This window comes from Lacerta agilis, chromosome 1 (genome assembly GCF_009819535.1).
Source record: "Lacerta agilis isolate rLacAgi1 chromosome 1, rLacAgi1.pri, whole genome shotgun sequence".
Lineage (NCBI taxonomy): Eukaryota > Metazoa > Chordata > Lepidosauria > Squamata > Lacertidae > Lacerta > Lacerta agilis.
In genome coordinates, this window is record NC_046312.1 from 82758328 (window position 1) to 82830416 (window position 72089).

Sequence of the window (72089 nt, forward strand, 5' to 3'; positions counted from 1 at the left end):
AGCAAGAGACCATCACATAATGCACATGATTGGACTGTTTAGCCCAGTTCTCTCCTATCCAGAATGGCTCCGTGCTTATGTTGTTGTTTAATGCATTTTCCCCTTTAACTGGAAGAATAAAGAACAGACCAGAGAAAAATTACAAACAAGCAAAGCACCACCCAAGAGCATCAACCACACTTGGGGAGCGAGGAGGATCCATGCTCTGATAAACTCTCATTTTGACTGCTGAAATTTATGCAACATGGGACTACCCTTCAAGACAGTCCAGAGGCTACATCTAGTGCAGAATGCCACTCACACGCTATTATGCGGGGCAGCAAAAAACAGTCCTGTAATGCCAATTCTTACAAATCTGCAGTGACTGCTTGATAGCCACTGTGCTCCAGTAAGAGGAAGGATGAAATACAAAAATGAATATGTATGTAAGTAAGTAAGTAGATGATAGATAGATAGATAGATAGATAGAGTGTGTGGAGGGGTTCCCCTAACTTGACCTGTTACATTTTAGCTTGCCTTTCTTCCAAGGGCGTCAGTTTCTTTTTTGGTCTATCATGGAGCATCAGAATTCACACGCAGAATAAAAAGTGCAAGGAAGTCTCAAGGATGCCTTTTAAAAATCCTGTGCAAGTGTACAAAATACTCACCTGGTGAGCACCCCAGAAACAAAGTGTGGATGCCTACAGAAGTCACACAAACACACACAGTGTATATCCTGCTCTCAGGGCAGCTAGCAATAATTAAAACCAACTGTAAAATTAAATTAAATTAAAAAAATAGGAATCATTGAGTTGGAAAGGACCCCAAGGGTCATCTAGCTCAACCCCCTGCAATGCAGGAATCTCCGCTGAGGCATCCATGACAGCCATCATAAAAACAGAGAAAGGTTCAGCAGATAAAACAGAGGCACTGGATAAACACTTATTTATCCATTAAATTGAACACCCGAACAAAGAGGAAGTTTCTTGCCACATAGCACAGTCTCATGAGAGAGGCAGCCGCTCAACCAACTCAGGGCAAAGAGTTCCATATTCTAGCAGGCTGCACACACACTATACATTTAAAGCACATTCAAGGTACATTTCCCCTCTCAAAGAATTCTGGGAATTGTAACTCTGTAAGGGGTAAACGGCTGTGCCCAGAATTCTTTGAGGGAAAGAAAGCCCTTAAAATGTGTGTTGTTAGCATAGTGTGTACGAGTATTTAGGGACAGTCACAGAGAAGAACCTTTCCTCTCATACATGGCATGCTGCAAGCATAGCACTCTGGCTCATAGTCATTTCCTTCTGAGTTTTTTTTTTTTTTTTTAGATAACAGTGGTATAAAGTAGGAACATAAAAGCATATGCAAAGTGAACAGACTAACTACACATACATCTAACAGAAGCATGATGCTGCTTAATAAAAGGATCTTTGAGAGCAAAGGTAGCTTAACGCTTTCCCCACCTGTCAGCTCTCTGCTCCAAATAGCTCCTTCCCCCAGGCAGGTGGGAACTTGGCAATTGCAATAGAGAATGACAAAAAGAGTTAAGTACCCCTCCCCATCTGTGGCTCCTCTCTTCTAAATTCCTTCCTTCAATAAAGAAAGAAAGAAAGAAAGAAAGAAAGAAAGAAAGAAAGAAAGAAGAAAGAAGTCAGGGCTCTATTACATACAATCTTTAGTTAACACATTCTGAAGTACAGAAAGGTACTGTAAGGAAGACAAGACACAAAACCATGTTCTCTTAAACACACTTGAGTCCCTGACCCCCTTCACTATAATCATATAAGGATTATGGGGGGGCGGGAGGGGGAGAAGAAAAGACAATCTCATTGGGATGTTCATGCCTAGGTGGGGCCCCTGCTGAGATCTTGCTCCCCACACCTGGACTGCATCTTTTATTAACCTGCCTAGCATTAGTTCTCTCAGCGGTGGGCCCCAGCCCCTCCAAGTCACGAGGCTCAGAGTAATCGCGCCCTTCAGGGCAGGCGCGTGTAATCATTTGGGACAGTCAAATTTCTTTACATTTCCCAATGAATATTTATGCAATTTGTGCAGAACCACCAGAGCTGCAACACCACCGCGAGCGCAATGGGAAATGTCAGCACAGCCCCACCCCCACCCAAGGCTCCCTGTGGCACTCGCACACAGGAAATGCATCTCATCTCCCTCACACATGGCATGGGCAGGGTGTGTGTGTATTGCACGCACGCACGCACGCACACACATACATACAAAAACATTCCCACTTACAAGCTTCTCCATTTCATAAAGCCAGCAGCTGAACTCCTGCTTGAAACACAAACACACATACACCAAAGATAAACCCCAACTCCCCCAAAAGTCCATGCACAGCTTACTGATGGAGGGTTGTATCACAAGACTACCTGCCTGGACAGTGAAGTTGGCCCTACAGAGCCCTACAGTGCTTCAGTCATGAGAAAACAGTGAATTATGTCCACTTCTTTGGAAGGGCTCCTTTGCCTATTAAGTCAGAAATCACATAGGTGCTGCTCTTCTCAGCATGCTGTATAGATAGGGGGAGGAATTACCTGTTAATTTTCTGCCTAGTGCGCTATTGTTAAAAGTCCCAAAATTCTTATACAGTATTGGGGTTGGTTGTGAAAAAGAGGTTGAAACTAAGGTCAATGGGGAATGGCATGGATAGACTAGGCAAAAAGTTCTCTATATGCCCTGTTACAAAGCAGAGTCTAAAGGGAGTTAAAAACAACTTTGTTTGGTAGTGGAAGAGGAGAAGGTTCTTGAAGAAACAGTACACATTCATCCCTTAAATGCTTCTCTACAGGACTATAACCAGTTTGTAGCCCACTAGAAGAAAACCAGCCAGTTCATGGCAGCCCTGCAGGCACTGACTCAGCTAACAGCCAGCTCAGCTTTAGAAATACTGCGTAGTTTGCAAAAACATTAACATACCCACTCAGAGTTTTACCATTTTGCCCAACCAGGAAAAGTGCAGCAATAACCCCCCACCTAGCCCTAAAAGGTGCACAAATCCCAGGAATAAACAAAACTCAACCTACAACTGGTGTTTAACAAGGTGGTGGCTGTGATGTCATTATTTGGTTTGGCTTCCCTGTCAAACATCCCTGTCAAAACACCTGCAGATGTGAGCCAAGACTCTTTTTGAAAAGAAATTTACCAGGCCATAATAAAAAAGTGATGTGTTAATGAACAAATGCTTACTAAACAGAATATCCAAGGCCAGATTAACAATTATGAGACACCATGAGACAGAATCACCACCATAGCTTTCACATCCTAAAAAACACAAATTTCAGACTCTTACAGGAAGGAGAAGAGTGCGGGTAGAAACATCTTTTTTTTTTAAGGCTACACAAAACATTGTCCAGAGAAGTTGTCTGTTATTTTTGCTGCAGCATGCTAACACAAGAGCCTTGTGGCACTTAAAAAGATGGCAGAATGTGTTCTGATGTAAGCTTTTGTGGACTACAGCCCGTTTCATCAGATACACAAAGTGTTATCCTGAGTCACATGGTCGTGGGAGACTGTAAACAGTGAGGTCAGAGGGAAATGAAATCCAGAAAACAGGGACAGTGACAATCATATAATTAACAGTGGCCATTTACAATGATCACTGTAATTATACAATTATCACTGTCTCGATACTTTATGCATTTCATTTCCCTCTGACCTTACTGTTCACAATCCCACACACACTACAATTGTCTCTGTGTGTATACCTGTTACTCAGGCATTGTATTTAGCCCCATGGAGATGATATGGAGGGGATGGTCAGATCCTGAGGAGGAATCGGGAGAGCTCAGGGTCTTAGAGCTAGTAGGATGAGGGAGGTGAAATTGGGACCCCAAGAATTGTCCAAGCCCAAGGAGGAGGTCAGTGGTCCAGGAGTGGAGTGTTGGATCCAAGGGAGGAACCAAGCAGGTTGACAGAGGAATGTTCCACCCATGTGAAATCAGACATCCCATGTCTGCTGTAGAGCTGCCTGTGGCACCTCCTACAGTTAGTGAGGAACCTCCACCTTGAGCAGAGGCGACTGAGAATAAACTGGACGCTGAGTGGCACCAACACCACCTTCATCTCCAAGGACATGGAGACACCAGCACCTCACAGATCCACCCGACTCAAAAGAGGGTGTGTTTGCCTTCCCTGTCCCAGGGCTCTGGCCACTTGCCACTCTAAGAGCTGTACCCACCCCGCACTTCAAAAGGAAGGTGCTGGGTGCATGTTTGCCTGTTGGATCTATGTCTTAGCTTACGCTTAGCCATGTGCCTATACCTTTTATGGACTAGCTGCACCTGTACCTATGAACAGATTTAACTCATGCATTAAAGCCCTTGGCAGAAACAGAGCCGGGTGATTGAGTTCTTCATTTGACATTGAGAGTCAGGGCACACATCACATGTGGGGAAGTGGCTGTTGTGCTTAGCTCCTGCTTGTGGCCTTCCCATGGGGCATCTGCTTGGCTACTGTGAGAACAGGATGCTAGGCTAACTGAGCCTGATCTGGCAAGACTCTTCTTATGCCAGAGTTCTATCCACGGATCAGAAACCCTGGGGGGATTTAATTTCCAGCTTAGGGGCAGGGAAGGAAGTGGGGCCTTGTGGGTTAGAGTATCAAACCAGGCCAGGGATCCAGGGCTCTCCCTCTTCTCTTTCTAGGAAGATGGGATGAAGAGGCCCTGGCTGTGAATTAAGCCCCCCATGAAGTGAGTGCAGGTAAGGTTTACATTAAATGGAAAAACAAATTATGAATCGTAGGAGCAGGCCAATGCGGCGCAGCACGAAGCTGTCTGTCAGGGGCCGGCGACTCATGAATATTCAGCGCTCAAGTTCAGCACTAAATCTCATTGGAATGTCAGGGACCATTAGCTAGACAAGGTGTGCTTGTGTGTATGTGGGTAGGTGGGAATAAAGATAGAAAAGGACAGCAAACTCTCATACACTCAGGTAAAGAGAAGAGGCTTGATTTGAGGCCTACATGGGAATTTCCCCAGGACAAACCAAAGGCATCTGAAACTCCCCTTCCCAGACAGGTCTGTTTTGAGATAAGGACAATGTCTAAACACTGGTAACATGCCACTACCTTGGTTTATAAAACAACTCCCTAGTAGCAGCAGCCATAAAAAATATGGCCTCTGCCTTCAGCCAGATGGTCCACAAGACCAGTAGCAATCAACTTTGGCTTAAAGGAGATGACCTTCCTGGCTTCTACCATTCTCCCCCCACCTTTGGGCTACGTTCTCAAGTTGAAGCACGCAACCATGGCAATTCCAAAGTCGACTTTCATATTAAGTCTCCAGTTCTGTGCACAGTTACTTGGGAGTTAGGTCCCTTTGAAATCAGTAGGGCTTCCTTCCTAGTCAGCAGGAACACAGTCAGGCTATTAGTTAAGATTAAGCTTCCCCAGTGCTTGTTCACTTCAGGGTTATCTGATCTGACAACTGGGTATTAGATTAGATGTTAAAACCCTCTGATTCCCAAATAATTACTCAGAACCCATGCCATCAAGAATTCCCCGTCAAGAAAGTATTTTTAAAAATAGAGCCAATTTTTTCCACAAAAACATGCAACCATAAGTCAAAGGTTGATAACAGATTGAGCTGTTTTGGTGTATTTCAGCACAATTTTGCTCTGGGGACATGTTGATTACGAATTCAGTCGCTTTCCCCCTCACCCCAGCAGATAGCAGCTCAGCATGCAAACAGTCACTAGTTGGCTGCTATTTGGGATATATCCCACCCAAATTAGCACAATTACATTGAGGGGGTGAAAGACCCTATAGTATCTGCCACCAATGCATTCATGTAATTCCAGTACAGCCTACAATCTCCTGGGAGCATAGACATGAGGGTGGGAGGCAGGAGATCTCCTGGAGCATCAGCTACAAAGGAGAACCTTAATGTTATACAACGGACAAAAGGTTATATTTGCATACATTTAAATAAGCCAATATATCCAAGATTAGCGAAGCTATCGTAATTTTTGTTCCCTGCAACAGGTGGTGTACCAGAACCTGGCAAAATTCATTCCATACAGAAGTTCCATGCAGAGATTGTGCATCAGTTTGGTCCCTGCATGATTTGTTCTGCATCAAAGGAAGACCCATTGCTGACTATAGTGAGATGCTTTCCCTTTCAGCAGGTATAGGGTTTCCCCCGCTTCTGATCGTTGCAATAAACAAAATTACTCCAGCTCAAGTTCACTGCAATGCTGCCTACGGCCAATTCATGTATAAACAAAAATGTTATACATACAATGTTTCTGGTTCTTTGGTAACTTAATGCATCAGCCACTCAGGCCAAAATTAAGTGAAGTCCTCCATGTACACCAGTTCTAAATGTGTCAAGCCTCCTGGTTTTTTTACATTTGTTTAGCCCCAAGTAGTACAACAGGAGAAGCGTGCGCGCGCACACGCACACACAGAGAGTAAAAGCGAAAGATAAAATATGCAGGCAGAGAAAGGGGTTCCCCCCCCACTAGGGTAAACAACAGATGGGGGAGGAGATTTTCATCAGGAAAAGGGATTTGTGGGGGGAATCTCTCATCTAATTTTGCCTACGGAGAATAACAAGCAGCAACAGCATCCCTGCTCAGAATATTTCCAATCCACATTAGAAGCCCAAGTCACTTGGGGAAGGAAAATAGAAAATTCTTTCCAGTAGCACCTTAGAGACCAGCTGAGTTTGTTCTTGGTATGAGCTTTCGTGTGCATGCACACTTCTTCAGATACACTGAAGCACACTGAAGTGTGCATGCACACGAAAGCTCATACCAAGAACAAACTCAGCTGGTCTCTAAGGTGCTACTGGAAAGAATATTCTATTTTGTTTCGACTATAGCAGACCAGCACGGCTACCCACCTGTAACTTGGGGAAGGGTCTTGGTGGGTGACAAAGCATCTCTTTTGCATGTAGAAGGTCGCAAGTTCAATGCCCAGCATTTCCCAGTAGGCATGGGAGAGACTCCTACCTGAAAACCAGGGCAGCTGTTTTCCATTAGTGATGACAATACTGTCCTAGATGGATGAAAGCCCTCACCTGGTATAAGGGAGTTTCCTGTGTTCCTTTGTCAAAGGAAGTGAAGAGGGGGAAGCGAGGACCAGCCAGAATCAAAATGCATTGAGCGGGAGCTTCCCCTTCCATCCCTTGAAATATGCTCAAATACACCTCATCTATTTAAATGGATATATGCAAGTGGGCAATGGTTGGTGAACCTGCAAAGTCAAAGGATCAAGATATGCCACCATTGTGGTTGAGGGATTGGGCTGTGCTGGAGTACAGGGATGCTGTTTGCAGGAGCTAGCAATCCCAACTCCTCAAAAACTCAGGACTTGTGCTTGGGCAGCTGCTGCTAGTTATTCTTTTGTTCAGTCCCCCACATCCCCCATGCATAGCATAAGCTGCGAGGTGCCCACAGGGGAAGGGTGCATTTCTGGGAGCAGCCTCCACCCGCAGCAGGCATGAAAAGGCTTGCCCTAAGGGAGCTTGCAGTCTGGCCAGCCACTTTGCTGAGGCAAAAGGAAAGAGTCCGCCAATTACACCGATATGTATAAGCTCTTAATCCTTCTGAAGATTATCCCAAGGTCAGGGCGTCAGTGAATCCCCCAAAGCACAGCCTATGGTGCTGCTGGCAGCTGGGCAAGGCTGATAACAGCCAGAGCTGGCTTGAGATCATGGAAGAAGCCTTGCTAAAGAATCAGCCCCACCATGCTGCTGGTCCCAACAGAGGCCTGCAGGAAACCAGGAGGCCTTCAAGCTGCCCAGGAGGGAATCTAGCTCTTGCTTTCCCCAGCACATGCTTTGTAAAGGAGCCCAGTGCCTCCCTCCTCCTCCTCTTTCAGCCTGAGCTGGAAGACACCAGTATGTCAAACAGTCAAGTTCTTCAAGGGCAGAAAGAATTCAGAGAAGCTATCCATTCAACCCCTTTGCTCTGCCTACCTATGTTAGAAGTCCTCATTAACTGCATCAAGCCACTGCACAGGTTCTGCTCAGAAAAGCATCCCCTTTCCAAACACCCCCCAATCTGGATCTGCCCATTTCTCCAAAAGCAAGGTATGCTGGTGATAAAGGCTGCAGAATGACTTAGGAGACACAATGGGGTGTACTTTGGAGTAAACACGCACAATTAGGCTGTAAACCCCTTCCTTTGGAAAATGGAGACCTGGATTGTAACTGGTGAAGGTCTAGGGCCAGCCTTTCCCAACCTGGTACCTTCCAGATGCTTTGAACTACAACTCCTACGCTGGCTAGGGTTGGTGGGAATTGTAACCAAAATCACCTAGAGGGCACCAGGTTGGGGACCTAGAGGGCCTAGAGGGCACCAGGTTGTGGCTTAAGCTTCACTCTCAGCCCCTGCTTCCTCCTCTACTGCCGACTCCTGCTTCATAAAAGAGTCCTCTCTGGAGCTCTTAGATACAACCACTATTATAAAACTGAAGAGCATCTGTGGCACTTCCTTCGTTCAGTGGCCAAGTGTGCAATTTTCAGAGCGGTAAGCCAAGAGAGCATTAAAACTCCATGCATAACAATCTGCATCTGAAAGGTAGCCTTCCATCCCACAGAGACCCCTGTTACAACCCAGGAGTTTTGTCTCCTGAAAATTGCCCTCTTCCTGGTACCAGAGCATCAAGTCCTTGAACGACAAAAAGGCCAGCCTGATAAGCGTTTCTTGATGGTCAAAGAAAGAACGCTGATTACCTAATTAATGAGTCTGTTCCTTCTGAGGAAGTTGTACAAAGCCTTCTGCACAATCTGAGCCCTGCCGAAGCTAGGCTGGGAAGGGGAATACATATTCCGAAGTCTGTTATCATTGTTATACTTAACTGCCTGTGATAAAGTTCAAAAAACACCTCACTTTTGTCAAGAAAAACTGGTTGAAAACTCTTAAGCTACATTATCACTGGCCCTCAACCCACGCAGGGTGCGGCAGGGGGAGGCATTTTAAAAATAGGAAGTTTTGCTAAGGGCCAGGCCTGGGTTCTGGACAAATCTGATTCTTATAACAGGCATGCCACATCTCTCTGGGATGCTGCTTGTTAAACGATTCTAGCTTAGGGAATATTTGTGTATATTAATTGTCACTACAAGTAGTATAGATGTGTAGCAATTGTTTCCTATAGAGTTCTGCATTTGCCTTAGAAATTCAAATATTAATCCCTGGTGCCAAAAACCTTGACACATTACAGAGATGCAGAGTGTATATTCTGAAGGATGGGGGAACTAGTGGCTTTCCAGATAGTGATGGGACTCCCAACTCCCTTCAGCCCCTGCCAACATGGCCAGCGATGGGAAGAGCTGTTGTCCAACACTATCTGGAAGGTCACAGGTCCTTACCACTGCTCTAAAATGCAAGTGTTTATTGCATATTTCTAAAAGGGAGAAAACCCAAAGATCCTGCTGTAGCCCAAGTCAGAGGGGTGGGCAACCTCTGGCCTGTGGGTCTAAAGTTGCCCCAAGGTCTCCCTATTCAGCCCTTGAGACTTCCCAAGCAATGTGACTCACCAGCCCTACTGCCTGCCCTCTTCAAGTGCTCCTGCCCAATTGGAACATGTCCTTGAATGAAGATCATGTTTCTTGCTTGCCAGAATGGAGGTGGAGGTGGGTTTAGAATGTAGATTACTGTACAAATTTAGGAGTCGCATTGGTTGCTTTGCCCACTTTTGTCCCCGGCCCCATGCACCACTGGCAGGCCAACCCCAGGCGGCTGTCCATTAGGCTGCAAAGGGTTCCCCACCCCTGGCGCACACAGACGCCTCGCATTCTTGTAGGTAACCCGGTGAATGGTGTGGCATAAATACAGCAAATACGAACAATCTCATCAAACTCTGGATAAAAAGAGATGACAAGAAGCGGCAGGCTACCCTAAAGGATTAAGATCCAATTTACTCAGGCTTCTTAGCCCCCCACAGCTGCATTTACCCATTATGGACAGACCTGAGGCTAAACAGTAAGAGCGAGGGGCTCTATGGTAAGATCAGGCTGCATCTTGTGGCAGTAAGTAGTTTGTTCCCTCCAACTTCTCCTTTGATTTCCCCCTGAAAACAGACCTCCTTTGTGTAAAGGTATCCTTTACATATTTTTACCTCTGATTTTTTGACAACACTTTGGCACCACTATAGATGGATAGATAGCTGCTGTCACCTCCTACTCTTTGAGAGCTTTTACCAGCAACACCTGAGGGAAAAGCAGCACTAGGGTTATTAATAACTGAGGAGGGGGCTGGCTTCATTTGACTCTGAAACTGCTGTGGTGCTGAATCGCTCTTTTAAAATCTGCTTTTAATCAGAGAGAAAAGAAAAGAAGTTTGGACAATTAAGAGTAATGAGGAGCTTTAAAAAATAGCTCTGGGAAAATTAGCTGTGCTTTTTACTGCACTTGGAACATTTAAGGAGCTATGTTAATGTGGAATAAAAATCTGTGTGTGCCGTTTGCGTGTTCTCAGAGAACACAGTGGGGTCTCAGAGAATCAGAGCACTCATGGTCTGGAGTGTGGAAGGAAGCTACTCACAAGGATCTCTGTTTCTGCATGTGTGTGGCCAGTCGTGGGCAAGGGGAGAAGAACAAAAGGAACCAGCTAAGGCCTTGCCCACTATTGCTCAGGAACACGACTGACAGTTACTTTTAACGCAGGGATGGGCAACGCAGTGTGGCTTTCCAGATGTTGCTGGACTACAACTCCCATCACCCCCTGATTATTGGCTATTTTGTCCTCTGAGGAAAACCAAAAAGCAACCCACCTTTTAGCAATCATTGTACTTGAATTGGGGAGGGGTGGAGATAGGCAGTGAGTGGGCAATGCCTGACACTTCAGAGAGCAGGAGAATCTCAGTTAGAGTTGCACAATTAGCCACTTCTTGCTTTCAGAGGCTTAGAGGCCTTCCAGGCTATAGCAGACATCCTTAAATTGTTCCAGGTAATAACTGCTGGAGGACCAAGTGTCAAATCCCCGGTTGTTCTACTGGCTGTGGCAATGACCCATAGGGACAGGTTTATGAATAAGCATGGATCACGTCAGCACACTTGGACGTTCCAAAGGACTGGGAGATGGTGCGATTTATGTTCAGTATCATGTTCCACAGTGTTAATTCACCTTGGCGCAGAGATGACATTGTCCTGGCAGCTGAGGATTGACTGTAAATAAGGGTGTGGCAGTCAGAGAGTGTCGTAATGCCTGGAAGCATAGGCACACACATGCCTTCACACTCTCTAAACCAATAGCAGCCAGTAATACTAACAAATGCTTATCACCTTGGCTTGTGTGCATGACAACATGGAGCCACAGATGGCTTAAAGCTGACAGGGCAAGAAGCCTTTGAAAAAATAGATGACAGATAGCTCTATTGAGCCCTACACTGACATTTCAATCAAAAGGTTCTGAGCCCAGTCAAAGCACATTCTGAAAGTAGATGAGAGAGAAATTTGGGCAACTTTCTTGGGTAACTGACTATATCCATGTATAGAGGTCTGCCTTAGATGGATCTCCATCACATCAGCACATCCCATGTAGGAAGGCAGTCACTCCTTCAAGTTGAAGACAAGACTTGGATCTCTCCAACTGGGCACCTTCCTCACCCTCCCTGAACCAGTCAAAGGTTAGGTGGATGTATTTTCATCCACAGGGGACCATATTCTGCCTCTGTCCATGAGGTGCAGGGCTCTGGTGCTTGCAAGTGACTTTGCTACATGCCTTGAGCTGACCAGAGCAAACAATATGCTGCTTCAGTTCCCATTGCCTTCTTGCCCTAGCACTGAAATGTGCCCTTAACCTTGAATTTTTCCAGCCTCTCCCCAGTTTTCTGTACTCACCCTTCTTTTTATGTCTGGTATTCCTGTCTTATTATGCATTCTATGTTTTACAGTTAGCATCAGGCTGTGAGCTTCTGAGACAGAGAGATGGAAAAGGAGAGGCCACAGCAGGAGACTAAGTGTGCTCCAGTGACCCTACAGAAAGAATAGCAAAATAAAGAAGTGTTTTGGTGGGAAATGTAAGAGGTTCCACCAAAACAATTTTTTCAATAATCAATTAGCACATCTAGAATATTGGAGGAGAGAACAACCATGCAGGCTGTGCTGAACTTTTGCCTCTACTGGAATCTTCACACAGCTTCATCAGACTTATTGTGCAAGGGCCAACTCCATGTTGCTTGTTCTCATGATGGGAGGAGAGCCTTACAAAATGCTAGGCAGGAATGTGTGTGCCCATTTTTGCTATCTAGCTCAGGAGAGCTGCATGATAATAATGATGATGATGATGATACACATTTCACCAAATTTAGCACAAGCACCTTTTTCATTGAATACCACATGAAGGCACCCATGGTCCTGATACCATGAGGAACTGACCAGAAGAGTAGAGAGTGTGGAGGGGAACAAAGCTTGACAGAGCCATTGCAAATACTCAGGAAGAAAATGGGTAATGTGATTAGACGGCTGGAGGGATGCTGGAGGAAGGTTTATGATGGGACCTTGTAGCAGGAGGGAAAAGTAAGACTGTAAAATGGAGCCATACTTGACTCCATTTTAGAGATCAGGGGCAGACAGACCCCTCAGAAGGATGCAACTGTCTGGGAATCAAATCCCACTTCCAAAACCGATTGAAAATGTGAGCCTCTGCACAAGGTGAACTTCTGCACAAGGTGAACTGCTGTAAAGTGATAAAATTAATTCAAAATGCCCACTTTCATCCTGGGGCAACTGTTGTCTATGAATCCTAAATAAAAGAGAATCCTTTCGGAAACTACAACTCAGACAGCACCCTGTTGAAATAGGAGAACATATAAAAGTGTTATATTTCAAGACAGAATAGGTTGCTTCCGCACTAGAATCCTCTTCCACACTTGAGTCCTTTAACCCTACAGAGGAAATTCCTTTTCTGATTATGTCTTTTACTGACATAGCCTCTCACTTTTTTAAAAAAATCTGTGTTTTAACCTTGGGGTTTCAATGTGTTGTGTTTTCTTGTATTTATTTTGCTTATGCTTTTCTAGTTCTGTGTATTGTTTTCTTATTTGTTTACAGTAAGCTGCCAAAAGAACTTTGTTATGGGGCAATTTACAAATGCCGTCCATACAATTAAAAAAAACAATATTTGCTGAAAGCTGAACCAAAAACAGGCATTCCAGATAAGCATTATAATCTAGCAATTCCTTTCCCCAACAGTGAAGGGCCTATCACTAATCCCACCCACCCACTTCCACGCATGTTCATCAGGAAGCAACAAAAGGGGTTTAACATGCAAACCAGAAGTGTCTAATTAAAGGCAAAGGGGACCAAAAGAAACTTAAGGCTTTGCCAGTCCACATTCGAATTGGATTTTGTTACCCTTCCTCCACACCAAAAATGGAAAATCAGGTCTAAAAAACACAGCTGAGCATTACAGAAAAACACTGGAATGCTATGGGATGAGAAGACATCATTGATGGGATGCTCAATAGAAGGTGAGCAAGAAAGGAATGGCATTTCCAGAGAAAATGGCTAGTGTGGAAGTAACTACAGTATGTTTGCCAGAACATATTGGGCATTTCCATTTAATAGGCACTCCATGAGTCACTGGTTTGAGTCTCTTTTGCTTCCTTGGCTTTTCTTCTTCTACTTCTTCAGTGCTGCCCTGTTTTCCTTTCCACCCCTGCTCAGGTTGTTGCCATCTCTTTAACTGCTGTTGCTATGACCTCCCCCAGCTGCACAGTGATGACAACCCCTCTCCCAGGGGGTTTGCAGGGAAAGGATATGCAGCAGCTGGATAATTTTCCAGCTAAGTGTGCAGTAAAGCGCACAGATGGGTTATTGGAGCACGCAGCACAGGGAACAATGTGGCAACCACAAGCGTTAACTCCTCAGCGCAGCAGAAAAGTATTCGATGCAATTCGTATGGTAATAATGTTGGCACTAACGATAACTGGTCCCGCACTACGCCTGGAACCGAGGATTATCCACGTTCATTGGTGGAATTCCCACCCCCTCCCACACAATGTTCTGCTGCTCCTTATCCTCACCCACCCCACATGGATCCACAGCTACAGATTTCATGTGAATGTTCGGTGCTGATTTGCATAAATCTGCATCTGGTTTTCCATGGAAATCTATGCAAATTTAAAGAGACTACTGGCAAAGACTAAAGCTGGATTTAAAATACAAACTGGGGAAACTGGAACCAGACCCATGGTGAACCCCCTCCCCACAAAAGACTACCTTGCATGCAACCGGTCTAGAATCAAACTAAAAATACAAGGGAATTTGTTTAACACATAATTTCAGAAAGCAAGCAAAAGAAAAAGAAAAGAAAACCCAAGCACTGCATGCACACATGCTTTGGTCACAGTCTCTTGGATTTACAGTGGGTACCAACATCTAAGAACTGAAGCAAGATATCAACACGTATGGGGTTCCCCATGGAACTTTTGAGGATTCCTCATTACGAACAAACAGTTTTTGGAATAAAAAGGAATGTGCTGATAGTGAGGTTAGTAAAAATCTGAAGCTTTCCCATTTCTTTGGAATTTTGCCCTTAGTTATTCTTGACAGCTCAACCCCTCGATCCAAATCCCCAACTAAAACAAAGCCTCTTCTTCCATTCTTCCTCCTACTTTTCATTATCCTTGACATTCCCTTCCTTTCCCTTTTGCTTGCTACCCAAAAAGAGATTATAACTGCACCCTTCGATTCTCCTGCTGCACTGGACAATGTACATTTACAACATACCTTAAAGTGCAATCCTAGTTTAAGGTCCATTAAGTTCAGTGGTCCTTACTTCATGCTAAGGCTGTACTGAACTTAGTATTGTTTATCAATTTATATACCACTTTTATGCAAAATTGCCTTAAAACTATCTCATTAAAACAACATAATAATTAGGAGGAGGGGGGAAATATGGAAAATTGTTAGAGAAATATTGTTAGCGGATGTATACATGGAAAAACCAATAAAAATATTTTTTAAAAAAACAACACAATAATTAAAACAGGAGACGCAGGTCAAGAGATCAAGGGATTGTCACTGTAAACAGGCGTGTCTTCAAAAGATGGCAGAATGCCAATACAGACGAGGCTTCTTGTACTTCAGCAGGGAACTGCACCCGGGCCACCATCTCCACAAGCTGTTAATCAATAAGCACTGGCAAGAAGACTAACTGGATTCCATTTGTTGTTCTTAGTGCCCTTACTGCAGGGATGGGGAACATAAGGCTTGGGGGCCAAATGTGGCCCTTCAGGCTTTTCTATCTGGCCCTCAGGGCTCTCTCCAATCCACACACTCTCCTGAGACACACACCCTCCCTGTCACTTTTTCCTCTGTTCCATACAATGCTACTTTTGACAGCTGGCGAGCCATGGGCAATGCATGAGCACATGCACCAGGGATGGTGAACATATGACCAGATATCATTGGACTCACAACTCATTCCCAGCCAGCATGGCCAATGGTCAGGGATGGTGGGAACTGCAGTCCTGCAACTTCAGGAGGTCCCCAAGTTCCCCATCCCAGACATACGTAGACAACTTCTGAACTCACTTCAAATGTTAAAGCAGAGGATAACACACTCCCTTAAATGCAACTAGGAGATTCTAAGACAGGCACTGTCCTGTCCCTCTCCAAGCCATTTCCCCTCTTTACCTCTGCTCATGTCCCAATCAGGAAAATCCAGATTCTCCATGTTCCATAGAGCCCTGAACTGGCTCTTCCCATTTTAAGCTGTTTAAGAGGAAAAGAGGGAGGAGATCCTCTTTGCATCATAGCAGCACCAGCTTGCTTGTTTCTGCTATCCTCTGTCAACCTCTTGAGAAAACCCTGACTCCGGTTGCTCTTAAGAGCACTGTACAGTTTTGCCAGACCTGCCAGGCTATGCCCAAATCACAGGTCCCAACTACAAGTGGGTCTGACGCACCACGTGACTTTGTGCGCCCCGGTGAACATGATTAATCAGAGCCGCTTGCCCAGGAAATGAAAGGCAGGTCAGGAATGTATCAAAATGCAAATGGGCCCTTTTCAAGGGAGTGAATGTTGGTCGGTGGGGGGGATGGGGGGAATGCGAAGCAGAGCGCAGGGAGAGAGGAACAGGGTAGGAGAGAGCCCTCCGGCTCAGAGCAGGAGATGGGATCACACAGCTGTGTGTTAGCATGCACAGGATCCAGGATTTAAATTTATGTCCAAATCACAAGGGGACACCCATGTCCTTAGCACAGACATTTCATTCTCACCCCTGGCCCATAAGCACAGCTGTGTGTGTGTGTGTGTGTGTGTGTGTGTGTGTGTGTGTGCGCGCGCGCACGCACACACACACACACACACACACACTCCCTAACTGAATCACAATATTCAGTTAAGTAGAAACACACACACACAAACACATACATACAAAGATTGTGTGCCTCAACCTAATCAAAATGCAAAAGGGGGAGAGGGGAAGGGCATCTGATGAAATTTCCACCTGCAGCTGCTCAAAAAAAGAAGCAAACAAACAAAATAAAGTTATATATCCCCACAAGGCCCTTGCTGCCGGCAGGTGGGGTAGGGGCTTTTGTCATAAAAATTTGGTTAGATAGCACTAGTATTAGCCATGCAGCCCAGAGGATGCAACCTCGCACGCTGCGGGTCTCTAAACCATTTCTCTCGACATCTATCTATTGTCCAATACGTTTTAGTGGCTCCCGGGCTTGTGCTAAAGTCCTGAGAATCACAGCTTTCACATATATCATACGCATACACATCTCAAGCCTTCACGGGAGGTGGAGAAAGCCTTGGGAAAAAATGATTACAGCATGTTTCATGCAAGCTGCAAGGTGTATTGTCTGTGGGTTATATACAGTGAATCTCCCAGAGAGTGGGGGGCAGAAGGGAGAGAACAAGCCTCTCAACTCAACTCAGCCCTGCTCAAGACAGTTCTGTTGGAGTCAGACTTACAACCCTGGTTGGTTAGCACCTAATAACGGGCCCAAAGAACACCAAACACTGGTTGCTTGAAGCACCTGGAAAACTGGTGGCACCCAAGAATGTGAAATGCTTATTTATCCCTGTGCAAACTCCTAAAGAGCTGGCGGTGGTGGCAGCAATTAGGAATTTGGTTTAAAAAAGAAACAAACACCCCTCTAACAATTAATCCTTGCAATATTGTGCACATATGCCATTCCAAAACAGAACAATCCCACAACAGATAAGCCAGAAAGGCGGGGGTGAGGTGGGAATCTGAAATGCAAACAAAGCAGAGTACAAAGACACAATGCAACTGTTGTGTAGTTGTGCAAGACCACTGTCTATGCACACATTCTATTGGAAGGTGAATTCAATATGCCTTTAAAAGGTTTGCAGTCCAGAAAAAGTGACAGTGTTCTTGCATCTCATGATAAAGCTCAGACTCTGGGGTCTCCTCATGCAGCATCTGCAGACATCTCACTCAGTGCCCATGAGGTCCTCCCTCCCTCCCTTATTAAGAAGTTTTTAATCCGGTGGCCAAAGCATGCTACAAAACATAGTGCCAGCCTCCAGCCACCTTAATTTCCACATAATGTTTCTGCGCCCCCAAGCACCCAAAGATTCCTTCACTGCTGCTGCCTGGCTAACATGGGTGTGGGAGTGGGGGTAATGGTGGAGTGGCCAGGGAGTTGTGTGGGATGCAAAACACAGGAGCAGTCAAACACAACATTGCTAGAGTGGACATAGAAAGGGAACTCTAGGCCAGCCAGTCGGAACTTGCTGTTTCCCCTGGGCTGGGATGACTTCCTCTGTGTAACAGGAGATGGGTGTGGTCTCACCTGGGCAGGTTAACACAAAACCACAGGGACCACACTCCATCTTCCTCTCTCTTTTTTGGACGCCGTTCTCAAAGGAACAACATCGCTATGAGGGTCTCTTGGCTTCCAGCCAAGAGAACACAAAGGGACTGTTTTTTCCCTTATGGAACAGTCTCCTGAGTAAATGTTACTTTTACTAAGTTTAAGCCTGCCTCTGGGATCCAATTGTGAACAGATGATTTCTCGTGAGTAAAAGTTTTATGCTTTTATAGAAGACTGTGTATTGTCTTATTTTGAGAGGGATTAATGGGGGAAATACCAGGACATTTATTACAGAGGTTTTAACAAACCTAAGCAAGCTATCTGCTGCGTGTGTGTTTAAAAGGGGAATGAGAACTCTGCTAATTTCTGGGACTTGTAAACACAAGTTGGAATAGGATATCTTAAACAATATATCCTCTCCTGCATCCCAAAACATTCCCACAAGTTGGGGGACAGGAAAGGGGGCGGGGACAACCCAATGACATGGGTGGGGAAAGAAAGCAAAGAGAATGGGACTTTCAGGTGTGGCGAGTGGGGGGGGGTATATGTGTGTTCGCAGTCTAGAGAGTGTGTAGGGGGAAAAGTGATTTGTGGATAATTATCCTATTAATGGGTAGTCAAGGGAGTGTTTTTGTGCCTGGGGGCTGGCCTGACCCAATCCTTGCTTCATAGTAATTTCTTGGCAAGTTACTTGTCTTTTACCCTCATTAGACTGCTTTCTGTGGAAACTGTTTTCCAATTGACCATGCCCACCACAGCCACCCTTTGGTGAATGGTCATACCCCCCCCCCACCCATGGCAGCTGTTTTGTGACAGCACACACGCTTCAAAATCCCAACTGTGCCCACGGGCTCAAAAAGGTTAGGGAGCACTGTTCATACCTCATTTCTCCATTTTAGACTCTAGAGGCTGCAGCATTTCTTGTCTTTAATCTTTGAGCCTGCAAACACATAATATATAGGCCATTGTCATAGGTGATGTTTTTTGCATCTTGGTTTTTGAATTTCCCTTGTCATTCTGATGCAATACATACATTCACCAGAACCTACATTTGATTTTTAAATGACTTTCTTCCATTTTCTACCCAGCGGTTAAAATCATTCCCATTTGCACACAAGCAGTGAAAGAACGGCTTACAGGCAAGTTTGGGGTCTTAGGTGCAGATTGTCCATAACATCTCCCTTTTTTCTTTCTTTCTTTTTTTTTTTGCTAAAGTGCAGCAGCTTCCTCCTTATGGTAAACCTTATCCTAACTGAGCAACATCTATTTTTGCCTCGTTATAAATTCAAAGAAGAGATCCTTTTGAGGAGAATTGTTGCTCCCTCTCTTTGAAATACTACTTATTCCAATAAAAAAGGTATTTGCACAAAGGGTGACTGATAGGAGTAGCCTATAGGCGAAGAGGTTCATCTCTCCTTTGCAGCTTATTCTCTCAACTTATTCCTGTCCTCTCACACCAATGCTGCCAGACGGTAGTTCTGGAGCGTTTCTTTTCCTTTCCAGTTAATGCAAAGTCATAATAAAGAGCGCCCTCTGAACATACTCTGAACATGTGCAGAGTGCATTCCTTTCCTTTCCTTTCAGTCACAACTCGCTCCCATTCACCTGATATAAGAGTTAGGGGTACAGCGTCAGGGATAAACCCCAGCACCCTTCCTTTTAGAGATGGATCTACCACAGTTCACGGGGCGCCCGTGTGGGTGGGTGCCACGGCGCGGCGCGTTTGTCTCGAGCTGCGTGGCGTTTCCCGCGTTTCCCCCCCAACTTCGCTCCCACAGGCCTGGGAGTCCACGTGCCGCAAGAGCCCGCAGGGCGGCTCCCTCCGGCGGCCCCGCGGCCAGCTCGGCCTCCCGGGGGAGTGATAAGCACGGCAGGAGTTACTGCCGCCTGACACTTTAATGAGGCGGCGTCCTAGCCGACATTAATATTGCGAGGCCTGCCATTCCCCGGAGGCCTTTTGAGGGGGAAGCAACCCCGCGCCAGGAAAATCAAATAAATAAATCTCGCCTAAACGCCGGCGAGACCGCGGGAGCGCGCGGGGCACTCACCTGATTTCCCCGGTGAGCCAGCACCGGCAATCAGAGCCGTGCTAAACGGAGGCGGCGGGTGATTTATCCCATCTGCTCTGAGGCTCAGATTGGGGCCGCGGCCGGGTGATGCATGGAGCGGGAGCACAGGCGGAGGGGGGGGGGGAGCAGCTCGGGAGGCCACCACTCAATCCCAAATTAATTTGAATATTTTGCCCCATCAAATCTATTTAGGGCCGCGTGTGGCCCACGTCCAAGGAAGATTGATGACTGTTCCGGGCTGGGGGCTTTGATTGCATATGGCACGATGCCCGGCTGCCGCGGGGCCTCAGGCAAGCTGATTCCCCCGGGGAGAGGAGGAAGGAGCGGCAGCCAGGGGGAAACCCGACGGGCAAGCGGGAACTTTTGCAATACAAGGATCTTAGGTTTTAACCCTGAAAGTAAGCCCTGCTGACCTCAATGGGGTATACCTCTGAGTTGCGGGTACAAGATTGCGCTGTGAGGCTGCAACCCTACGCGGGGGGTGAAGATACCTGTAACACTGGTTGTAGTCAGTGTGCAAACAGTGGGACATTTTTCAAAGTATGGGGTGGCTGATGTGGAAAAAGAGAGGGTTAGGAATGGGTAGGACTCCCAAGTTCCACTCCTGCAGCCTTGGAGAACAGGCAGGGAAATTTTTTTCTTTTCAACTCCAGGGCCACAGTTACTTCTTTTCACAAGCACAGTGCATACACACACTCTCGCCTTGTACAGCCCTCTCCAGCCTCCATTCAAGAGGCATTCGCAGAGTTCAATGACATATTCCAGGGCAGGGTGTAAAGCAGGGCCAGTGAGGAATGCCGCCTGCGGAGAGTGCTGAGGGCCAGACTTTTGGCCCTTGAGCCTGTCACTCTCCATCCCTATTTTAGAGGTTGGAAAGCAGTGAGGCTGTGCATGTATCCTAGGCTTGAGACACAGCAAGGTAATTCCACCTGCTCACTGTGTTTCAGATCACATTTGCACATTTTAGGCAGCAGTACAGCTCAAAAGTGTTTCCAAGTCGCCCACTGCCTGTCCACACTAGTGGGAGGGGAGGGGTATGGATGTCTTTGTATGGCTTACCTTTTCAAATAGGATCAAAACGGGTTTTTTTGGGGGGGGGGATGAATCAAAACTCTATTTCTTAAGAAATTAGATATGAATTGTGGCTAATATTCAGAGGGTCAGCAGGTTTTTCCTCTTTTCTCTGATAATCTTTACCTGTTGAATTTTTGTCCGTTGTGTTGCTGTTAAAAGCACAGGAGCCCTGCCAGAAAAAATAAAGACAGCACCTTAGAAAACAATCAAGAGGGCATGCCAGTTCCAGATTAAGGAAACAGGGACCACATGAAGAAGCACGGACTTGAGCTGAACTAAATTAATAAATGATTTTTTTTGTATCATTGTGGACAAGACAGATGCAGAATCACATGATCATGTTGAAAGCTTATTTTTCACCCCAATGTCCTTGTCAGACCAAATGAGAGGTTGAGGCAGCCGTCCTTTTAAGAACGCTGTCATAGATTCTGGTGCTAAATTTGCATGTTGCCATGCACAAAAAAACTAGCATTTGGGTCTTGGGGAGGTAACCAGGTGACCCTTTCATCGCCTTCATATTTGCTACAGGTTCTGTCTCCCTCTCTCTCCACACACACACACACAAAGAAAAACAAACACAGAAGCACAAATTAAAAAGTCACAATGAATGGAAAGCACCCCTTGAAGAGCCTGTACGAATCTGCCTCCTGGGTCAGATTTGACAGCGCAATTAATGCCACCGGCAGGCCTTTGGATGCATGCAGACATATAAAGGACATTTATGATATTTAAAACCGATGTATCACTAAAGACGTGAGAATAGGAAAGAAGAGGACTCTTTCTCGCTCTCTGGGCGCTGTCATACTCGAAGGCTGTCACTGGCAGTGGCTGCTGCCACTGACTGCCTCCCTGTTCCTAGAATCCCCCCCCCCCCAAGCATGGGGAAGCCCTTCTTTCTTTCTTTCTCCCACCTACATGTTACTGCCACATTTATCACCAGGTGTCGGATGCTCATGGAGCGAGAATTTCCCAGTCACAACTAATTCCTGGGTCTCACACTCCATGGGCCAGCTCTGCAGTGTGTGTGTGTGTGTGTGTGTGTGTGTGTGTGTATAATTACAAGCAGAGCTGCACAAGCCACCTATTCTTAACCCTTCTGGTGCTTGAAATGAGGAAAAGGCACTGAAGCTCCTAGAAGACGGGGCCCCACCCTGCAACCAAATTAATTGGCACCATATTTCCAGGTCTCTGTAGCAACTGAGTTTGCAGGCTAGAATGGACTCAGGGTTTCTGTTGCAGCTTGTTGTGCCTCTTAAGGGTTTGGAGTTGTGTCCTGGATGTAATGAAAGGTTGTAGACCAACTATAAACTACCGGTACCACTTTCTAAGCATGGAGAAATCTCACACCGATCACCTTGTTTGTTCAGACAAAAAGGGAATTAATGTTTCAGAGGTTAGACCTAATTACTCATTGTAGTGTTACAAAGACACAGATCAAGGAAGTTTATTAGGCACACATTTAGTACAACCCAATCAGGTAAGAAATCACAAAATTTTGGTGTGTGTACCTCCCTCCCCGCTTTACCAGAAATTGTGCAGTAGCATCTTGCATAATACTTCAAGCAAGTGGTTCCACAACATGCCCAGGCCTCTTTTTCCCAATGACATTTTTCAGCAGGGACATATTTTTCTGATAGTCAACCTTGACGTAGGCAGCTGCAACAGAAAGCCATTAATATACAAATTAATAATGTATAAATTAATAAAACTGTTATGTATTGCTCCTTGCAACCACATTTAAACGATTTTTGAGAATGCACCCTACAGCATGGAGTTGGGGATTCTAATCCATTAGCAAACTCTTGAGGACAGAGCGATGGCAGCAATCTGGGGCAATCAATCCTGGGAAAGACAGTGAGATTTGGAATGCATCCAAAACGCCAGCTCCCCTCAACTTGCCTTGCCCTTTACTGTTTCTGTTGTGACTTCTCACCCTTTCTTACAAGATGCAAATTCTGCTCGTGACTATACAATAAGTTTAAAGCAAGTTGTCTAAGGCACAGAGGTTATTGGCTTCAGGGTGGGTGCTCTAGGAAACTTGTGTGTAATGCAATGCTGCTCAGTACCACTTTAGAAGTGTTTCCCATCTGATCAGAGGAGAAGAGGCCAACTAAAGGTCAGGTAGGGCCAAAAGTGTATGGGGAGAGGAGGCTAGTTGCAGAGTGCACCAACTGAGCATCTTTGCCTCAGCCTGTTCCTTGCCAGATCCGTGCTTCGTTTCACAGATGTGAACAGCTGTTTTTGTGAATCTGCATGATGAGCAATTTTCTCCCAAAGGGTTTAATGAACCGATGCTGCCATGGAATCAAATTAATGAAAAATTAGTGGCTGCAAAATGACCCTGGCTGGGCTTCCCTTGATCACACTGCAGGTGGCCATTCTGCAAGGCAAATAGCAGCTGGCACAGCACGGTGTCCATCCGTCCCCCGCCAACTTCATTGCAATGTGCTTAGGCCAAAATTCTTAGCACAAGCCTCCACTATATAAATGCTCATGACTAAACAGACCTCCCAAGGCTGAGCCACTGGGGTCAAACCGGTCACGCAGGCATAATCTTATCCCAGCATTGGAATTCCCTAGTTCCAGGATGTAGGGCAGTGCTACTGCAAAACTCAGGGTATGTTCACATTAGCAACTTAAAATACTACAGCAAGGTCAGTTCCTCCCACTTTGTTTCAAGCCGCATTTGCACAGGGGGTTGTTCACATCAAGGGGTGGGGCTGTCTTCACCCAAAGTGCAGGACCCTTTGGGTTTCCTTACCCCTGTAAACCACACACTTCTGGAACTCCATGAAGCTGCAATCTGCGCGTGCACACTCAGGTACCTCAGACATTCAGATTACCACTTACTCCACATCCAGTTTTCTAGCTGGATGGAAGCTGGTTTGAGAAAGGGGGGGGGTGTGCATCAAACAGCAGCATTTGTCAAGAAACTACAGGATCAATATGGAGTGTGGCTAATGTCTCATTAATGCTTTAAAAATTAGCAGTGGGAGCACACTGGATGCAGCATAAGCGGCAATGTGACCATACCCTCAGTTTTCCAGTAGAAACCAGTGGTGTAGTGAAGCAGGGACAGGCAGGTTGAAGCACCACCACAGGAGGGATGGTAATATTTTGTAAGGCACTATTTGCCAATCCTCTGCATGTCACAGTGATAATCTTGAGTGAAAAGCATCAGGCATCTCTACTTGATAGGCTGGAGGAGTGGGAGGGCTCATATGCTAGCCCAGGCTGATAGGACTAGGCCGAGTCAGTAGTCCAAGAGGAAATGCTTGCCATTCATGTGAGTTGTGGCAGACTTACTTATTTACCATGCATGTATCTTGCCCTTCCTCTGAGGAGCTCAGGGGCTATCCCATTTTACCTCACAATTACCCAATACCTTAGGTGAAGAGAAAGAGAGAGGGGGGAGGGAGGGAGGGAGGGAGAGCAACCCAAGGGCACCCAGTGAGCTTTTTGGATGAACAGGGACTTGAACTCAGGTCTCCCCAATCTCAGTTTGACATGCTGCACTGGCTCTTTAGAGATGCCCAAGTAAGCACAAATGGAGATAACCTGCTCCAGCCTTAAAGCGCTGGTTCTCACCCTAGAAGCTGACAGCCATCACTCAGCAACTAAAAGTGCCCCAGAACAGACAATCACAGAGAACATGGGGGCGGAAAGACCCAGTTGATGATGTCAGCTAGCCACTCAGAGTGCGCTGCAGCGTGCAAACATGCACATGAATGTGCATCCCTCACATGGCCTTGACAGGGAATGCCCCGAGCTTACATGTGGAGTTCCTGTGCCTGACAGCCCTGCCAGGTCCGTCTCAGTTGTTCCACCCGACTGAGGTTGGTCTCCATTAAATCAATCTCGCAGGCGGGCTCCGGTAGGTCCTTTTGTGTCCCGCTAGGAACAAACGTCTGCTTGCATTAGCATTTGGTGATGACTTCTCCCACGGTGGGGAGCACCAGGTCGGGCCTGACATCTCCATCATGCTGCCAGCCTGACAAGCATTCTGATCAGAAGGGAAAGGTGACAAACCCTCTGGGAGAGACGGGCAGAGTTCTTCCAGGCTCTCGGAGCTCCTAGGCACCAACTTTATCCCTGGAGAGCCCATCAGAAGGGGACACTGTGCTGGCCAATGAACTGGAATTGGCCTTGTCTTTAGAGTATCCATCTGCATCACAGGGTTTGTGGCAGGCTCACAAGGGAAAGGAGGCAGGCCAGTGCTCAGAAACAACACACACATTGCCCAATACACAGATGCAGCACCTTCCTGAAACATGCCCCCTGTAGCTAACAGATGAGCTTCTGATATCACCGCCACCCCCAATCATGCCACACATTAGATTCAGCTTATTACATCTAACAGAGCAGGGTTTGACTGGTTGGGTCTAGAGCATGGTTAACTCTTATTTGTGTGAGTGAGTGGTCCCTGCTGCCTTGAAAAAAGGAGTGGTAAGGGCCCTCCTAAAGAAGCTGACTCTGGAACCGACAGTCTGGACTAACTATGGACCAGTCACCAATACCTGCTTTTGAGGGAAGGCTGTGAAGACAGTAGTGGTAGGGCAACTGCAGACATTTTTGGTGGAATCCTCACAGTCTAACCACAGTGGTTCAGGCACTGGGTTGCTGCAACACACTCTATGCAGGGTTTCCCTTGTGCTTGATGCAGAAACTGCAGGATACTGCAGCACAGTTGCTGATAGGTGTAAGAGTCTGTCAGCATACCGGTACTACATCTGTGCTCAAGAATTTGCACGGAATTCCAGTTGGCTACCAAGCCAAGTTCAACTTCAAGGTGTTACTATTATTCCCCAATCTCTTAATGGCTTGTGACTAGTTTTCTGAAGGGATCACCTTACCACATACATACTCAATCCACTCAGTCTATGGAACTTGAACTTCTACAAATGCTGCACCAGTGCACCATGTACATTCCACATTTGGTTGCAAGGAGTCATTGCTTTAGGGTGACAGTGCTCTGGAACTCCCTGCCTTGGCTGTATCTCTTTTTAAATCTGTTTTTCATCTTGATTAATGCTTTACTGTCTTTATTGTTTTAAGAGGCTTTTAATTATTTTTAAATGTTTCAAATACCCTTTTTATTAAAGCTGTGGTGTGTTTGTCACCCTCAGTGACAAAACAAAACAAAACACTAAATAAGCATACTGAAACACAGACCATTATGACTAGTGAAAGCTAGTCCATTAGGGCGAAGGAGGCACTGCTCCACTCACCTGGGTCTGCCCTCAGCCAGTCCCAGCTGTCTGCCTCCTCTTACTTACAACCAGTCCTGGGGGTGGCCTTGGCTGCCAGCTTCCTCCTCCTTAGTCCCAGCAGTGCCAAGTTCTACAAGTAGTGCTTGTAGAAATCAGCAGGGAGGAGGATGGGGACAAGTCAAGAGTTAAGTTGGCTCTGCCTGTCATTGGCTCTTACCCACAAACTGTGGGCTCCCTGCTTTCCATCCTACCAGTCCCAACAGACAGCAGCCACCATGGATCATGACCATATGAAACAAGCCATAAAAATACCATAGCAGAATTTGTTTCAAATGGGTATTATTTCCTCTAGCCACAGATTCCTAGCTATTACCCATCATTTGTGTGTGTGTGTATTGCACATTATGTTTGATGAGTGTGCAATCTGTGTACACAATAGATGATCTGTACTCTCATGCAGTTACTCACATGGAATGTTCGATGAGTGTGAAGTGTGTGAAACTGTGTATACAACTGTAGAAATCAACAAGTGTACACTCTTTCACACAAACACTTAAACATTTGTAGAGACAGCTAGTTGCTGTGTTCAGTGTATCTTGTAAGCATGGAACAGATGCACACAAACCAACTCCTTGTAGTCAGGCCAGTTCCTGAAATAAATTCTCTCTCTCTCTCTCTCTCTCACACACACACACACACACGGGGGGGGGGCAGAAAACGACCTCCTAACTTACTTGAACCAATTATCAAAAGTAGATGCCCTGCAGAGCAGGACGCAACAGCTTAAAGCGGAACAAGATCTTATCAGAAAAGCCAGTGCAAAAAACTACACTCCCATATCCACTGAAGCAAATTACCCACATCCCAGACAGCAAACTTCAATTACAAGGGACCTACTTTTGCCAAGCATAACACATATGAAGTGCCTAGCACAATATCCCCGTTGTTGCGACCGTGTGGGTGAAACCAAACAATCCTTGAGAACATAAACAAGAACAGCCCACGGGCCTGTGCGCAAACACTTTCCTCCACATTATCTGGATTTTTCATTCCTCTTCCGAAAGGGAACTGGTATAAATACCTTTAAACAAAGGGCCTGAGAATGTTGACTCACAACCCTGTGGAGTCCAGTAGCAGTGGACTAAGCTGAGGCCTCTCTGCTCCTTGAGTCATTGCCCCTCCACAAACATCCACCCACAGTGGAAGAATGTGGCACTTTATGCCCAGTGAACGCACAATAGACCCTGCCAAGCCCTAACCTGCTGTTTTCCCCAAACTATGGAGCCACCTCCAAAGAGACATACCTTACCCTTGACTGCCGCTTCTCCCCGAATCCAGCTGAATATGTGGGGGCATTGCTTGCAAGGCTGAATGTATGTGGCGCTGTGGTCTAAACCACAGAGCCTAGGACTTGCCAATCGGAAGGTCGGCAGTTTGAATCCCCGCGATGGGGTGAGCTCCCGTTGTTTGGTCCCAGCTCCTGCCCACCTAGCAGTTCAAAAGCACGTCAAAGTGCAAGTAAATAAATAGGTACCGCTCCAGCGGGAAGGTAAACGGCGTTTCTGTGCGCTGCTCTGGTTCGCCAGAAGCGGCTTAGTCATGCTGGCCACATGACCCAGAAGCTGTCTGCGGACAAATGCCGGCTCCCTCGGCCTATAGAGCGAGATGAGCGTGCAACCCCAGAGTCATCCACGACTGGACTTAACTGTCAAGGGTACCTTTACCTTTACCTTTTTATGGAGCCACCTCCAAAGAGACATACCGTACCCTTGACTGCCGCTTCTCCCCGAATCCAGCTGCATATGTGAGGGCATTGCTTGCAAGGCTGAATGTATGTGCAAGGGGGTTCCTGTGGCAATTTCAATTTGCATGTTAAGTGGAATAGTCAGATACAGCTTGCACAGGCCTACAAGGTGCCTGTCTGGCAATGTCGTGTTAGTCGTGTTTGCACATGTATGCTTGAAAGGGAGAGAAGCCCACATGCCTGCTGCATGTACACGTGTCGGCCTGCATTTATGAATGGGACGTGAATCGGTGTGCAGCTGCGTCCCGAGGGAGAAGCCATTCAAAGCCCTGGGGAGCCACTCCCCCTTGCATACACAGAACTCGCCGCTGCCTCAGACATTCCTTAACTGGCACGTGCCAGAGTTTCTGTACGAGCAATGGAGAGTCCAATTAAAGGCCCATTGTTGGGATTAATAGCTATGCCAAGCTCCCACACCGCCCCCTCCCTGGGCACAATAGAGAAGCGTGAGCAGAGGCTATTCAGGGGCACTGAAGCGTGGAGAGCTGCATGAATTCTGGATGGCTGCGTGAGTGCTGCTCATGCCCACACTGAGCGTGAAGCCAGCCCAAAAATCCTGCCCTGGGCAAGTGCCACCAAGCAGCGAGGGGAGGAACCCTGGGATGAACAATGGACCAAGGCAATCTGGTTTCAAGCAGAGGCTTTGACTCCTCTTTCAAGGTGCCAGGCCCACACCCGTGACCGATTCCTAAAGGTCAGGCTACTTCAGGTTGCATCTTCACAAGGAAAGCGTATTTGAACCATTTTAGAATCTGCTCCTTGCTCCAGGAAATGGGCACTTATACTCTGGACCAAACTTAATGAGATGCAAAATGCCTGTTTGCATTTAATGTGCATGCTAGCTAAAAATGCAAATAGCAGTGGCCGGGGAGAGGGGATAGTCATCCTCAAGATCACAATAGGTAGAGGGTGAGGGTCCTGACCCTTTTTTCTCTCCTGCTGCAGTCCTCACCAAAAAATCCACTCCTTTAAGGCTGCTATTTGTATTGGGGGGAAAGCACCCAAAGGTGCTGATGGAGGGATTTCTTCCTAGTGCAAATAGCAACTTCAAATGAGTTATTTTCTGCAGGACCACAGTATGGGAGGAAAGGGTTAAACTCTCCCTCCCTACCAGCTGGAATCTTGACAATTGTCAGCTCCTTCAAATGGCAGCTATTTGCGGTTTGTTTGTTTTTAAAATGTGCATATTAAATGTGAAGATGCATTTAACATCAGGTCTATTTTGGCCCTTCACTGTTCCTATTTTCCAGGGATGCTCACTTTTTATCTGGTATTTGCCCCTTATAAAATGATGTCCTTATTTTGCCTGCCAGGGGTGAATTTTAAGAATTGTTGAAGCCAAACACCATATCACACTAAAGCATCTCTGCAAACAATGTGGAATCCCGCCCCACCTTTTTTTAAAAGTATAAACAGCAGGCAGGCAGAGGGATGAGTGATTAGCATCATAGCCACAGTTTGCACAGGTTTAACCATTCCCTTCCCTACCATGGTCCTGATGACCACCACTCAGCCCCAAAAAGCCTGTTGTTAGTTCTGTGAAGGAAGTTTCCACTGACACCAAGGAACACCAGAGTTCTTGCAGGTTTAATGTTGGCTCTCTAGATAAGGAGTGACTAACCTGTGCCCACACTCAATATATTGATGGGCTATAACTCCAATCATCCCTGACCATTAACCATCCTGACTGGGGTGATGGGAGTCTGGAGTTCAGCAACAGCCAGAGGCTGACAGCTTCTCCATTTGTGCCCTAAATTGTCTCTAGAAGCTAATATCTTGAGTGAGTGACGATCCAACTTTATTCTAGTGCACATATATGCAGACACATGCAGAACGAGCTTTGCTTGTCTTCGATTTCCCTAACCCTAGTTCCTGTCAAGGTAATAAATGTTGCTGAGTCTGAGTTGCAGTTGCAGCCAGATCCACTGTGAGATTCACTGTTCTAAGGAACCTGTTCTGGTCAGTTTGCTCACAGACCTAGCTTCTGAAGCTGATGCAGGACAGGCTGTGGCAGTGTAAAATGAATACAATGGGCAGCAAGCAAGGAAGAGCCTTCAGCAACGTATAACGCGTAATGATACTGAGAAGAGGGATTACAAGTCTCCCTGTTTTCATCTTGGAAATGTTGGAGGGCATGTACTCAAAAAAGGCAGCAAGCAGAGGCCTTTCTTTGCAAGGGGAGTTAAAAATGCTTGGCACTTAAGGCACCTGAAGCAAAAAGCCTAAGTGATGTCCTCCTGCACTGGACTGGAGCACATTTGTGTCTAAAGCAAAAACGTGCACATTCGTTCTGCTTTTTCACAGAATAGCCCCCAAATAATAGCAGGTCAGATTGCCCACAGTGTACAGATCAGTGTTGTTGTTGTTGTTTAAAAAACCCCCCAGTATATTTATTTGCAAACATTTCAAAAATTATTAAAAGCAGCCATCCAGAAGATATAGTACGGGGAGGGGGCACCTTCCACCTTCTAACAACTTCCACCTTCTAACAACCACCAGCAGCACCACTCCATCTGTTGCTGGGTATGCACCATACTGTGATGAGTTTTGGCACTGGCGGGGGGGGGGGGCTAGGTCCCCCTTAAAGTGTTACGAGTTTAAGGGGGGCAGATCCCCCAAAAATCTTAAATTTAGTAAATGTTAGGAATAGATATGTTTTTCTGTGCTTGTAGCACAAAAACACAGTTTTTCTCAATCTGGAATCGTTCATGATCATCCTCACCATGCTTCTTTCATCCTAGATTTATTCTAGTTCCTGCCACCCACAAAGGTTAGTGTGATTACTGTACTTGATAGGTGTTTGAAACCCCTTCCTTTGATTAAACCAGGGTTTCCCAAACTTGGGTCTCCAGCTGTTTTTGGACTAGTCCCATCATCCCTTGCTAGCAGGATCAGTGGTCAGGGATGATGGGAATTGTAGTCCAAAAAGCTGGAGTTTCAGAAACCCTAAATTAGATAATTTATGTCTTTTCCCTCCTGCACACATGCCCCAGCTGAATGAACAAATAGCTCTTGGTATGCACCTACCCACAATGTTAATCGGCAGGTGTAGACACACCCTCTATTACTGGGGTCACCTAGATCTATTTTTACCTGTTTTCAAATGGACATTGAGGAATAATGCAGAATCCATCTGAAATGAGCTTTTATTTTTGGAATGAAACCCATTCCTCAAGAGGCCCATTGCAAGGGCAGAAACATGCAGTAGATTTTGACTGTGTGTGGACTACGCAAAAAAAAAAAACCCAACAACAAGAAGTACTCAGTCTTCATTGCTTCTAGAATAAAATGTTGTGTGCACGCAGCCAAGGACAAGCATGGATGATTCTGGATGGAGAAAAATGGTGTTTTGTGCTGCAAAAGGTTTGTGTCTACACAACCTTATCAAGTTTGATCTGCTTGAGCTCTATGCCTTCAAAAGCCTTACCTGCTCATTTTTAGCAGATCAAGCTGCTGTTAAAGGCACAGGAGCAGGCCAGCTTTGTCATCTCCCCACTCCCCCACCCCTCTGTTGGCGGTCCTACTAGTGAAAGGTAAAGGGGGGGGGGAATCATGTGTTGTGCATTCGTTTGTCTCAATTTATACACGTTAGAAGTCCCCACTGCCTAAAGGCTGGTCTATTACGGTACTTTAAAATCTGCCCAGTGGCAATCCTCATGCAAAGTCTTTGTGTCTGGTTCTAAACACAGAAGCAGCTGGGGGGGTGGCCCTACCTCCAACAGTGAACAGGCCCACTCAATTTAGGCAGGGAGAAAAACATCCAGCCTCCAAATCATGAGCTTTGCCAAATTCCTCCCTTTTGCTTTTCTTTTGCCCCCCCACCCCCAGGAGAGGGGATGCTGACGCCACCACCCTGCATGTGGAGAGGGGGGTTTGAATGCCTGATGCTTTTTTCTCTAAGGTGCTGGCTCAGCATTCTCCTCCCTGCTGTAGCAGGGCAAGGGGGGGTGGGGGCATATGGCCCCTACGGAGCCATCTTTTCCAGATGGCAAGGACCGTTAGCATGGCTCCCGCACACTCAGAGCCATAAACTTTATGGGGCTCATCAGTTAGGGTAATGGGAGCTGTTAAAGTTGCGCAGTTTAAGCAAACTCTCCTTGCAGGAGCCTGTGATGCCAACATAGGCACAGCTTTCTTCAGACAGACCCATTTCTCATCTTGGGAGGCGGGCACTGGTCAAGGGCTTCCCCGCCCTTATGGGGTTCCAGCTTCTTCAGTGAGGCAAAGACTCCCATTCACCTGATTCACACCCATGGCACTGTTATGGTTTTGTTGCAGCTTGGCATCCCCACATGTCTGCCACTCTAAGCCCATGCCAAGCTGTGGCATTTGCAACGTGCACCTGACCTATATGGAATACATCTGTGCTTAGCTGTTGCACAGCATGATTTTGAAAACTGTAGCAGTTTGGATGGGCAAATTTCCTAATGTAGATGTAACTGTGCGACAAACATGATGAGATCATGCACACCAAATGTTTAAACCACATAACTTCCTCCAAGGAATCCTGGGAACTGTAGTTTACCCTACAAAACTACAATTCCCTGCACTCTTAACAAACTATTCTTCCCAGAATTATTTGGGGGAAGTCATGTGCTTTAAGCAGATGGTGTGTATGCAGTTGACAATTCCATTAACTGGAATTGTAATTATTTTGTGTTGAGACCCTTGGGGTTACTTCCTTTGGCCCTTCCCTCTCTTTTCTGATTAGTTCCCCAGTTTAAAAGAAAAACCCACAAGGGGGAGTTGTTTTAATCTGTGGTTTGTATCTTCCACTGTACAGCCTCACAGATTTCAATAGTGGGCCGTGTATTACATTATGGATCTGCTGGATATACAGCAACCACCTTAAAACAACAATTCAAACAATGTCTCTTACCCCATATTCTTACGTGGGTGTATGGGAGTGGGGCAGAGGAAGACAGAGAAATCAAATAGCAATAAACAAATCATGTCATGAGCTATGCAGAAGATGTGATTCTCTAATTGCATTTTGGATTCCAAGGCATGGCACCTTCCAGGTGTTGTTGGACTCCAACTCCCATCAGTCCCAACCAGCATAGCCCAAGGTCAGGCTCAATGGGAGTTGGGAGTCCAGCAATATCTGGGAGACAACACCATCACAACTCTCTCGCTCACTTTCACCACAGATTCTGCATTCAGAATCAAAATCGTGGTAACCCTGGAGGCCCTTGTAACCACTGCACCTTTAAAGCATGTTCAGAGCACATTTCCTTCCCTCAAAGAATTCTGGGCACCCTTGTTGTTGTTCAGTCGTTCAGTCGTGTCCGACTCTTCGTGACCCCATGGACCAGAGCACGCCAGGCACGCCTATCCTTCACTGCCTCTCGCAGTTTGGCCAAACTCATGTTAGTAGCTTCGAGAACACTGTCCAACCATCTCATCCTCTGTCGTCCCCTTCTCCTTGTGCCCTCCATCTTTGCCAACATCAGGGTCTTTTCTAGGGAGTCTTCTCTTCTCATGAGGTGGCCAAAGTACTGGAGCCTCAACTTCAGGATCTGTCCTTCTAGTGAGCACTCAGGGCTGATTTCTTTGAGAATGGATAGGTTTGATCTTCTTGCAGTCCATGGGACTCTCAAGAGTCTCCTCCAGCACCATAATTCAAAAGCATCAATTCTTCGGCGATCAGCCTTCTTGATGGTCCAGCTCTCACTTCCGTACATTACTACTGGGAAAACCATAGCACCCTAGTTGCTAGGAATTGTAACTCTGTGAAGGTAAACTACAGTGCCCATAATCCTTTGAGGGAAAGAATGGGCTTCAAATATGCTTTAAAAGTATAGTGTGCACACAGCCTGAATGGTGTTGGATGAGATTATGCAGGTAATCCTGTGCAATGAGCACACCCAGGGAGAATATAGCGCGGCACTGAGATATATTTTTGGGCCTGGTCTGAGAAAAAAAAAATCATGGCCAGGAGGACTGGAGAGTAACTAACAGAGCACTATTCTACCTACTTACCTAGCAGCAAGCCCCATTGAACTCTGTGGGCCTCACTTCTGAAAAGATGTCCATGCACTGTAATGCCCTTTTGAGCACCACAGCTGGAAGAAGTCTTATGTTAACAATGTGGGAGTAGCTTCCTTTCCCAGTTTCCTTAACCACAATCACTGACGCAAAGTCCCCACCACATCCATAACCCACATTCTGTTACAAATCTAATTGTAGTTGTAATTTAATTAACCACAGGGTAGTTAAATAGTGTTCAGGGTTAACTAATCCTTTTTAAATGATTTTAAGTATGTGCCTTTTGCTTACTGGATGGCATTTTTCTCAACTGTAAGCCCGGGGACAGAGCTTGTGTTGCTTTCAAATTTTGCACAGTGGTTACCAATTTTAGGCACTTTATAGGCAAGGAAGTAATACTTAGGAAATAGCTGAATTGGCTGTTTGGCCACAATAACATTTCAAGCAGGGTTATTCCTTCTGCCCCCCCCCCCGCCCTAACTTTCAGGCCAGCAACTGAACACCCTAATAGTTTCGGGGCAGGGCAGATTTTCCCAGCAGTGGAATTTACTGAAATGTACAAAAGAAAAAGGCCCTGTCGTCTAACAGAGTATTTCTCCCCTCGGTGATTGCAGAAACAGAACAGGTCAGTCCACACAATACTTATCCAACCTGGCAAGCAGCAATCCACAATTCATAGGAGGTGGCAGAACCTCTCCTCTGTATGTCTGCCCAGAGGTTCTGAAGGCCCAAGGCAAAATTTAACCAGAGGCCAGGCACAGCATACCTGTGTATGAAAACCAAGATATACTGCACAAATTGCCACACAAATGTCTTTATTAGATGTGAATCGAATGACATTGCTGATAACTACTAGCCAGGCACTGAGCAACATAAAAACAACAGCTTACATTACATGATTTTTTTCATAACACCATTTCAAGCTCTCATGGGATAGTAGCTGCTCTCCATACAGACAGAATCACATATTTCTGAATGTTGAAACTAGTTCTTCTTCTTTTTTCCAGCTTCCCTGACTTACCCACTGCCACCCTTATTTTTCCTTTTCTAGATTATTTTTTTTGAAGTTATGGCCAGTTGCTGGGAACTGCAGGAGGAGAGAATGCTCAGGTCCTACTTGTGGATTTCCCACAGGCATCTGTGAGAATAGGATGCTGGACTGTAGATGGGCCACTGGCCTCATCCAGCAGGCTCCTCTTATATCATACCTCCACAGCTATGGTGCAGTGAAGCCAGTATGGTGTAGAGTCTCGGACTAGGAGCTGAGAGACCAGGGTTCATTCCCCACTCAGCCACAAAGTTCACTGAGTGATCTGGGATAAGCTACTGTTTCTAAGTCTAACCTACTTCATAGGGTTGTTGGGAGCATAAAATGGAGACTGGAGAACCATGTATGCCTCCCTGGATTCCTTGGAGGACAGGTGGGATATAAATGAAGAAACAACAACAACTCACTGCAGCACATATGCCATGTTGGGAAATGCCAAGTGGTCAGGAGAGAAGAGGGAGCCAAGTTTGTGTAGGCATTGGTTGTGATCAAGGTGTCAGCTGTGCAATTGAGCTGTAACACAAACACATCTACACATAGGATGGCAAGTCACAGAATCCTGAATTTTCTACAGAGTGAAGAATGGCAGGGAACCTAGATTAATAGGTACTGCATATTATTTGCATGCAGAAGGTTCCAGAGAGCTGATGCCAGTCGGAGGAGAGAATAATAGGCTAAGGTAGGCTTATCCACACTTACTTTTGCCCCTCTCCTTCCAGACACATGTTTGTTCATAAGTCTGTTCTGTCCTGTTCACATATCAATCTGCATTTTTTTAGACCACATGAAATTTTGCTTTGTGTTTGCATACATCTTTCACAAAATACACACTTTTGCATGCACTTTATCCTAAAATATGCATATTAGTATATGTTATCATGAATTACAAATGTCAGTACATTTTTGAATAAAGAACCATATTGCAAGATTTGGAGAAGCATGGAAACAGCATCATCTGGGAAGGGCAAATTGGGGTAGGTTTGTTTCAAAAACAGGCCATGAAAAATACTCGAGCATCACCACTTACTTTGAAGCAAACATATTTAGGCTCAAGCTGTTAAGGATACACAGATTCTCAAGGAATCTGTAAAACAGAAGGATGAGTTTGTCCAGGAGAACAGACATTATTCCTCTTGCATCTCAGGAACACAGATAAATGTAGTTAGGCTGAAGCAGGAGGTCAGATGATAGCATAATGGTTTGTGGCTGCTTTTACTAAGAAAATCTAATTTTGTTAAATTAGGCATTTTTCTTGCTCATGCCCTTGCCCTTGCTTGGCCAAAATGAGGGATCGACATGCCCTAAAATATTCTAAGAGTGTTCTCCTCCATTTCTTTGGAATATTTGGCTAGATGTGCTGTCTAAGGCGATTCAGAGCCATCAATGGGATCTGAACACTTCCTGGATTAGATGCTGTTCTCTTATGCTCTGGCAGATACTTTAGAGCTCTTTATTGGAATGCATTTATCCCACTTATATTACAAGCTCTAGCTCACTGGGTGTGAAACAGGATGTTCTGACAGCATTTTGTAATGCGGAATTGGTGAGGTCTGCCTCCACTTATCCTAGGGTGCTGCACAAAATCCAGAGGGGTCCAGAATACAGAAGTCACCTCCACCCTTGCTCCATTAAGGCAGCAATCCTATGTCCACAAGTATTATTTATACTGAACCACTGATGTACACAGAGCTTTGTAAGGTTTCACTAAGGCAAGACTGAAAGTTGATTCTTGCTTCAGCACTGGCAGTGGGACAGCGGCCTTCATGGCACCAAAGGCCACAGGCTAACTTAGGGAGTGCAGGGTAGGCCACGTGGCACAAAAAGCTCTTCGCTCCCTGTTCCTCAGCATTCACTGCCTGAGGTGGCTGCTTCTCTCTGCCTCATGGTAGGGCTGGCCCTGTTCACTAGCAAAGAGGGAGGGAGGGAGGGAAGTCTCTGCTTCCTGGTAGCTTAGAGTCTAAATGTTGATAGTGGAAGGAAAGATCTTTAACCAAGAAGAGGGAAGGGGAGACAAACATAGCAAGTATACAGGCTTAGGATCAGGCTGCTCTATATTAATGGAACAAATCTTGTGGACCAACCAACCCAAGTGATTGCACCAGGTGAGATAAAATCTATGAAGAACCTTGACATCCACTCTCTTGCAGGCAGGCAGGCAGGTTTTTTTTTTTTTTTTAAATGAAAACATAAACAGGCCATAACCGGACTTGTTTTGCTGTTATTCAACACAGAGAAAATACACGCTACTTGTGGTGCTACCTTAAGAAAATCCAAGGTTTCCTGCACCACAAAGCACTGGAGATTGGAACAGTAAATCAAAATACAATACCATCCTACATATTCTCAGCTCCTTGGCTAAACGACCCCCTGAGCAGTTAATTCAAGCAATCAAATCCAAGGTAATGCTCAATTTGCTAATCTAACCACTAAAATAGCTTGGTGTGTAGACAATAAGTCGTAGTCCCAGAGCACAGAGAGACCAAATGGGCAAGGTGATATTGTTTATTGAACCAACATTTGTCAATGTAGAAGTATACAAATCATGGCAGGGGAAGGGGGGAGGAAACAAGTCAAACCAGCTACAAGTCAGATTGCTGCAAAATTACGATGTTGGTAGACTGCTTCAGCAGAAAGACTATCCAAATCTTCTTGTTGTTTGATTAATCTTTGCCCCGCAGATTGTACCCTTCCCTAGGGTCTGCACAGAACAGATGCTACATTTCCACAGTCATTGTCTGTTATCTTTAGCATAGCCTTCTCCAACCTGGTGCCCTCCAGATGTTTTGTATTATAACACATCATTCTCAGCCATCATGGCCAATAACTAGGCATGATGGGAGTTGAAGTCCACTCACCCTCTGAGTGAGTTTTGTTAAAAATGAAAACATCTCTTATGTACCATGTAGTTTGGCCCTAAAGCATGCACAGAAGGAAAAATTGTACCTGGTATAGCTTTTCTCATTACATAAAATCATACCAGGAATAATTTTCTCTTCTGCCCAACCAGCAAGGGAATGTGACTGTGCTGACCAGGAGCAGATTTCTGTTTGGCAACTACGCCACGAGCTCTGCTCAATTCTGGTATTCAAAACAAATTCCTGGACACAGATTTATTTCATTCTAAGTGGATGCCTTTTGCACCCAGTTCCAGCGGGTCGATCTTGTTGTTCAGGGGTGTGTGTGTATGTGTGGATAACACCAAGTAGAACTTGCAAGCCTGAGGTCTGCTCAGCCCTGCCTTAGTTTATATAGCTGGAACAGTCCACTGTGATAGATGTGGGGACTAGGAAGGCCTCCTCTGTGTAGACAGTTGTAACAGTGAATGTCTTAGCACTCTGTCAGACCATAAAATGCTGATTCATGGTGTAAAGCCATTGTGACACATGAGAGGTACCACCAGACTGCTAATCACACCACGGGCCCAGGATTGACAGTGTGGATTAACAATTGTCAACAGCATGCAGGAGACATGAGGGAAATCAATGCATGTGAATATCTTTGTGATCTGGGGACAATGATACATGTACGTCAAGGTCAGCAGGCTAGTTGGATGGATTGTAATCGAGAGCTTTACCCAGACTAGAAAGAAGGAAGCAGAACACACACACACACACACACACACACTGCTCGAGGCGTAATGGAGACAGGCAAATGCGTCCTTGGAGACAGAGGTGTGAGGACTTGGAAAGGAAAATGGGTGCTTTAATCAAATACAATTCCTAAAAGCACTTCTCCTCTAATTTATGAAATCCTGCCCCTTTTTTAAACTTCACTATATCACACTCCCCCACTCTAGAAACCATTATGGATATACTAACACAGGGTTAGGGAACCCCGAGCTTGGGGCAAAATGTAGCTCTCTGGACCTCTCTATCTGGGCCCTTGGGGCCTCTCTCCAGGCCACTCCCCTTTCTGTGCCACACCCCCTTTCTCAGGCCACACCCCTCACCAGCCCTGCTTCAGACCTTCCTTGAGTATTTTCACCTGGCCCGAAAGTGCCCTTGAACTCTGGTGATGCTTCTCCCTTGCTTGGATGGGGAAGGTGTGGAAGTGTGAGTAGAAACTCGTCAACTGTACGAAGGTAAAATTCATCTCTGTTGCTCTGTCCAATTTTGCCTCTGGCCCTGCCCACCAATGGCACTTAACTTCCCAAAAGGTAATACAGCCCCTGAGCTGGAAAAGTTTCCACAGCCCTTCACTTACCCCAGTACCTTCACCTCCTCTTGCTCAGCTTCACCGCCACCATGATCCTGTGCCACTTGTCCCTTGGGCTCCTATAATCTAGTCCACTCAGGACGGTCTCATAACCAGGCCTGTTGCTACAAGTAACTTATGATCCCACTCCTTTCGGCAAGCCTCATGGGGTCTACACTTCGGAAAATCAATAGTCTTGATCATAAATCAGTTACTAATAAGACATGTAACATTGGTTCACCAGTGTCCTGTCTTTTCCAGGGGACCACACCCCATTTAACAAAACAGCCCATTAGAGGCCTGCTTCAGTGCTCTTTGAGAGAGGGAATAATTATGCCAAGGCAGGTTATGCTGGAACCCTGGACTGCACCAAAAGGAATCCAGCTATTCTATATATTATAGTCCAGGGGTAGTCAATATGGGTCCCTCTAGATGTTGCTGAACTCCCATCAGCCCCAGCCAGAATGGCCAAAGATGATGGGTGTTGTAGTCCAACAGCATCTGTAGTCTATTTGCATACGCCTGATCATTTCCTGGCTATCCTTACAGGGTTCTTTCCATCTGAACCTGTTGCAGCTCTGTTGTGCATTCATCGTGCACTTTATAATAAAGAAGAGGGTTGTCTCCCATTTACACAAGTCGATGCAGAATCAGATATGATGTGGTTTTTAAAAACTAAGCATACTTCTGGGATCACAGAAAGTGTTGGTATTAATTTCCATCATTTCAGGTAAAGAATGACCTTTGTATACTTCATACGCATTATGATGCATTGATCAGCCAGGGTTACAGGCAGCTGTAATCACTTTGAGTTAATGATCTTGGATTTTTTGAGAGAGAACTTCTTGCTAGTCAATGTATTGTACAACAGACTCAATACAGAGGGTAACATTTGGACAAGTGGTGCAGGGATAGAAAAGGCTATAAGCATCACCCCTAGGTTGCCAGGCAAGGACCCACAGAAGGGAAATCAGGGCAAGGGGGCACGGTTGTACCCTGGCAACCCTACCAGTGTAATCCACTCACAGCTCACAGCTTTGTCTAGTTCTAGAGAGGAGTTCACATCTTGTAACGTGTACAACAATGGCTCTGCACCCATTGGTGGATTCTCCCTCTCTTCCTCCCTTTGCAAGTTTCCAAGCCCCCCACCCCACCCCACGACCAGATGTCAGAGCTGGTATCAGCCTCTGGTGAAGGAACTTGTGAACTTGTCCCTCTGTATGCACAGAAGCCTCCCAGCCCTGACCCACAGAGCCTGATTAATTACAGAGCAAGCCATTAATATTCACGGCTAATTAAAGATTCTTATCGTGACTAATTCAGCTTATTCTACATACTTGGATCAGAGACCACAGGCCCTTGGGAACTGAGGACAGTACGAGAGAATGGAGATCACAGCCTGAGAGTCTGGGGCAAGGATGCAGTGGGCAGATCTAAGCTTTGGGCTGGTCCAAGAAAGGCATTTTACTGCCTGAAATGAAAGACAAGACGGCAACCTGCAAAGACCTCCATTTGATTTACAAAAGTCAACCAGACTGGTAGGTGGAATCTTACTTCCAACACCCACAATGGGACAGCATCTTCCACTACATCTGAGGGTGAAAGGATAACTTGGGAAGCACAAGGCAGGCAGTGTATGGCACATACAGGCTCATGGCTTCAGTACCTCGCTACTTCCCAGCATCTACTGCTTGAGGCAGCCACCTCACCCTGCCTAATGATAGGGCTGGCCCTGGCCAGGGCATGGCAGTGAAGGGGACCTTGGTGAAATAGGGATAGGTGGATGCATACACATAATACATTTCAATCTCACTCTTCCTCTCCCCACCCCCAAAATAATCCCGTAAACTGTAGTTTGTAAAGGATGCTGGGAAGCACAGGTCACCCTTGTAAACCACTTAGAGCAGTGTGGGGAATCTTTACCCCAACCAGATGTTGCTGCACTACAACTCCCCTCACCCCAGCAAGCATCGCCAATGGCCAGGGATGGTGGGACTTGCAGTTCAGCACCACCTGGACAACCAAAGGTTCCCCACACCCGAAGAAGAGGACTTATTACAACCAAGCAGTATATAAATTGTGTTAAATAAACAAACTACAGCTCCCAGTATTCTTTGCGGTGGGAAAAAATGTGTTTTTAATGTATGGTGTGTACGCAGCCATTGGGAGCAGGCAGATTCAGAACTCTCTCTGCGCCTACATATGTGCCTGAAGGAATATGTCATTTTCTAAAGAGGGGCACGGTGTAGACTTGTCAAGGAGTGAATCTTGGAGGAGGCAGAACCTGGGGCTGCCTTGGCTTCACTGCTCTTCCTGCCTGACATTCCCAAGTGGTTCGGCCCGGGGACGCCCTAGCCCCAGTTCTCCCCTTGCCTGAGTGTGAGATAGTGGGGGCTGGCCCTGGTAAGAGCAGTGGGGCGGTCTTCCTTCTTAAGCTCCTGTTACACAAATGAAAGGTTTTTAGTCGGAAAGACTCGGAGAGAGTAATACATCTGGCGTATTGATCGCAGGCCAGGGACCAAGGCACGGCTTAAACAGTAATTGATTTCCAGCCGCCGAGCCGTGTTGGGGAACATTGATTTAACAGCACTGCAGACACTGCTACTAATCTGATTAAAGTCTTTAGCAGGAATGTTATTCTAAAGAAACACGGGCAGAGTTGGGCGGTGGGGAGTGAGTGAGAGGAGGCCAAGGGGGGCACTGGGTGGGGTGGGGGGCTGGGGGGAAGGGGCTTTGAGAACTTCTGGAGACTGCAGGGAGGACTCCCTTAAGCAAGCCATACCCATGGCTTCATGCAGTGAGGCTCGGACAGGAGGGGAAATTCAGGAGCTTGTGCACATGAGGGTGACACAACCCATTCCACTTGTGGCCCTGGGCACTAGCAGTCAGTTTTTCAGGCAGGCAGCTTTCCAGAGCTCGCTAAATATTAGCCTGCTGGAAACCGGAGATGACTGACAAGACACTGGAGAATTCCACAGATGAAATTGCCTGGGCTGATCCAGGCTTGCTCGGAACAAGCCACCAGCCAGAAACTGCAGCTGGTACAAGAAGTGGTTGCACAGTTTCTGGCCAGTGTCAGTCAGAACATATTATGCCAATACAGTACCAGTTGCATTGCTTACTGGTGCATTTCAAAGCCCAGTTTAAACTGCTGGTAAATATCTTTAACGCCCTGAATGGTTTGGGGTGGGGTTACCTCCCTGAAGGAGTACCTGTACCCAGGACAACCAGTTGGGCTTCAGATATGGTGTTAAGAGCAGATTGTTGATAACATGCTGAATTTATGTTGGTAGGGTATATTGTTTTTGTGATGACTTTTTAGGTTACTATGAGGTGTAGTTGTATTAACATTTTCCAACTCTTTTTATATTTGTTATTTTTCAACCAGAGGGCCTGAGCCCTAGGACTTTTGTGGGCATCTGATGAGATCCCAGCCACTCATCATCATAATCCCTATAATATAAATAAGGATATGCAAATTTGTGCTATGGACTTGTGCTCCAACTCCTTTTAGTTCCTATCAGTCTCCATCTACCAGCCAAGAATCTGTACAGTACATGGATCTTGAATGCCCTTTACACATCACTGCAACATAGTGGAAGCAATTTTCTATGGTAGCATTCAAAGGTCCACAGGTAGATGGACAAGGCTGAATGAAGGCCTGTTCCCAACAGAATTCCTGTGAATGGTTCAATCTACCAGCTGAATGTGGCTAGAGGAAGACATCAGTAGACGAACTGTCCTTGGACCCAGTGCTCCATTTACCAACCCTGGCTCCCAGGTAGACCTCGGGCTACCTCTCCATAACTATGAAAAAAGGACACCTCCTCACATGGAAGGGTGAGCTCCTCTTCTTCCCAAGCTAGAGGAGGAGATGGGAAACACACCATGGCATGGCATTGTCAGTACTTGGCACCAGTCCTAGCAGATCTCCAGATTCGTACTACCTATGCTGCATTCTCCAGAAAGCTGAAACTAACATTCTCTCTGGGGTATTTAGAAGTGGGATAAGATTGAGTGTGTTTGGGCAAAGGGAGCTGTCCCAACTCACAGTGGGGACACCTGAATGAACACAGGTGTTTACATTCATTGTTTTCTGTTTTGTCTCTTATCAATTGTAGTGGCACCCCACTAGAGGGCTCAGCATGCTCTTCCCACTTAGCAGAGATTCTGGAACCACTTCGCTTGACTTTATGGCATGTCCCAGTTCCTTGGTAGAGTTGGCCTCTGCCTGGTCTCAAGATCCCAGCAGCTCCTCTTCTGTTCCTCTCACTTTCCCAGTCAGCTCTGCTCCCAAAGCTCCAATCCACCCTGCTCTCCTGTCCCAGCGTTATTGCTTTGCCGCACTGATTTAAATCAAGGCGATTTAAATCAGTAATTTAAATCACCAAGAGAAGAGATGGGCTTAAATCATTGATTTAAATCAAGTTTCCCATTTGTACTCCAGCTATTTCCTAAACAAACATGCATACTAATTGGCTGATATAAACGTTTTAAAAATGTTGATTTACAACTAAATAGAGTCTTTATGCTACCTAGAAGGTAATCCAAGTGTTTTGCTCATGCAGTCCACGTGCATTTGCACTGCAGTCTTAAAAACCATTTAGGGAAGGGGCAATTGAGTGCACACCTTGGAAATATCCCCATGCGTAAGCTCTCACATTCTACCTCCATCCCAGCCCTGTCCCATTTTGGATGAATTTAAGCCCACACATATTTCCTTCTCTGCCCAGCATATCCCAGTGCTTTTGTCCTGCAGATACTCATCATTTTCCTTAGATCCCAGAATAGCAAGTGTTGTTAGACTTAAGATCCAATGGACTGTTATGTGTGTCAAATAGGATGTATAAGTGTGTGAGTAGGTAGGGTGCTTAGATTGGTCAGGGCAACCACTTGCACTCCGGATCCTTGCCTCTCTTGGCTGATAAAAACTGGCTCGCTGGACCTAGGAGGTGATCAGTGCCGCCCTGCAAGAGGAGGTGGTCCCTGCCTGCTTGAAGGAGGCCACGGTAAAACGACTACTCAAGAAACCCTACCTGGATTTGGAAAATCTAAGTACCTACCAGCCAGTTGCCAATCTGCCCTTCTTGAGCAAGGTTCCTGAGTGGGTGGTCACAGACCAGATCATGGGCGTAGCCAAGGAGAGGCAGGGAGGGACAGCTGCCCCCCTAAATCAATAAAAACACATAGCTAACTGAGGTTCTGCTCTCCCCGCAACAAAAGGCCTGCTTTCCCCACAAAATCCTGGCTATGCCCATGGACCAGATCCTGGCACTCTTGGAGGAAACTAATTTCCTAGATCCATTTCCATCGGGGTTTAGGGCTGGTCTTGACCCAAAAACTGCTCCTCGACCTCTCAGCAGTTTTCAATACCATTGGCCATGGTATCCTTCTGGAGCGGTTGCCTCCCCCTCCATATTTTAATATCACCAAAGGCTAAATGGGCAGACTCCATGGGGTTTGAGCCTCAGCACATTATAAATCATCCAGGCAGAATGAGTATCTTTCCTAATCAAAAGCTTACATTTAGTCAAAAGAAATCAGGCTAATATAAAGGACAGTTTGAAAATGAAAGCTTTGCTGCAAAAGATTAATTATCAGTGTCTAGAAATTTCGAAGGCCATTGTGCAAGACCAATGCCAGGCGAGCCTGGCCAGCGGCACCCCCAATTCCAAATTCTCTCTTCTAAAAAGAACAAAGAAAGCACCACAGAGCCAGAGAGTAACCGGAAGCAGAAAAACAACAACACCCATTATTCTGCCCAGAGAGCTGCTTTATTGGGGGAAGAAATCATGTGGCTGGGGACAAGAAAAGAATGACATCGCCTCCAGGGTCTGCAGACCAATAACAGTTCTAAGTTGCCACAGTGATGTCACAGGCAGGTGGTTGGACTGGACACACTCCCCATTATGACAAAGGAAATTACCATTTTAATTGATTTCCCAGGAGTTACAGGATAGAAGGAGAGGAATTCAAGGACTCATTAATCAAAACATTTGCTCTGTCTGGAAGGGTGTTTTCCCGCTAATAGAAAACAAAAGGATGTTGATTTTGCCTGATATCCAAGGAAGAAAAACATATCAGGAGACTGATAGCTCATTGACTCTAGCAGGCAAGCTGTGTTTTTCCCCTGACTTAAAATGGAGGTTATGTCCTAACATGGCTGCACATTCAGACATAGTGAAATACAAATATTAGTAACAATATCAGCACAAGTTCACTTTCTCTCTCAACAGGTGACTTTCATGCACCAGGTCATAACTTCTCTTGCACTTTTACTTGATAACATTGCTTTGGGGTTCCCTGGATCCAGGTGGCCCCTTCTTCAACACCAAACCAGCATGAATGAAGACCCAAGCTCCATAAAAGGCTCAGAATAAATCCGCAGTCATTCACCTGGGCAAGAACTGCTCATCCCAGATGTTCTGAGCAGCAAGCCTGATGCTCCTCTTGTGCACTTCCCCCTTGCTACATCTGATACAATCTGATACAAATATTTGGGATGCATTAGTCCCAGAGAGGGTCCTCAAAGCACTTAGGTGGCCTCACCCTAGTATGCAGCAGAGCAAGGAGCATTGAGATGCCCAAATACGTTAATGTCAGAAAGCATCATAAACTATCATGAGAACATTAGGAGCTGCCTTATTACTCAGGCCACTGAGCCATCTAGCTCAGTGCTGTTGACACTGACTGGCTGCGGCTCTTGATGGTTTCAGGTAGGAGTTTTTCCCAGCCAGGGATTGAACCTGGGAGCTCTTGCAGGGAATGCCCTTCCATTGAGCTAAGGCCTTTCTTCCTGCAAGCCTAAGTACAAATCTGGAGGTGTAGGGATCACAGGCTTAGTGGTCTTTGGTTTTCCTCTAGACACCTTGGACTTTTCCTCCTCCAAGCAACATTCCTAGGAGCTCCAGCCTCCGAGTTATTTCTTCAACCAGATTTCCTCCTTCTTAGTACTCACAAACTTTATGCCCTCCTTCACTTTGATTGCACTGTGGGGCATACATTAATTATCCACTGGGACTGACAGAGAGGTTGACAGCTAAAGGGAGTTTTCTGCCCATGGAAGGAGGAAGTGCCTTCTGTTCCTGGTTGAAGAATAGCTGTGTAAATATGTGTGCTTAATAGGAACATTCCCTCTCCCTCCCTCCCCCCCCTCTCTCTCACACACATCCATACACACATGTGACTGATCCTCACCATCTGTAACAGTATTAATGGGAAAGCAGAAGAATTGTGATGGCCTCTTCCAAGGCACAATGTGCTTGTATTTCAGCTGTTCCCTCTCATTCTTGTCTGGCTTGACTCCACAATTTGCCTGCACTAGGTAGTGATCACATACTGGGTGCCACCCTGATGGAAAGTACCTTTCTGTACCAGGACATTGCAAGCAGCTGTCATGCATGCATGATCCTGAATGACTGGAAGTTGGAGCAACTGGTGGTGAAAAAAGGTGCAATTACACACACATGCTACTTGGCTGGGCTTCTAGGGAATAGGATTCCTTGTCTCTCCAAGCTTCCTATTCCAGGGCACATGGTTCTTATAGAGACATCATCCACCCACCATTAAAAGGGGTAATTTATTGAAGGGGTAATTTGTTGATCCCTGTAACGAGTGGTTGGTTCAGTGCCGAGTTAGGGCTTCTCCACACTGGACCAAAATTTGGACGTCCATTCCATTGTTGTCTCAGACCTTTCCCACTTTAAATACAGGTTTTCCCAATGTGGACTTTCCAAGGATTGAAAAACCCACATTTAAAAGGGGAATGGCCAGTTACCATTGGGATGAGGATGCCTTTACATTAATGGGGAGACAGGCCAGCACAAATCCACACTTTGCTCCGGTGTGGGCAAGCCCTATGTCCACTATGCCTTGTTTACATATTCCATATTGTTTATATATTGAGGAAGTAATTCAAACCTGATCAGCTTACACATATCAGTTCTCTACCTGGTATTTGCATCTCACTTTGTGCCCTGTTGTAGAACTGCACATAAATGTTTAAGAACTGCTGGATAGAACAATGAGAATATGGACCAGCTGCAAAGGAAGCCTGTGCGTAACTTCAAGCTGTCTTTAATTCAAGAGTCTAAAAATGCAATGGCTGCTTTCTTGTACCTGGTGGCGTCTTTCTCTTTCAGAACACTCTGTTCCTTGCCAAAATGTTGATATTCTTGTTGAGTGGAGCATGGGAAAGTTCAATGTTCTTTCATTTATCCTTAAACCTCAGAATCCCTCCCTCTGGGGGAAATTCCCATGCCAGTGCCACCTCCCCAAACTGATCCATTCTGGCTCCAGATTTGCAAAAGCCAAGCAAGAAAGCTGGATCTATTTGTAAACAGCAGGCAAAGACTGATGCGCTTTCTCTCTCTCTCTCTCTCTCTCTCTCTCTCTCTCTCTCTCTCTCTCTCACACACACACACACACACAATTGCTCCCCCTCCATCTGCTATGCCAGTTATCTTGCTTAACTGTATTGTCAAAGAAGTTTATCAGAGATAGAAAATATCCTGCATTAATCCAGCCACTGGTGAGTTCGAATGAACTCCTGGACTATTAAGGGCTTTGGAGAGAAGAGGGAATAAAAAAAAAAAAAAGAATGGGGACAGACTACATGCAACTGCATGCAACTGGTTTCTGTGTTGTCCACACAATGTTGTCCACACCCAAATGGCAGCCTACACTTCCATCCATTGAATTCTGATTTTCCCAATCCCTGGGAAACATAACTCCAACATACAACTGTGTGCTATCCAAGTTTGGACACACTGAAGCACATTGTCTGGGCAAGGTTGTGGGTTTTTTGTTTGGCATGTCAATGTTTTGCTGGGTGCCATGAACCACTGTACCCCCTACTCCATTTACTTGTTGTCTGAGCTCAACCTATCCAGGAAAGGATGCAGCTTGCCTATTTCCACCAGCTGTTGCTTAAGGCATGTTCAGAGCAATCTTTTTTTTAAAATTTTTAAAACAACTGTTTTGTGTGGAATTGCTCTTGCACTAAACAGCTGTATTAAATCCAAAACTAAAATTGGCCCTTGCAGGTACATAAGGAGGTTAAGGAAAAGGGGAAAGAAAAGGAAAAACACACCTCCAAATTCCTCTCCCCCAAATCACTTCCCCCATCCTGCCTTGCCATGTGTGCTTATGTGTGAAACATTCTGTTTATGCTCTTCTCCAAGCTGAACTGTGTCTTTCTGTGCTGGTGGGGGAAATTTGAAGATTGGAGGTGCCCATGCCTTCCAACTGTCCAGCTGTTCTTTATGCTGTTGAGATGGTCCTGAAAGAGGTGCTGGCTCTCCACTTAGCAGCGGCAGGAATGATGCAAAAATAGGTTTTGTGTAGATCCAGCAGATTTGTCTACTGTGAAACAAGTGTGGAACTTTGGTGAAAGCTCAGTATTGCACTAATCTAGGTACAAAACATTTAGAAAAAATAAAGTCTGTGTGCAGAGGTAAACAAGTATACCAATTTGCATGCCCACAATGGACCTCAGGTTTCTGGACCTTCTGGAAGGCCAGGAAGTAGTAACTGAAGGGAAGGGGCAACAATACACAACAGGAATGCATCCCATCAAGCATCCCATCACCCACTTGTGTGGATGGGAAACTTCAAGATAGCCTTAAATGTGCTCGTGTCTCGACAAAAGTGTACAAAAGCACGTTTTCATGATAAAGAAGGTGATGGGGAAATGTGCTGGAAAGTGCAGGATAATACTTGTTTTCACACAATGCTATCTAGCCTTCCTGCAAACAAATCAAAATGAATGCTCATTAAATAGGCAACATCACTGAATCTCCCTACAAACAAATCAAGACTAATGCTCAATAACCAGGTCATCTGGAAGCTCCATAGGAAAGCAGAAGTGTCAGCCAAAGATGGCATTGTTACATTGCAGTTGTCTGTGTAACCATCTCTGTCTCCTTTTAGCTCACTTGTTTCTACTTTGAATCCAAAACATTTCATCGATATACTTAGATTTTTAGTTTTACCACAACTCCCGGATGTTCAATAGAAGCGTTGATCATTGGCAGATTAAAGAGCAGCAGAACTAGGGAGCCTGGACACTGAAACCAGCAATGTCTTTTTGATATTCAGTGCTCTTGCAACCTGGACTTCGAAGGAGGAGGTTTATTGGATGGGAGGGGGAGGAACAGAGGGAAGAACTGAAGGGTGTCACACACTATCTTTGATAACACAAAATTCTGAGGTGCCCCGCTTATGCTCTGCCTCCTTTCCCCCTTATCATTTTTGGGAGTAGTGAAGTCCTGCAGCCTCCCCTCCTCCCAGATGTTGGATCCCAGGCTGCCTTCACAGCGATAATTAAATTATAATATTTATGAGGATTTTACATCTCCTGCCAGATGGAACTGCGACCAACAGCAAGAGGTGGAGCCTCCTCTCCCTCCAGCCCCTCACCCCACCTGTTCACTGCCTGACACACCATACCCCCTTCATAGGAAGGAGGGAGAAAACCCAGGAGGAGGGAGGAGGCAGGCTACAGCTAGGAACACAGGTCACCCAGCAGCTCACTGTGCGCAGTTCCTATTTTTTGGCAGGCAAGCTACCAGTGGGGAATGGTACCCACTGGGGCAGATGGAATGAAGTGTGTGTCATTGAATTCCACCCCATCCATTTCAAGCACTCTTATACCACTTTGTATACTGTAGCTCTGTGAGGAGTCTCCTAACAACTCTCAGCACCCTTAACAAACTACAGTTTCCAGGATTCCTTGGGAAGCAGTTTAGGGGTAAAGCAACTCAACAGGGAATTTCTTCCAGGGAAGGGAATTCAGATTTTTTTTTATTTTTTATTTTTGGAGGGGGGAGGAACAAATGCAGTAAGGAAGTTCTGAGTCAGTGGGAAACCAAATTGGTCACCAGACCCCCACCTCCCCCCAAAACAAACCAATTATACTAAGCCTGAAAGTGGACCTTGAGCTATCGGAGTACAAAATGTATTATGGAAAGGTGGTGGCGAAACGTTTGGTGGTTATCCAAGATGAAAAGCCTGGGTCCATTGTCTCTTTTCCAGGGCAGAACTATGTAGTCCCGGTGCCCATCATTAAGGCAGAATAGCAAAATTAGGAGAAAAGTTCACTCCTGGGTGACAAGCTGTTCAGATACATAATGCTTTTCCTGTATGACCTCATTTGAGTGACTTCAGAGAGAAGATGATTTGGATTTACCTGCCTAGTTACCATTGTGGCATCTGGAGTGTCAACAGTGACATCTGGAGTGTCGGCTACGTGCTGCGTCTGACACGGGAAGATTGCTTCTGCTTGGAATTCTTTGTTATGAAAAGTGTACTGTAGGTGGTTATTGTAAAGGTGGGTTTGTGGCTCTGACATCTGTCTCCACTACCCGCTCACATCCCCAGAAAGGGAGCATGTGACCTGACACCTTCTCAACTGGGTAGCCGACACTATTTTCTGATTCTGGTATACCATTTGTTTTCTTCCTTTTGGACACCTTGCCTGCACACTAACTCCAGACACAAAGTCATTAGAAACCCAGGAACCACTGCCCTGTGAACCCATGAGAATTGGAGCTACTTCATCATCCACAGTTTACCTTGATGTGTGTATGAAAGAGCACTACATCTCCTGTCAGGCTCTCCACTCCCATGGTGCGGTGAGAAAGGGCCTTTCCAACCTCCTTTTCTGGCATCTGGTTAGGAGGAGGAGAACCTAGAGGTACACATTGGGGCCCTGATTCTGGGCTCTGTTCCAAACCCCAGGCTCTTGCTGATAGCTAACTGTCCTTCAAGTGGGAGAATAATACATCCCAAGAAGAAAAGGCTGCAGAACCTTCTTATCTATCCCTTGGTTTTATTTTACAGGGGAGGGCTGTAGCTCAGTGCTAGAGCATCTGCTTTGCATACCGAAGGTCTCAGGTTCAATCCCCGGTATTTCCAGGAAGGGCTGGAACTGCTGCCAGTCACTATCTGGAAAAAGTGCTGAGCTGTATGGATCATTGGTCTGACTTGCTATAAGGCAGCTTCCTATGTTCCTGTGTACTTTTGAACCAGAGTTCCTCTTTCTGTGGTTGTTCCCAAGTACGACACCAAAGCACTTTTCTCATTTCCTGCCAATGTAGCACAAATATAAAACTCACACTGGCAAAAATACATTGTCTTGTCAAAAATTGCTGCTTGTACCCAGCATTGACACACATGCACACAAATAGTGCACCGGAAGCTCAAAGGCACTGCAAGTGTTGGCTGCAAAGATGCCCTGGAGCTTTGCAAAAGGAAGTCTAGATGGCTCAGAGGAAAGCAGCATGCTGGGAATCAAAAGCACTGATTAGTGCTGTGAGAGCCTTCATAACCTCCTTCTGTGGCACTGCAGGTTGTTGATCGGGTCATGACATTGGCCCAGATCAATAAGGTTATGCTCTGGAAAAAGCACCAGACACAGCCTGTGAGGTAGTAATAAGAACACAAGAGCCCTGGTGGATCAGGTCAAAGGACCATCAAGTCCAGCATCCAATTCTTACAGAAGCAAATCATATGTCCACGGGAAATCTGCAAAGAGGACCTGAGTGCAATAGCCCACTGCCCACTTGCAGTTGCCAGAAAATGGTATTCAAAGGCATACTGCCTCCAGCGATGGAGGTAGATCATATTCATCATGGCTAATAGCCGCCGATAGCCTTAATCCTCCAATGGTAGGAATGGATGAGCATTGCCACCCAAGGCTTTCTGGCAGGAAGATATGAGGATACATAATGCTGGCTACTCTTAGGGTGAAGATGGACATAATGTGATGTGATCCTGAGGGTCAAGGTGAATCCTAGCTGTGGTATAATTCCAGCACCACAGCTTGCCTTGCACATCTGCACACCAGAAAGAGAAATCCTGGCTCAGCTATCAAGTCTTGCCTGTCCACTTAAAAACATTTTTTACGTATTCATCCCTATATTTTATATACACACAGATCCTTCTCTGGATCCAAGATAAGATTTGCTAAGATAAATTGGTGCTGACACAGGTACCAGCCAATAGGAGTCCTGCTTTTCATACTGATACACTGCAGAACTGTCCCCCCTCTCTCCCCAGAGTTCACCCCAAAACAGAAGAAAGGTATATTTTCCTCTGATGGCAGTGACACCACTTTCAGACTGCCCCCACTGCTCTTTATAAAGCCATGTCTGTCCTCCCCTGTCCTAGTGGCAGTTTAGATGAAGAGTAGTAGAAGGAGAAGCTCTCTCTTCAATAGATCTCAGTGTATGAGAGAGGTTGCTGTGTGGTGCAGGAGTTTCCTGTTTACTCCAAACAGAAGGCTGTGCCAGTCCAGTCACTCCCCTCCTGCCAAAAAATCCACCTCCCCCTGGAGCCACTAGGGAAGCAGTCCCCAGCTCTGCCTCAGTTCTTGCTATCGATTCTTTCATTTCCGGCTTTATTATCTTTACGCCGCACCAGAGAAAGCTTTAAATAATTCACCAACGTGAACCCGACACAGATGTTCCCGGAGGCAGCTGGATGTGGAGACCAGGCTGTGTCTGAGCTGCTGAGATAGCAGCTTCCCTGGGGCCGGCTGACGAAGCTGGGGCTGTTCCAGTGTGTGTGTGTTGGGTGGGGGGTTGTGGGACGACAGATCTCAGCAGGGAAGAAAAGTGGAGTCTGGAGCTGCACAAAATCATTGGTTGCAAATCCAGGGTTGGGTGCCAAAGCAGAAGTCCTAGAATCCTTCCCTGGCTATTTCAGCACTGTTCCCTTAGCTCTTCCAACAGCCCTTAGTGCTAATACAACACACACACCCCATCCAAACTCCCCCTTTCCCTCTCAAACTAATGAGCCAGCTATACATTTAGGGCAAACCTGTTGACTGGATGGATGGAAGGAACATTTGCTCTGGAATAATGGGGCTCAATGTTTCTGACAGTAAGATAGAAAGCTGGGAGTTGGCAGTGAGTAAAGGAAAGGAAGAAGGAAAGAGAATGTGATACAGAAACGTGTTCTGGTGGGAAGCAGTGGGAAGTTCTGTATGTCCTGGGAAAGGAGGCTAAGGAGAGGTAGCCTTCAGATCTAGGCGAGATGTACACATGTAGACCCAGCCCATGGGTCCAGACTTAGAGCTGCACTCATGCAGACTACCCTCAGCTCTCTTGAATGCTCCCAACATCAAACACAAGCTTTTCCTTACTCTGCTGTGCCAACCATGAGTCCTGCAATGACTAATCAATCAAAAGGTAAAGAGAGACATTTGTCTTGAGTGCCAAGTGGGAAAGAGAGCAATGGAGAGATGGTGCCATTCTTGAAGAGACCCTTGGTATACAAGGATCAAGGGAGTTGGAGCAAGAAGCATGAGCCTTGGCTGGTGGAGAAGCAAAAGAAGAGGTCTCAAAATAGTGCTCCCAGCAGTCAGGTTGCCACATGACAAGTGCCCTGTGCCTTGCAGAGTAAGCACTGTGCTCTAAGGGTGCGACATAGGCACCAACCAGTCTTGGTTCCATCACCTAACTGTTCTGTCAGCTGACACCAAGGGCCAATCCCTGTCCACCAGGCCCCACAAAGGCCGATTCTCAGAAGTTGCTCCTCAGTCTGAGTATCTTGTTTCACAAGATAAATGCTCACCTGGCTAAGTTTCTGCTCCCTTCCCTTACGCTGTTTTGGATCCTAGTCTCTGCACTGACTAAATTAGCTGCCCCTGGCCATTTAGACCTATGGCACTTGCCTCTGAAATATGACTCTTGTCATATTTTGTGCTGCCAGCCTCCAGACTTTCCACTGCCGCCTTTGGAACCTGACCTCTTGCCCTTCTTGGATTATGTTACCTGCCTTTCTGAGCCCTTTGACTGCCATTACTGGAACTTGACTCATGCCTGCCCAGGACCAACCTGCTTCCTTCTGGTGCCTTGCACTGACGATCTGTATCTCCATAGCCCTGAAATGGAATCACTGGAGGTTCCAATAACTACTAGCTCCTGATAGGAGATGTAAACATAGGAGCTAGGAAATTGAGGTGTGGGTTGGTGGGTGGGTGCTCAGAGCACGTTTTGGATCAGAAGAAAAAAAGGAGGGTTCTTATAGACTCACACCCCTCCCAAATACTCAGGGCTATTGCACTGTAAGTTCCTTCTCAGGTCTCCTGATGCTGCTCAGTCCAAACACACAACTTCCCTGCTCCCAGCCCAGGGCTTTCCCCTCCTCTCCCAGCTTGGCTGATGATGCTCCTTGTCCCTGAAATGCACCCTTCCGCCCCCACTACTTCAGCCTCAAGTATTTCCTGTGTCAAAATAGATTTATTCCCAGACAAAGCACCATTCGCCGGGTGCTTGCTCTGGCTGTAAATACAGATCAATAATTTAAGGGGGTAAAAACTATTAATAGAACAGGGGGAGGGGAAAAAACATGTTCACCGGAGAGATGGGGAAGTCACAGCCAAGGTCACCTTGGAACATGATCAGTGGTGTGTGATGAGGGGAAGAATTGGGGGTTGCTCTGTAGGTATCAAGGGAAAGTTTCGACCCTGTATAATGAGAGTAGGTTCAGTGAATGGATGAAGGCCAGGCACTTTGTAGGTCATCCACAGACTAAAGAGCTTCTGTTGTCTTGGGTTGTTGGGTTATCTGTTGTCCCTAATCAAGATGTGAGTATGCTCTGTCTAGGCTCTGTAGTTTGGGCCTGAGAGCTGTGCCTGAGTGGTGGCAGCACAGCAGACAAAACCTTATGGCTCCACCCATTTCCATATTAGCCAGTACAGGAGGCAACATCCTGGAGCTTGTATCTTGTGAGCTTCCACTGTAGGCAGAGCTAGGAATTCCACGCTACTAGAAAGGGACTTCTGGATGAGACAGTTGCTTTCAGACTTTCAACACAGAAAGAACCCTTTGCACAGGACCTGCCTGCTGAAGTATCATTGAGAAGCACTGTATACTGCTAAGGATCCTGGGAGATGTTCTAGTCTGGTACATACACTTAATTTGCCTGGAGTACTGGGCCTGGCCAGACTTACTGGGACTCACTGTCACCTCAAATGACTGAAAGTGTGTCCTAGAAAACACCCAACATGTCCTTGCAGCTGCGCATGGCAGGGGGAAGATGGTGCTGGTGGGCCACCTGTTCTGTGGGGCCACTTGTCTGCCATTACTATTTTGTTCATGGAAGATGTCCTGATAAACTTGCATGGAGCAGAGTTTAAAAAGTGCTAAGAAAAGAGCAGAAGAAAGAGAAGGGAAAGGCACTTGCACCATGGGAAACAGCAGCATCCCTTGCCTAAAAGGACAGCAACCCCCGGAGGCATAGTCAGTGCCGAATGGAAAAGAGTACATTCCAAGCCAGCTGTTGTGATAACACCATTTTTGGGCAGCGGTGCTGGTAGTCAAGCAGTCGCTGGCATGGAACATGTTAGCGTAAATAATAAGTTGGCTGTGCTATGAGCCCGGGGAGTGGGTTATTGATGGTCTGGCAGTGCTGCTGTAATGACAGGCCACACTCCCCTCACAGCAATCCCTGCAATTATAAATGTGATCGCTCAGTGCATTCTCTGCCTGCCATGCCAACCCCCTTGTCAGCGTACAAGCCACAAGCAATGGCCTCCCCCTACAGTGCCCCCACTGCAGCCCTCAGGAAACGGAGCTAATTCCCAAGTAAATGCGATTAGGAGAGAATGCCAGACATATACGTCTCTTAGCCATGGCCTTTTATATTTCCAGCCCTGTACGAGGCGGCCTCTGGGACTGTCCACTCACTTGTTGGCAGCAGTCACAGCAAATGGCCCAGTGGTCCCTTGTCGTTGGTTAACATGTCAGAAGAAGGAGCCAGCTCCGCTCCAGGCACAGGGCCCAGCAGAGAGTCTGGCCGCAGGACAACACTGGGGTTGGTGTCTTGGCCTCTATCTAAAAGTATTGGTGCCCTTGCTGCTGATGTGTCTTGCTCTGCTGGAGGAAGGTGGACAGGACAATTGTTTCCTTTGTTCAGTCAGAATTGCCCAGGTGAGACTGTGGGAGCAAATTCTACAGCTTAACTTTGTGCTGTGTGAAGAAGTCCTTGCATTTGTCCAGACTCTCCCAACATCAAGATGGTCCCAAGTTCTAGCATTATGAGAGAGGGAGAAAAACGTCTCCCTATCCACTTTCCATGCATAATTTTGTACATCTCTATCGTGCACCCCTTACTCGTCTTCCCCCTCCCCGAGGGAAGAACCCAAACTATCTAAACTCTGCCTCACCTGCCTCTTTGCACAGAATGTGAGTGACAGGAAGGTGACCCACAGAGCCCCACAAGAGCCTCAGCTGACAGCGGATCAAAGTGGGCCTTTGTGCTGTAGCCTCTAGCGTCTGTCAGGACAGCTATATTTGGGAACAGTGTCCAGCAGGAGCTCTGCATAGCAACTTCTTCCTGCTGTGGCTAAAGCTGAAGGGGGAAAGCCCTGCTCTTCTTCCCCCCCCTCCCCTCCCCACACGCAGCTCTGGTTGCCAGGAGCCTGCCAATGGCTGGGGGTGGGGTGGGGGAAAAGAAAGAAAGCTTCTGGGAAAACTCAGGAAAGAGAACATTAATGGTGCAGGAGTGGATGGGTGCCAGAATAATCTGCAGCCAGCTGTGTTCCTGGGGTGGCATGAAGGATGGGGGTAATTCTACCGAGCTGCCAGCTGGTGGGGATCTGAGGGGTGTTGCCTGGGGGGTGGGAAAGGGAAGCAACACAGAGGAGAACATCTTGTAGAGCTATGGTTCTTGGGAGGCTCTGAGCCGCTTTCCCTGCTGAATGCATGGCAATGATATCTGTAGATGGTAGAACTTGCATGGTGAACATGATAAATAATAGTGATAGTAATCTATTATTACTATTGTTATTGCTATTATTACACTGATAGCCCACCTTTCCTCCAAGGAGCTCAAGGTAGCATACATGGTTCTCCCTCTCCCCATTTTCTCCTCACAACAATCCTGTGAGGTAGGCTAGGTTGAGAGACAGTGACTGGCCCAATGTAACCCAGTTAGCTTCATGTCCAAATGGGGATTTGAATTCTGGTCTCCCATGCTCTAGTTTCAACACTCTAACCACTGCACCATATTTATTAGTGTTCAAAATGCCACGTCTGCATTATCTGGATGACCCTTATAAAAGCTTTGCAAAGTGGGTTAGTTTTATTTATTTCTTGTATTCATTCATACATTATACCATGCCCTTAAACCCAAAGGAGCCAAGGATGGAAGACACAGCCATGATGAAACTTTTTTTTTAAAGTAATTAATCTAAAAACAGTTTTAAAACATTTTAAACAGTTCAGCAACAGCAACTCAACCAGTGATCTCAAGGTTGCAAAACAAAAAAACAAAAACAAAACAACCCACACACAGTGTCTTTCAGTGTTGAGTAAACAAGGAATATTTTAAAATTTATCCTGACTTCCGGCGGTGACGCCATTGCGGGTGGTCGTGGGCTGCTTCGGCTGCGAAGCGCCCAGTCCATCCCGGGGGTTTGGAGCCCCGCTACCGCAAAGCGGGGCTCCGGTGGGGTGCGGGAAGAGCGTCCCGCGCCCTGGGCTCCCCGGCTGTGCCCGTTGTGGCTCCGAACCCTTCCCTCGCTCCCCCTGTAAAGGGGGAGTGGGGGTGAAGGGACGACGGAGCCGGGCTATAGGGGACATGCCCCAACCGGGATGTAAATGCGGCGGCAAAGCCTGTGATGAGCGTCTAAGTTCTACCTGTCTTTAGCGAATTGAAAGAACCCGGTGGTCGTGAGTATTTGACTGACTTTGATTGATTTTTATATCTTTGGAACGATCTGGGGGGAAGAGGAAAGGGAGCCTGCCTTCCTCCCTTCGGGAAAGAAAGAAAATAACCAGTTTGAGTGACTGCTGCTACAATAATGGATACAAAGTGTTTGGAATTTGAAAACTGAGACTGCTGAGATTTCCCTTTGGGGATTAAGTGGGCAGAAAATATCTCCTTTTAAAGTTTTGATCTTTACACTCTGGCTTCAGAAAAAATGGCGATGGGAAATTTGGACTGACGTGGGAAACAATTGAAACAAAGGAAGGAAGAGACAGGAACTGAAATTTGACACTCACCCTCTCCTCCAAAATGCTGGACTACGTGCTTGAACTTGTTTTGAACTCTGGTCTAAAGGAGGAAGAAATGCTTGCTGTCTTGAGGCTGGAACTGCTTAATCGTAAATTGCAAGTCTTGAGTGGGATTATAAATAAAAAGAACTTACTTCCCACAGAGGAGGCTTTTCAAAAGTTTTACACAATGGAAGCAAACCTTGGCAAAGAGTTAGAAGGGGTACTTCAAGGATGGTCTGAAATGGCTGGGCGACTCTGGGAAAAGGAACCGTTTTCTGGGGGTGGCAGCCCCGGAACGGGAAAATTTACAATATCCAGACCCCGAGGTGGGAGCTCGGGGGCAAGGGACATGGAATTAAGATATCTACAAGAAGAAGAAGTATGGTACAAAGAAACGGAGGAGCCTAGAAAAGATGTGATGTGTACCCTGAAACTCGATGCAAGGTCTGTTGTGAATACTGCCTGGATCTGTGGACACTTGGTAAAAGAAGACATCTCGAGGATTGGTTCCGGCGAAAGACAGAGAAAGACAATGGATAGAGGGGGGGTGGGATGAAGCACTAAATGTAAAACCCAAATGGTTTGCTACGGTATCTGAAACCGGAGAGTGAAGCTTGTTAAGAATAAGTTTATTTTGAATAAGTAAGGGGATATTGGATTTTAAGTTAAAGCAGCATGATAATGGACAGAAGAAATAAGTTTAGTTTTTATAAGAATATTCTGTTAAGATTTATGATATAATAGGATGATGAAGATAATTGTGATATCTTTAATTTAAGTTAAAAAAAAATTATAGAGAAAAGGTGTTAAGAAAGTAAAATATGGATTTAAAACCGAAGGTGAAAAGGCAGGGGGAGTCAAACGTCAAGATTCGGAAATAGAATTTTTTTTGCTAGGTATATAAACAAGAAGAAGAATCCTGGCATTATGTGTACCTGTAATTGTTTTGTATTTGTAGGTGTGGGTCTGGGTTTGTGTTGTATTATGAAAATGCTAATAAATTCTTCTAAAAAAAATAAAAAATAAAATTTATCCTGAAAGTCAACAATGAGAGAAACGGATGCACTTCACCAGGGAGAGTATTCCACAAATGGGGAGCCACCACTGAAAAGGCAGCCCCAGTGGTGGCACCACCGATGAAGCCTCACTTTCCTCACAATCATAGATTCTGAGATGGTTGATATTGGGGAAGGTGCTCTTTTAGGTGCTTGAGTTCCAAGCCATTTAGGGCTTTATATGCTAGCACTAGGGACGTAGGTGGCGCTGTGGTCAAAACCACTGAGCCCTGGGCTTGCCGATCAAAAGGTCGGAGGATCAAATCCTCACGACAGGGTGAGCTCCCGTTGCTTGGTCCCAGCTCCTGCCAACCCAGCAGTTTGAAAACATGCCCAAAAGTGCAAGTAGATTAATAGGTACTGCTCCGGCATTTCCATGCGCTGCTCTGGTGTCAGTGTTCCATTGCTCCAGAAGCAGCTTAGTCATGCTGCCACATGACCCGGAAAAACTGTCTGTGGAGTGGACAAACGCTGACTCCCTTGGCTTGTAAAGTGAGATGAGTGCCGCAACCCCAGAGTTGTTCGCGACTGGACTTAACTGTCGGGGTTCCCTTTACCTTTACCTTTATGCTAGTATTAATGCCTTGAATTTAGCCCAGTAGTTCACAAGCAGCCAGTGCAGCACTTTCAAGACGGGCCCCAACCACACTGCCCCACTTACCAGACCAGCAGTTGCATTCTGTGCCAGTTGCAGCCTCCTGATTGTTTTCAAGGGCAGGCCCAGATCACAGTAGCCCAGTTGGGAGGTCAACAGAGCATGGAGAAGTGAGGCCAGGCTATGCTGAACCACAAATGGCTAGAGCTGGCAAATCAGCCTAAGTTGGGCATAAGAACTCCTAGCCACAGGAATCATGTGGGATTCTAGTGACAAGCTGGAATCCAGGAGTACTCCCAGGCTATGAATCTGTTCTTTCAAAGGGAGTGCAACCCCTGCCAGGACAGATCGCACACCTAATTCCCGAACACAGGAACCACCCACCCACAGCACTTTGATCATATCAGGATGCAGCTTCACTGTATTAGCCCCCATCCAATTCATTACTGCCTCCAGACTCTGGTCCACAGCCTTCTTGGTTAAGAAGGAATATGTCATCAGCATATTGATGCCACTATGCTCCAGATTCCTGGACAACAGTTCTCAGCTGTTTTTAACGCCCAAGCTAAATGGCATAGGAGACAGAATGGACCCTTGTGGAACCTCACAGCTACAAAGCCATGAAACCAAACAATAATCTCCAAGTACTACTTTTTGGTGGCGATCCTGTGGATAAGATAAAAATCACCCTAATACAGTACCTAATACAGTACTTTGGCCACCTCATGAGAAGAGACGACTCCCTAGAAAAAAACCTAATGTTGGGAAAGATTGAGGGCACAAGGAGAAGGGGACGACAGAGGATGAGATGGTTGGACGGTGTTCTCGAAGCTACTAGCATGAGTTTGGCCAAACTGTGGGAGGCAGTGAAAGATAGGCGTGCCTGGCGTGCTCTGGTCCATGGGGTCACGAAGAGTTGGACACGACTTAACAACTGAACAACAACACAGTACCTCCAACTCCCATTTCCCTAGGTTGCTTCAGGAGAGCGCCATGGTCAATGGTGTAAAAGTCAAGGAGGGATCAAGGAGAACTACTAGTGTCACACTTGCCTGTCTCTCTCCTGATAGAGTTCATCAATCAGAATGGCCAAAGCTGTTTCAGTGCCAAAACTGAGCCTGAAACCAGACTGAAGTGGATCTAGATGCATTTTCCTATTACATGTGGAGAATGCAAACTGGGACAGCACTTTTCAGCAAGTAATTATGTGGTGGGTTTATGGCAGATACAAGATTTCAACCAGAGGATTCTGATTCATAACATTAGTTTCTTAGCCACTACATAAACTGGCAGGGAACATCTATTGTACCTACACACAAAGTCCAATATCACATACAGAGAGAAAGTTTCAATGAGCGAAACAGTTCTGAAGACTTGAGGAGCAGGTGCTAGTAATGAATTATTGCTGCTCTTCTGTGATACAGAAGCCTGATCTATCCTACCCTGTGATGACACTGGTGTAAAAATCCATTGCTACCTCATCATCTTCCAGCAAGGTAGAGAGCCAGCAAGAGCCACAGCTGGCACAGTAGGTAGGGAAGCATGACAGCATTCAAAAGTCAAGCTCCAGCACTTCATACAGTACACAAGAGATGGCCCAGCATCCTGGACTATGCTAAAAAGCAAAGGGGCCAAATCTCTTTTACCTGCTTAAGCTGGGATGCCAACCACAACCTCTCCCCTCTCCACAAGGATGGGTATATGGCCCAAGTCATCCATGCCTTCAGAACCTCTCAGATCGATTACTGAAATGCCCTCTCTGTGGGACTCTCTTTTCAAATGGTTTGGAAATTGCAGCTGGTACAAAAAACTGCTGCCTGGCTAGCTACCAGGGAGGCCAGGGGGAATATGTTACTTCAGTGCCGATGAGATTGCACTGGCTAGCAGTTTCCAGGTAAGAGTCAAGATGCTAGTCTTAATCTTTAAACGCCTCCATACTCAGTCAAAACAAAATAAAAAAATCCTTCCAGTAGCACCTTAGAGACCAACTAAGTTTGTTCCATACGCAGTGTCAGTCAAGAAGCAATTCCTTATATGCAACCTGCTCCTCCTGCTTGATCTCTCATTGGCATTTGATACCATTGACTATGGTATCCCCCTGGACTAGCTCTGGGGAATGGGAATTGGGGACACTGTGTTACAGTGGTTGCAATTCTGCTTTCAGGACCAAGTCCAGAGAGTAGTATTGGGAGAGTGCCTTTTGGCCCCCTGGTGGCTATGTTATGGGGCGACACAGAGGACTATTGTATCTCCACTGCTAGTTAATATCTACATGAAGCTGTTGGGAGCAGTCATTAGGAGTTTGGGGGCAATGTGCCATCAGTATGCTGATGGCACTCAGCTCTATTTCTCCATAACATCTGAATCTGAAGAGGCCATGCAGTCCTTGGGCCGTTGCTTGGGTAAAGTGTGAAATGCATGAGGGGAAAACAAGCTGAGCTCAAATCTTGGCAAGACAGAGGCACTGTGGGTGAGTGAGTAGCTCCCACGTCTGAGAAATTGGTCCACTGCCTACCCTGGACTGGGTTGAACTCCCCCTGAAAGAGCAGGTTCACAGTTTAGAGGTGCTTCTGGATCCTGCTCTGTCATTGGAGGCTCAGGTAGTAGTCTCAGTGGCTAGAAGTGCCTTCGACCAACTGTAACTGATTTGACAGCTACAGCCATTCCTGGGCTGGGAAAGCCTTGCTATAGTAGTTCATGCCCTGGTTACTTTGAGACTGGATTACTGCAATGCACTCTATGTGGGGTTTCCCTCTTGCTTGATCCAGAAACTGCAGTTAGTGCAAAATGCTGCAGCGTGATTGCTAACAAGAGTGAGGCCTTGTCAGCATATAACACCTGTGCTCAGAGATCTGCCCAGGTTGCCAATTTACTACCAGGCCAAATTCAAGGTGTTACTATTAATATATACAGTGGTACCTCGCGAGAGGAATGCCTCGCTAGACAAAAAACATTTTGCGGTTTCCCCCCCGCCGTCAAACCGCGCTTCCTCTGACCGTGCTTCGCAAGACGAAATTTCCGCTGTACGACAGCACTTGCGGAACGAATTAATTTTGTCTTGCGAGGCACCACTGTAATGCCCTTAACAACTTGGGACCAGTTTATCTATCAGATTACCATACCAACATGTGTCCACTTGACCACTTTGATTGTCAGAACTAGCACTACTGCAGGTGCAACACATTCCACATTTGTAAGAACTCGGTCATTTAGCGGGGCAGCACTTACACTTTGGAACTCCCTGCCTATTGTTCAAGCAGGTGCTGCCATTTCACTCTTTTCAACACCTGCTAAAAACATTTTTGTTTCATCAAGCCTACCCAGATGTTCTAGCATTTTAACTTTTGTATGTTTTAAATTGCCTTGTAATTTTTTTCTTGTATTTCTTGTCTTATCTTTTTGTAAACCACTTTGAGGCTTTTTACAATTGGGTGGTGTATAATTTTTATGGAATAAATAAATTACCAAGATTTGTGGGCAAAGCCTTGCTCCATAGGCTGTACAGAACAGGGTTATATATGTAGCAGCACTGGAAATGTGAGGTTCCCTCCAGGGGAGGCCCTTTGGGCTCTGGTGTTCTTTAGCTTTAGAAAATCCCTATTTCAGCAAGCTTTCACACAGGCCAGATGTGTTTATTTACAGTGTGCTGCGGGTCACTGAGATGTGTTTATTGGTTGTTTTAATGGAATGTTAGTATTTAATCCTGTCCATACCCCATCATCATCATCATCATCATAATTATCCACCATGAGTTTTCTTTTGGGCATTAAAGTTGGGCATACACCTACATCCAATGCATATAGCTAACAAATAGATTAGCTAGCACCACCAAAGGAGATGAGATTCAGAACCTTGGACAGCACAAGAACAAGGCAAGGCCAGCACCAAGGACAGCACCCATTTCTTCACTTTAGGTTTGCAGGCCCCAGAAATCACCTTTGTGCAGTTCCAAACAATGAAAGAGGTGCCCCTCTCCTATCTAAGACTGATGCAAGGGGCATGTTCTGGAGAACAGATACATCTCACATGGAAGCTGTGTTTCGTGCTGCATGCAGGCCTTGTCCTACCTTTCTCAGCACTGAATGTGTCATATTCTGTATGCAGTCCCAATAAATCACTGATGCTATGATGGATTGGTGATGGGAATGCCACTTATAGTTCTCAATGACCAAATGAGCATGGGTGCCCATTGCTAACCTTTTGATTTCATTTAAAATAAAATAAAATAAAATAAAATAACAAAGAACTTGGCTTCATTGGGGTCAAAACAGAAAAAGGAGTATATATACAGTATATATCTCCAAATCAACACAGTGCCCTCCAGTGACATTAGCCATATGCTACGGAATGATAAAGCTATATGCTTAAGCCTTAAGCTATATGCTTAAGGAATGGAAAAAGTTGGACATAACAAAAGAAATAGGTCGACCCAATAAGGGGTGTATCCAAAAATTACATTTATTAGGACCAACTAAAAATGTCACAAAGTAGTCATCCAAAACTTGTCACCCACCTATTCTTACAGTGGCAGAGTGGGTGGAATAATACTGTCTCCAATACTGAATTACAGAATGTATTACAATGCATTGCTCATGAGCATCCTAAAATAGTTACAAGGATATACAGCCACATCCTGGAGGTGTCATTACCATTGCACCCTGCTATCAGAGGAGCAGTTTCTGTGTTCACTGTGGGTGGGTGGTAGCCAGAAGACCAACACTGTCCCTGATATTTGGCACTTTAATGCCTAGGCACAGTGAACAAAGTCTTGATAGGTTCAAAACCATTCTGCTTCTGATAGGAGACTACATTTTCATGGACAGAAATTAACAAAAAAAGTCTTTGTGTTCCTCCAGTTTTCAGGTTCAGTTCACGTTGTTGCAGCATTGTACAAAGCAGGGGGTTAAGATGGGTGGAAGTGAGGCTTGATCCAATCCCACAGCAACTACCCAACACTTTCCCCTCGCACCCATTCACACATACACCCACCCACTGCTGTTATCCTCCAAACCCCCAGCCACCCATGATCTGGGGACGCTCTGTACCCTCCTAGAAAAAGTGACTCTTTCTCCAAGGGATCAGCAATGGTCAAGGAAGTGACTCCCCTGGCAGAGCTGTCAGGCATGCCCCAGCAAATACAGTATGGGGACAGTCAGCTTTGGTTCTGGCTCATTACTAGGAGATTAGTCCTTGATCCCAAGTGGCCTGGCCCAGGGGACAGGTATTCTGGGAAGCAGGAAAGGTTAATTTCAGGGAGATTAGGCTTGTGCCTCAGTGGGACGTGAAATTGAGGTAAATCTGTTCATCTGAATGAAAGGAACAGCTGCAGCATGCAGCAGGGGGAGCGGCTAAAAATAGCCTGGTATTTACCTGCCAGAGCCTGGACATGCTCTGGAGAAGGCACCGTGGCATGTTGGGGGCATGTCAGTGCCAAATGCCTGCACTCTGAGGAATGGGATGGGGGGCACAAACTGCTCTCAAGCAAGTCCCTCCCACTCCTCACCATTTTGGGGCTTCAGAATGTATGGAAGAAGGGGAATGGTGCCTGTGTGTTCTGAAACCAGCCAGCTCATTGCCAAGATTTATTCACACCACCCAGACTCCTGAGTCTGAGTTGGTATCACAGAGTTGGTTGGTGCTGATGGGAACTGTGGTCCAAAACAGCTGAGGATCATCAAGTTAGAGAAGGCTGTTCTATGCCAATGTATAAGCAACCACCCCCAACTTGATGCTCAACAGGTGATTTGGACAGCAGCACCATTGACCTAAGTAAGCTACCGATGCTCCTATGTCGCTAAGCAAGGCGGGAGGGGCCATTTGTGGCACAGATAAATGGGCATGCTGCATTTCCTAACCGCCACCACTGAGCAATGCCTGAGCAGCGCCTGAGTGAAGAAGCGTAAATGTTGTGACACTTAATGCTCGCACAGGAATCATAGCTCTGTGCCTAGCAGCTGAAGTACTGACATTTGTTCCCACACAGGCCTTTGAACAGATGCAGCCCTTGCACCGAAAAAAATGGAACTTCCTCCAGTAGTGTGTAACACACACCCTTCACACAACCAGAAATGGGTGAGCAACCTGTTAACTTCCCCTCCCTTAAATTATTTTTCTATGAAAACTGCTGGGGCGGGGGGGGGGGGCAATCACTGAGTCATGCCTCTCTCCCACCTTCCTCTCCCCAGAGCTTTATGATTGTTGTAATCAACTGCATGGGGCTGGAGACAATGCTGATGGCATGAGTTGGCCTTGGGAATGAGCTGCTATTTGGACCATGCTGGCACCATTAGGGCTGTGTGGAAGGCAGGCTCTGTCAAGGTGATGAGCCTGCGATTGCTTGAATCACAGCTCACTGCGATACCTCTTAAGTGGTTCTTAATAAGATTGTGTTCGGATTTCAGGGGATTTGTGAGTGCCACCCAGCTCCTTTCTGTTCATTTGCTGCGTACTGGAGGGAGGAGAGGAGGAGCAATCTCTGGGTCAGCAATGGCTTACAGGCCTCTTTCACCCACCAAGCTTGTTAGGCAGAGTGGACTTGAATAAACATGAAGGAAATTTGTTGTGGAACACTTCAGTCTTCCTGGACATTCTGCAAGAGCCTTGAAAGTCACTAATTCAACAGAAAGGATTCCAAGAGAGACTCAAGCAGCAAAGCAGTAGGCATTTGTTTGTTGATTTGATACTGTCAGACCTTAGTTCAGTAAAGATGGGGTTAACCAGGGGTCAGCAACAGAGCCGTCTCATTCATAGGGGCAGGTGGCGCGGTGCACCAGGGCGCCAGGCCCCCCAGGGGTGCCCCCGCGAGCCCGCCGGCATACCGGGCGCCCCCTCCCCAACCTGCCCCCGCCCCTATGGGGCGGGGGATGAGGGGCCTGGCACTGCAAGCCGGCCACCCTCCGGAGCCCCAGCTGGAGCGCTGGGAAGGGCGCGCAAAGCCCCGCGCTGCTCCAGCGCCACGTCCATCATCCCCCGAGGGGCGGCCAGCGCGGGAGGGAGGTGGACGAGTGGGGGATGAGGGGCGTGGTGCTGCAAGCCGGCCACCCTCCGGAGCCCCAGCTGGAGTGCTGGGAAGGGCGCGCAAAGCTCCGCGCTGCTCCAGTGCCACGCCCCTCATCCCCAGCTCGCCCGCCTCCCTCCCGCGCTGGCCGCCCCTCGGGGGATGATGGACGTGGCGCTGGAGCAGCGCGGGGCTTTGCGCGCCCTTCCCAGCGCTCCAGCTGGGGCGCCGGAGGGTGGCCGGCTTGCAGCGCCACGCCCCCATCCCCCGCTCGCCCACCCCCCCTCCCGAGGGGCGGCCAGCGCGGGAGGGAGGTGGGCGGAGAGGCGGCCCACCGGGGGCGCCGAGGGATCGTCGCGCCAGGGCGCATGATCCCTTTGAGACGGCCCTGGTCAACAACCTTTTTCAGCCGTGGGCCGGTCCACCGTCCCCCAGACCATGTGGTGGGCCGGACTATATTTTGGGGGGGGGGGGAAATATGAACAAATTCCTATGCCCCACAAATAACCCAGAGATGCATTTTAAACAAAAGGACACACTCTACTCATGTAAAAACACACTGATTCCCGGACCGTCTGCAGGCTGGATTGAGAAGGCGATTGGGCTACATCTGGCCCCCGGGCCTTAGATTTCCTACCCCTGGGTTTACCAACCCTTTACAGGAAGCAAGGCTGCATATACACCTTACATTTAAAGCTCACCCGCTCACCCTGGAAAATGTAGTTTGTTAAGGGTGCTGGGAATTGTAGTTCTGTGAAGGGTAAAGTACAGTTCCCAGGATTATTAGGTGGGGGTGGGAGTTGCTTTAAATGTATGGTGTTTATGCAACCTGATTGTCCTCCTTAAGGTGTTTCTGCCCTTTCCTGTCCACTTTTGTCTCTGGCTCTATCCACCTTTGGCCTTGTCACTGCCCACCACTCGAATGCAAAGCCCTAACAGGCTGACCCTGAGGGAAAGCAGCCCTCAACAGATAGAAAAGCTCCCCCACTTGCAGTATGCCATTCACCTCACTGTGCCAGTTGGGAGTGGGGCACACCTACTTATTCTAATTATTTTCACTCTGTTTGTGGATCCCATTTTTGTGTTTGCTCTGATGTGACAACCCACTTCAAGCACTGCTGGGCCTTCCAGCTTCAGTCTGTAATGTCACTGTCCCAACTCGTCTGTCTGGACCCACATACTGTATGTGTGTGGAGAGAGTTACAGGTAGGTAGCCATGTTGGTCTGCCATAGTCAAAAGAAAAAAAAAATCCTTCCAGTAGCACCTTAGAGACCAACTAAGTTTGTTCTTGGTATGAGCTTTCGTGTGCATGTACACTTCTTCAGATACCAAGAGAGAGAGAGAGATGAAAACTGTTAGTGTGTGGAGAGAGAGAGAGAGAGAGAGAGAGAGAGAGAGAGAGAGAGATGAAAACTGTCCACTGCAGGTAGTGCTTCATGAAGCTGCCGAAATGGACTCTGGCCTACCAAAGCCCCTGACACAATAAAATTGTTAGCTTTTAAGGTATCACAAACACAAAAACACAGGTGCCCTTGTTGCTTTTATGAAGGACATAAAGCATGTTTCCACTCTCCAAGGTATCTAACTGTCACCAACCTGAGATAAAACCCTTCCTCAAAGAGCCCCCTTCAATCAGCCCTCCCGCTTGCTTGCTATCACCTCCACCACCCTAACTAGGGACTGCGTTTATGACTCTGAGGCCCAAGTGGCTGGGGATTTGCTTCCCGTTCAACACCAGCTGAACCAAACCGACAAAGAGTTTTGTGCCCTCTTAAAGGATAGCAGATTTATTGTGGCATAAGCCTTCACTTTTTTCAGCTTAAGTTTTACACAGAGCAATGTCACAGACTGTAGACTGGATTATGTGGAATCATGCCTCTGGACTGTCAACAGGAGGGAATATTTTTCAGGAACATGTGGGCCAAGATATATGGAACCCTGTTTCTACATGGCCAAGGCTCCACAAAGCTGACCAGTTTACCTCAACTACCCAGCCATTGGCCACACACACACACACACACACACACCCATTATGTCCTCCACACTTCTCTGCATAGCAGATGTGGAGAATCCCCTTGCCACATCAGGCCTGGGGCATGAGGAATGTCCCACGCAGACATTCTCTAGGAAGTTGCTCCAAAGATACTTCAAGCACAATGTCCCAGAGGGATCTATTTTAGCAAATTCCATTCAATGTGGCGGGTTTCCTATGCTGTGTGGCAATCGCCTTTATTTTGACCCGTGGTACCAGAGCACCTCAGCGGGATAAATCATATTACTTACATTCTTTCCTCCCTCTTCAGGTGCAGGCGCTGACATAGGTCTCCATCGCAAAGGTCTTCCATGCTTCTACCCTCCTTTGGCCTAACCCTGCAATACCCACCAGCCATGCCATATTCCACCTTCCCTTAGTGAAATGGTGCTGTGTGTGTGTGTGTGTGTGTGTGTGTGAGAGAGAGAGAGAGAGAGAGAGAGAGAGATTCCTCCCTCCCAGGTGCCAGCTTTATTCACCGGAAACATTCCCATCAGCATCCATTGATCACTAGCTTTATGGCTCATAATCCTCGCCCCATTGACTCTGGAAAGGCAGGCAGAGGAGGGGGCAGGATGTGGGACTCCTTTCTCAGTTATTAAGCACTATGATCAGGGGCCCTTCCTCCTTTTTCCTCCTGCCCTGGCAGCTTCTCCGGGAAGCCAGTGGTGAAGGGAAGAGGGTCACTTTCCAAGCAGCCTGACAGGTGCCTGGTTGTGTGGCAAAGGGGGCAGGAGAGGGGCCGACATGAAAATACACCACTTTGCCACCTTAACTCCTGGCATCAAGATGTATAAGCAAGTGGTTCTTTCCACAGGCACTGAAAGTTCATAGGGACACTTTCATGTTCACTCCCCCACCCCACCCCCAATTTCCCCCTTCTGATGTGTGTCCCACCAGGTCAGATTTGGCAGCAACAGACTGGCAGTGCCCATTTCTTTCATATTTGGCAGTAGCACCATCAAACTGGCAAGTTCTCTGCAGCTCCATTCAGGAAATGTTCATGGACTAATGCTGTGAGAAAGGCAGCACCCGCATGCGTGAATATGGATATGGCATCAACAGGTTTGCGACGTGCTGAGGGGTTCCATCTGGGTCAGTGCTGAAGTAGCAACATGGGGGATGCTCTGCGTCAGGGGTCTGATGGCACTGTTCCCTTTGGTGCCAGGACTCAGAGTCAGTGCCAGCTGAATCATGCCTGTCAGCTTGAGCACACCAGATTCCTTGTAGCTGAGCCCTTACGAAAACATTATGGCTGGTGGTGTTATCCCGGGGTCCTCCTGGCTTAAAGACCAATTGTTTTTCAGAGGATGATTCCTGCCTTAGATGCTGATCACCCAAAATAACTTCTGATCACCCCTTACAAACACCACAGCTTTTGCTTTGCCTCTGAAGCACTGGGATGCGATGAGCGCCAGCCGGCTGACACCTGTGCACTGCGCCGCACGGCAGCCTCACTTTGTTCTCATTATCGCAATGAGTGGAGCCGTCACACTGAATTAAGGCCCTTCCTGTGCATAGCTCCGAGCCACTGAGCACACAGCAGCCACCAGCCACAAGGGCTCTGAGTTTCGGCTTGCAGCAGCCGCCGTCTCCACTGCCCAGCAGCGAGTCTTGCCATATGGAAGAACCTGGGAAACAGGGCTCTCATGCATACACACTGCACACACACCCCACCCCATGATCTGTGTGATGAAAGAAAGCCAGAGCTGGGGGAATTCTTAAAGGTGCAAGTTCCTGGACTTGATGACCCTAGATCACGGCCCCAAGGAAAGTTCACAGCCATCGTACCTTTGCCGCCAAGCCTGAGGACTCTAGAGGAGCAAGAGCTCCCTTCACAGAGAAAAGTGGCCAAAGCTTCCATTCCAGCTTACCCTTCACACCCAGCTTAAACCCATACCTGAATGAGATCCAAATTTTGATATGAATGGGTCAGTATATAGAAAAAACAGCCCTAAATTCAGGCAAAGGATAGAATGGACTGCAGGGGAGGGGAGATAACATGCCTGTGCTGTTTAGGGGTTAAAAAAACAACAACCATGCAGTTGCAAGTGTTGTACCAGCCCCAAATTAGCCCTTTAAGAAATAGGGGGAGGGAGAGAGCGAGGGGGGGAAAGAAGATTTCTGCCTGCCCTCACTGCTGAATTACTTTGCAGAGTTAGCACACAGCTTGAAAGCTGTCTGTGTATTGAATCCTTGCTGGCAGAGCAGGCTTACTTTAGTTGCAATCACACAGAGACAGTTGGTATGGAAAATAAGAAAGCTTAGGTTTATTACGGGATATGCATACTAGAATAGAAAAGAGTTATTAGTTACAGCTAAGTTTGAGATGCAATGGAGTCCTGCTTGGTCCTTGCAGAGTCACTCAGCAGAGATACATTGCAAGATGACCTCTCTCCAAGAAAGTCAGAGAGAGAAGAGTAAGAGAGGCAGGAAGCAAGTGCTGCAACCTAAGAATATTAGCCTAGCACAGGGGCGTAGCGAGCTGCTTGGCTGCCGGGGGCGGCAAGCCAAGCGGCACCCCTGGGGGCAGGGCGTCGCTCCGTGCACATGACGTCATGACACATGCACACGGAGCGGCGCCTCCGCACAGGCCCCCTTTCAGCGGCTTTTTTCACGCTGGCTGGAGGTGGGGATTACGGGGGGTGGGGCTCTGCCCCGAGTGTCACCCCCCCAGGGCGCTACCCGGGGCGGCCCGCCCCCTTGCTCCGCCCCTGGTCTAGCATCAAGGAAAGATCAGCATAGAGATAAGATGACAGTGAGGCAATTTAGGAATCTCAGAGAATCCCTTTTCTGCCTGCTTCAATCCCATGCAAATCCCTTAACAAGATGAGTTGAATCCCAACATTTCCAACACTTAGTTGGCCACATTCATATGCACCCATGTCACCATGCCCTCCTAGGCTCTGGCAGCTCCTTGCCATTTGCCAAGTGTTCAAGCCCCTGATTTGTAGCTCACAAAGGTTAACCAGAAGAAGAAGAAGAAGAAGAAGAAGAAGAAGAAGAAGAAGGACCATTGAACTCTGATGTCTAGAGAAGAGGAAACTGGGATGTACCATTTAAAGACACGTTCACACAAAACAGTCACAACCACACCCTAGCCCAACTGGCCCCCAGTGTAAGAATAAACAATGTTCCATTCTATATGATGATAGGATCTGCAGAACCACATCCTCTACCTGCCCTTAAGAATGTCTCCTACCCTTCAGGGTGCCTCCAGTACTTTGCAAGAAGGATACAAGCAGATAGTGGAACTTTAGGGTTGTGTGTGTG

The 72089-nt window shown here is 46.7% G+C and overlaps 1 long non-coding RNA gene across 1 annotated transcript; it reads right to left on the minus strand.

Annotated features, from left to right (window-relative positions):
* Nucleotides 1-10014: 10014 nt before the first annotated feature.
* Nucleotides 10015-20136, minus strand: LOC117052805. The gene is made up of 3 exons (XR_004427320.1): nt 19791-20136; nt 18624-18682; nt 10015-10153 (listed from the first exon to the last, which is right to left on the minus strand). It is a non-coding gene; the product is annotated as an uncharacterized LOC117052805 (long non-coding RNA).
* Between the last annotated feature and the right edge of the window lie 51953 nt (nt 20137-72089).